Genomic DNA, 61,901 nt, shown 5'->3' on the forward strand with positions numbered 1-61,901 from the left:
TTAACTGTGTATTTAACCCAAACAGTATCCCTGAGGTTGGAGCTATTATTCTCGCTTATTTTATAAATGAGGAAAACTGAGGCACTGTTTCATTACACATATTTCTGTTTTTTAAGAAGTAAAGTTAAAATCTTAAAACTACCAATAGAGGAGAAACCAAGATGGTGACATAGGTAAACACCTGAACTTGCCGCCTTGCACAACAACTTCAAAACTACAACTAAAAGACAAAACGGACATCATCCAGAACCACAGGAAGACTGGCTGAGTGGAAATTCTACAACTAGAAGGAAAGAGAAAAGCACACTGAGACTCAGAGGAGGTGCGGAAGGCAGAGGTCCCGATGCGCGTACGGAGAGGGCTGGCAACTGAGTAAGCGGCTGGCTTTTTTCAAGCTGGAGGGAGACACAAGCTCCCAACTGCTCTGAACTCCAGTTCCGGGCAAGACTCTAGGGACCCAGACTCATGGGGAGAAACTGGACTGTCTGGAAGTGGGTGGAACTCGAGGGCGGCTTTCTCTCAGAGGTGCTTGCAGCAATTACCGTGGGACACTGAGACCAAGGGGCCTCTTAGGGCAGGGCTGACGGGAAGCCATTGCTGTTTGCTCTGCCCTGAGACTCCGCCCCACCCAAGCTGTGCGCAGAGGCTTTTGCATATGAATGGCCTGGTACCTTAAATTCTAAACTTATCAAACTGCAGCTGAGTCAGAGAGACCCAGAACATCCAAAAGAAGGCCCAAGGCCCCACAGCAGCTTGCATTGCTTCACAGCTGGGCCTCATCTGGGCACCTCCAAACCCCAAACAAAGAAGAGGAATCTGCAGATCTCTCTGTAGCTCCTGCTGGGTGGCCTCAGGCAGAGGCTAAATTAGCATCTCCTTGGAGATCCAAGAGCCAGTGAACCCAGGGGTCAGAGTAGGACCATCCAGATTACAACTCCTCAGATCCATAAGGGACACACTCAGGGAGCAGACTCAGTGAGCACCAAAGCCCCACTGAAGCAAGTATTGCCTCATAAGGGTGTCTCCAGCACAGAAGTTCTCCCATCATAGACACAGCTGATCCTCACAGCCAATTGGCCTGAAGGTCAATTCCTCCCAGTGATACCAACAACAATCAAGGCTTAACTACAACAAGACTGTGCACACAGCCCACAAAGGGGTGCACCAAGAGTGTCCACCTCAGGTAACTGGGGAGGCTGAGCCACTGGGCCCTATACGACACCTAGCACACAAAACCACTCTATCAACTCAGGGAAGCAGCCAAAATGCGGAGACAAAGAAACAGGTCACAAATGAAAGAAATGGAGGAAAGCAAATGACTGGATATAGAGTTCAAAACCACGGTTATAAGGTTTTTCAAGAATTTTCTAAAAAAAGGCCGATAAATTTAGTGAGACCCTCGAGGATATGAAAAAGGACCAACTAGAAATTAAGCATACACTGACTGAAATAAAAAATAATATACAGAGATCCAACAGTAGACTAGAGCAGTGGTCGGCAAACTCATTAGTCAACAGAGCCAAATATCAACAGTACAACGATTGAAATTTCTTTTGAGAGCCAAATTTTTTAAACTTAAGTTTCTTCTAACACCACTTCTTCAAAATAGACTCGCCCAGGCCGTGGTATTTTGTGGAAGAGCCACACTCAAGGGGCCAAAGAGCCGCATGTGGCTTGCAAGCCACAGTTTGCCGACCATGGAACTAGAGGATTGCAAGAATCATGTCAAAATTTGAAATATGAAGAAGCAAAAAACACCCAACCAGAAAAGCAAAAAGAAAAGATAATCCAAAAATATGAAGATAGTATAAGGAGCCTCTGGGACAACTTCAAGCGTACCAATATCCGAATTATGGGGGTGCCAGAAGAAGAGAGCAAGGTACTGAAAACCTATTTGAAGACGTAATGACCGAAAACTTCCCCCACCTGGTGAAAGAAATAGACTTACAAGTCCAGGAAGCACACAGAACCCCAAACAAAAGGAATCCAAAGAGGACCACACCAAGACACATCATAATTAAAATGCCAAGAGCAAAATACAAAGAGAGAATATTAAAAGCAGCAAGAGAAAAACAGTTACCTACAAGGGAGCACCCATACAACTGTCAGCTGATTTCTCAACAGAAACTATGCAGGCCAGACTAGAGTGGCAAGAAATATTCAAAGTGATGAATAGCAAGAACCTACAACCAAGATTACTCTACCCAGCATAGCTATCATTCAGAATTGAAGGTCAGATAAAGACCTTCACAGATAAGAAAAAGCTAAAGGAGTTCATCAGCACCAAACCAGTATTATATGAAATGCTGAAAGGTATTCTTTAAGAAGAGGAAGAAGAATAAAAAGGTAAAGATAAAAATTATGAACAACAAATACATATTTATCAACAAGTGAATCTAAAAATCAAGTGAATAAAAAATCTGATGAACAGAATAAACTGGTGAATATAATAGAATCCGGGGCATAGAAAGGGTGTGGACTGACAATCCTGGGGGGGGGGGGGAAGGAGTCTGGGGGGTGCGGGAAGAGATTGGACAAAAATTGTACACCTATGGATGAGGACAGTGGGGGGGGTAAGGGTATGAGGTGGGGTGGGGTGGGAACCGTGTGGAGGGGAGCTATGGGGGGAAAAAAAAGAGGAACAACTGTAATAATCTGAACAATAAAGATGAAATAAATAAAGCACACACACACACACACAAAAAAAAACTACCAGTAGACCTAAACTTGTTTATATAGGGTTAATACTTTATAATGACTTTGCAAAGATTCATTTTGAGATCTTAGTTAACTGCTGTTTTTCCCCCTTTTAGCGAAACTGCTTTTGGTTACAAGGGTCTGAAGATCTTGTTGTACTATATTGCGGGTAGCCTGTCAACAATGTTCCGTGTTGAATATGCATCGAAAGTCAATGAGAACTTTGACTGTGTAGAGGTAAGAAGAGAAATAAATTTATTTTGGACTCTATTTTTCATTTGACTATAAAACAGGTTTTAAAATTTAAAGATTTGAGGGAGGAGAAAATCTGTTACTTAGTAGCTCTGAAACCACATATTCAATCTTAAGTTATGGAGATGTTTGCCTGTTATCTCATTAACCTTGCAATTTTGACCCTTATTCTGATATGTTTCTTGAATGGACCTTCTCCATAAAAACCTTCATTTTTATGATCAAAGTAGTATTTTATTTACCAACTTTTGTTTTTTTTAATTATGCACATGAAAATTACTTCTTTTCCCAGCAGTTAAATAAGATGGAGGGAAATAACTAAATTTTCTACTTCATGTAGAATCTGCCTATTTACATTTCTCATGCTGCATTTCTAATCCCACAAACTTTGCTAATATGAACATGGGTAATGAAGCTAATTACATTATAAAAAACTATTTGAAACAAATTGACCCAAAGAGGGTAAAGGCAGAGAGTAATTGAAGAGTATGCTTCTGTGGCAGGCTAAATTATGACACCCCCCCCCCCCCCCCAAAGGCAGGATGAATACAGAGGCAGAGTGATGTGGCCACAAGTCAAGGAATGCAGGTAGCCATCAGAAATTGGAAGAGGTGAGGAAAATTTCTCTAGAGCCTCTGGAGGGAGTGTGGTCCTGTTGACACCTTGATTTCAGCTCAGTGATACTGGATTTTAGACTTTGCTGCTAGACCATGAGAAAATAAGTTTCTGTTATTTTAAGCCTCTACGTTTGTGGTAACTTGTTAGAGCAAAAAAGATTCAGGACTTGATGATTTGGAAGATTCTCAACCTATCCAGTTTGCAGCAGACACTAAAATTAGGAAATTCATTGTCAGGAAACTGTGGCTATGAAGGGAAAGCCAGGAGGGTGTCTAGATAACCTTTTGCATGTGGCTCATGGATTTCCTCAGTAGTTTCAGCAAAAGCCAGGAATAGAGATTGAATAGAGAGATCAGGGAAGATCTATGGAGGACCGTCTTACGTATCTAACAATGAGAACCCTTGTGGCATACACAGGTGACTCACAAGAGTTTTGAGAATATTTTATCAGCAGAAACACTGCCAGTTTGGACTGACCAGATGAAGGAAGGCTGATGAACTTTCAAAATTCAATAAGCAGGAAACAGCTGCAAATAGCCTTCAAGAAAAGGAAGAATAGTCCTGGCTGGTGTGGTTCAGTTGGTTGAGCATCATCCTGTGCACCGAAAGGTTGCTGGTTCAGTTCCCGGTCAGGGCACATGCCCAGGTTTCAGTTTGATCCCTGGTGCATGCAGGAGGCAGCTGATTGATCTTTCCCTTTCCCTTTCTCTTTCTCTAAAAAGTCAATAAAAACATTTTTTTCAAAATTAAAAATAAAAAAGAAAAGGAAGAATGACTCTTGAGAGTGGAGTTTCAAGCCCAAAGGGTAAAGCCACAGATCACAGTATTCCCAGGCCTTGAAATATAATGGAATTTGATTTGCTGGATTTTGAGATTGGTTGGCCCAGTGACTTCCGTCTTCCTACCACTTTCTCCCTTTGAAATGGGAGAATCTATAACTTTTGTCCTATGCCTGTCTTACCGTTGTATTTTAGAAGTGATAACTTGTTTTCTAGTTTCAAGTGGAAAGGAATTTTGTTCCATGGTATGTCTGTCATAGCCAGAGTCTGACTCATACCTGATTTAGATAACTTAGATGATGATATTTTGGACTTGAGTTAATGCTAGAATGGTTGAAGCTTTTTGGGATGTTGGCCTGTGGGGGTGGTGTATTTTGCATTTTTGGGGATGGACATGAATCTTTGAAGGGATTTAAGAAAATTATGTTTTAGACTTGTTTGGGTTCTGGGCATTCCTATTTAAAGGCATTAAAACTTTCATTAAAACTTTCATCAAGAATTACTTCACAGAGCCCTAGCCAGTTTAGCCTGCAGGCCTAAGGGTCCTGGGTTCGATTCCGGTCAAGGGCCCATACCTGGGTTGTGGGCTCAATCCCCAGTAGGGGGTGTGCAGGAGGCAGCCGATCCATGATTCTCATCATTGATGTTTCTATCTCTCTCTCCCTCTCCTTTCCTCTCTGAAACTAATAAAAATAATAAAGAATAAAGAATTACTTCAGAGTTGATTTTTAAAAAATGACATTTTTGTCACTGAGTCACAAATGGAAACTTGGAAATTTCATTTTGTAATAAAGGCTCTTATTGTTTGGACCTTTGAAGCCAGCAAGTTTTATCAGATAAAATCAGTCATAGTATTGATAATACTGCTACATACAACTAGGCAGAAAATTATAATGTGGAAAATGAAGATCTTATGTATTAGTACATACTGAATGTCATACTTTCTTTTGTAGAAATAGCAGTTCTTTGTTTTTTTAATATATTTTTTATTGATTTTTTTACAGAGAGGAAGGGAGAGGGATAGAAAGTTAGAAACATCGATGAGAGAGAAACATCAATCAGTTGCCTCCTGCACACCTCCTACTGGGGATGTGCCCTCAACCAAGGTACATGCCCTTGACCGGAATCGAACCTGGGACCTTTCAGTCCACAGGCCGACACTCTATCCACTGAGCCAAACCGGTTAGGGCTAGAAATAGCAGTTCTTAAAGCGTTAACAATGAAGTCAACTTTTCCAAGGCTTTAAACTGACTTTAAACTTCTGACTTAAATCTTTTGCCAAGCTCATACCCCTATATATTTTTTTTAGAACCTCCTTTCATTATTTGGACTGGTTGATATGGTCTTTTACTATTACTTACCAAGGTCACACAACTAGTAAATAATCAAGATTGTTCTAGGAGAGCCCAGCTTACGTGGCTCAGTGGTTGAGCATCAACCCATGAACCAGGAGATCACAGTTCGATTCCTAGTCAGAGCACATGCTCAGGTTGCGGGCTCGATCCCCAGTATGGGGGCGTGCACAGGAGACAGCCGATCAATGATTCTCGCTCATCACTGATGTTTATATCTCTCTCTCCCTCTCCCTTCCTACCTGAAATCAATAAAAATATATTTTTAAAAGTTGTACCAGGAGATAATGGCAATAGGCATAACGTATAGTAATATCCTATATTTAAAAATGTTAGGACTACTTATGACCAGCTCTAAATGGGCCCAGGCTCTTGTGCTTATCAGTTTTATTTCTGTTTTTACAATGTATACTTTATTTTCCCCCAACTCCCATACTTTTATGCTATAAAATCTCAATTTCCTGCTGTTGTAAGGTGCTTCTCTCTTGCAGATAGTCCCCTTATGGGTGAAAATACCATATTGGTAAGCTTAATGGAACTGTAACATGACTTGGCTATAGAATAAAAGAGGTCTAAAATAATCTCTTATATCCATTATTCAACGTTAGTGTCAGAAATAGTTTGAGCACTTACTTTTTTTTGGTTCCCACTTCCCAGCCTCTGTTCAAGATGACTAAGCTTGTCAGATAAATAATATATAACTTTATTTAATACAGTATTTGTTTTATTCAGTGGTTTATATCCCTTGGAATTTTTTTAAATTTTGCAGATTTAAAAGTATTTCTGAATTATGCTGTAGTCATGGTGATTTGATGTTTGAAAAGATTTAATCTTAGCTAAAGTAGTATTTAACACAGACTTATTAAAATGTAGTTTTCCATAGTCAACTGTTTCTTATTAGATTGTTAAATTCTCAAGCCCAGCTAGATACTCTAATTAAAAATGCAGGTGGTATTTTCTCTTGTGTTGTACAAAATTCACTGGTTGTTTGAGGATTTTGGTGGGTTTTTAAGTTCCAGCTGATAGTGTTGAGAATTGATTTCTTCCAAAGGAACTATTGATGTGATTATTGACAAATCTTTCAAATACTATGTGCAGTGAAAATAGCTATGTATTTGCATTGACTTCTAATTGTTCCATTCTTGAAAGCCAGGTTTTCCCATTTAGAAGTACTGTGTTGCAAGTAAGGAATCAATCTTTTATAATGTCTTTTTGTAGGATTATTTGCTTCATGATTGAAGATCATTTATTTAAATTATATGTTCAAGCAAACACTTGTTCCCCCTTATGAAAAGAGAATGGGTAGCCCTAGCTGGTTTGGTTCAGTGGATAGAGTGTCGGCCTGCAAACTGAAGGGTCCTGGGTTTGATTCCGGTTAAGGGTAGATGCCCTGGTTGCAGGCTTGATCCCCAGTAGGGGGTGCAGGAAGCAGCCAATCAATGATTCTCTCTCATCATTGATATTTGTATCTCTCTCTCTCCCTCTCCCTTCCTCTCTGAAATCAATAATAAATAAATAAATAAATAAATAAATAAATAAATAAATAGAGGATAGGTAGTGGATGTTAGGGAATGGGCTTGCCTCTTCTATCTCAGTTTGCAGCAAGAATGTTCATTCCATAGTGCCTTCTGTTTTCTTGATGCCGGGGATATAGTGGCAAACAAATCAAAGTTGCTGCTCTCATGGAGCTTATATTCTAGGCAAGAGGAACAGTCAGTAAACAAATCTATATATATAAAAGCCTAAGTGACTGTTACAACTGAACAACCGGAACGACTGGTTGACCAGTCGCTATGACGTGCACTGACCACCAGGGGGCAGACGCTCAACGCAGGAGCTGCCCCCTGGTGGTCAGTGCACTCCCACAGCCAACCTCCCATGGCTGGCAAACATCTCCTGGTTCCTCCCCTCGGCCAGCAAACCTCCCATGGCCCCTCCCCCTATCTCTCCCCCCTTTCCGGCAGCCCCTGACCAGCAGCAGGCCTCCAGGGTCTGGGCGAGATGGCCCCAATAGCCCCTGATCTCGGGCCAGGCCTAGGGACCCCTTCCATGCACAAATTTTGTGCACTGGGCCTCTAGTAGTAAATAAACAAATGAAATTTAGATAGTGTTATGAAGAAACATTTTGCTGGGTTTTAAATGAAGAAGAGCCAGCCATGTAATGGAAGTGCTTAGTTAGCAAAAGGACCAACATATGCAAAGGCCCTGAAATAAGAACACTTGGCATTTTTGTAGTCCAGGAAGATCACCATCATTAATCACCGTGGTGATGGAAGAGAGGATAGTAAATGATGGAAGTGCTTGGCAAAACTAGATCACGTGGGGTAAGAATAGTTGATAGGCTTTAAAGGATTTAAGTAGGTGGGGTCCTATGATATGGTTTTTACTTTTTAAATGATTCTGGTGTTATGCAAAGAACACACTGTAGTGTGTTCTGAAAGACTGAAAGGAAGGAGACCAGAACATTGTAGTGTTACTGCATTCAGTTGTTTTATTGAGGAGGATATATTTTGGAAAGAGGAATAAGGAAGACCCCACTGCTTAAAAAAATAGTGGTACTATTAAATGAAATAGGAAAGATTGGAAAAGATTTAGGGGGGAAATCAAGATTTTTGTTTTAGGTGTGTTAGGTTTGAGACTATTACATATGTGATTTTGCAGACTATACTATGTAGCATTTTTGTATATGAAAAGTATACCATTTTAGATGGTCAGAAACCACAGCAGATCTGCTTATAAGTTTGCTTACTAGAATTTTGCCATTACATTACTACTTTTTCTTTTCCATATGGAGTTTTCCAGTTGCACCTAAATTTTTTTAGTGACAATTAAGATGCCTATAAAATATCTCCACTAGCCTTCATCTTTAAAGGCAGCCATAATTATTCTGAATTGTACAGTACAGTAAACTTGATTATTCAGACACTGATAGTTTGTTCATTTTATGGTTATCCCTGACCTTTGCTTTTATTAATACCGCCTGCTCTCTCTTGAGGTAATTTCATTGCTTTTAAGTGAAAGGGTGTATAACTAGGATTGTTCAATACTGCTATTGTTAGCATTTCTGAGAAAGGTTTGGTAGAGAAAGTTTTAATACATGGATAAGGCATTATCTGTGAATTTCAGTAATCTACTTATGTTGTCTCCCATATATGGATTGAATTTGTGAGTAGGTAAGAGCAGATTTCGAGATTTTTTTCTGGATTCTTTAGCCTCTTACAGAAAAATCCTGCACATTTACAAAAAGCTAATCTTGAGGAAATGAAAAAATAATCTTTATTAGACTAATAATATTTCACTATACTCTTTTTAAAAATAATTTTGAGTGCTCTTTATGAGTAATGCTTTTTATGGAGTATAAAATATCAATAATATTTTTAAATTTTATTTTTATTGATTATAGAAAATTTTAAAAATTATATGTTTAGATTTAAAATCATATATTGAGGTTTTTATTTTGGAATTTTGTTGGTGAGTTCATGTAGCAAAACACTAATGTAATATAAACAAACAATACAACCATTGTTTTTCCAGTGGTGGAAAAGTTTACAGTTAATTTCTCTAACAGTAATTAAATTTTTACAACTTAAATATTGTAAGAGAATTTTAAAAAATGTTTAGATTCCAAGTTTTTATTTTTTTAACATTTTTAAAATTATTGACAGTATTACAGATGGCCCATCCCCCCCATCCCCATATATCTCCCTCTGCCCAGCCTCCCCACCCGGCCTTTAACACACTATTGTCTGTATCCATGGGCTGTACATATCTTCTATTTATCTATCTTACCTAATAATAGACAAACATGTAAATTGTCTGTACCTCTGCTATGCCACCAGCCAATCAGGAGTGATTCACAAAGGTGGCAGTTAATTTGCATACACAGGCACCAAGCGACGGGGGCGGGACGCTTGCATCGTTGCCATGGTGACGACGCAGGCGTTCTGCCCCACCGCTGGTCTCTCAGGGCCTTAGGGCAGTGTGGGAAGGCGGGGCCGGAGTGGAAAGAGGTGGCTCCGGGGCCTGAGCGGAAAGGGGCTGGGCCGGAGTGGGAAGGCAGTGCAGGCAGCCAGGGAAAGGAAAGCCCATTCTAGCACGAATCTTCCTGCATTGGGCTTCTAGTATATATATAAAAGGCTGATATGCAAAGTGTCCCCTCAGGAGTTCGACCGGGAGTTCGATCACTCACTATGATGTGCGCTATCAGAGGGTGGCGCGGAACGAAGGAAGGCCCTGGCTGGCAGCTGGAAGGCCCCAATCGGCCCTGATCACCGGCCAGGCTTAGGGACCCTATCTGTGCACCAATTTTGTGCACTGGGTCTCTAGTAAATATATAAGTTCTTTGGTTTATCTCTTCTCATTACCCCTCCTCTCCCTCCCCGAGAATTTAAAATTGAGCAAATTAAGTAAATATGGAATTTTCTTCACTTGATTTTATAGCATATCTTAGGTATTCTTAGAATTATAATTAACTAGAGGCCTGTTGCACAAAGATTCGTCCAATAGGCCATCCTTCCCCTGGCTGCTGGCACCAGTTTTCCTCCAGCACCCAGGACCCAGGCCTTCGCTCTGGCTGCAGCGAGGCTTGGCTTCTCCACTCTGGCCGCAGCAGAGAAGCCAAGCCTCAAGGCTAGGCTTCTCCGCTCCAGCCATAGCGGAGAAGCCAAGCCTCTTCAGTCTTCAGTCGTCTCCAGTCTTCAGTCTTCGCTCGGGCCGGAGCCTTCAGTCTTCGCTCTGCGCCTGTGTATGCAAATTAACCCGCCATCTTTGTTGGGTTAATTTGCATACTCCTGATTGGCTGGTGGTTGTCGCAGAGGTATGGGCAATTTGCATATTTCTCTTATATAGTGTAGATATTAACTCTGCCACCTTAGCCAAATAAAGGACAGCAGGTACCACCTACTTAACATGCCTTTAAAATTGCTGTTTCACAAATAACTCTCCATAGACAAATTTAGACAAATGGTGCTGTTAGGTTAAGACACTGACGAGGTATAGCAGGTCCTTGAATAATTTTGTTTCATTCAGAGTCATTACTAGTATAACATTGATCATATGCTGTAGGAATTTAACTCATGTATAAACTCATCAATTATCCTGTGGTAAAATTGGTTTCATTATACATCGTTTCTCTTAAAATCATGGAACTTATCAATGACATTAAGTGAGGACTTAATGTAATTTGGTTTTCAAATGTATATAAACACAAATGTAAGTGTAAACATATTTCTATTATAGCAGACTACCAGTTATTCTCAGGCACATTGCTTTAAGCAGTGATGAGGAAAAGCAAAAATTGCTTCATGGGAACATATGTAACAAAATATAGAAGTCAGAAGTTGAAATGACCATAATGAGAGAGTATAAATCTAAAACATTTCATCATGATTCACATAATATAAGACCTAAATAGAATAGTTAGTTTTATACTTTTCCTTTTTAAAAAATGCTGCCAAATGTTAGGAAAACATTTGTAAGGCATGATTTTATTAATTAAATGTACTAGGTTTTATTCTGAATTCTTGATCTTTTCAGCTTAATTTGTTATCCTTTCATTAACTATGTTTTTGTATAATTTTAATTGAAGTTTAGAATAATGTTCTTCAAGATAGGGAATTTTTCAGCGATCTTCAGAAATGGAATCTAAACCTTTAGCCACAATCCTTGGAACTAAAGGTTTCAGTTAATCTTTAATTCGACATTCAATTAAAAATGGTTAGAGTTTTTCTCTAGTTTATTTGATCTTGAATGATTTTATTATCTGGTCATTAATCCATTATGAGAAATGAATATTTAACTGATCTAAAATATATTTATTCCTTTGGAAAAAGAGGAATACAGATCTCAAAAACATGATGTTTATAGAATGTTTTTTTCCTAAGGCACAATCCATTTAATAGAGAAATGTAAACAGTTTTCTTTTAGTAATGCAAAGTTCTGAATTCTAGATTTGAAAAGCTATTTGGTTTTATGTTATATATTTTATGTAACATATCAGATACACAGGGTGGGACCAAAGTAGATTTACAGTTGTGAGTGCCAGAAATAGAGTTTATTCTTGTGTTGTTATTTATTAATTATTGAATTATTTTCCATACAACTGTAAACCTACTTTTGTCCTACCCTGTAAATTTTCTCTAACCTGTTATAATAAATTTCTTGTTTTTATTTTTTTATTTTATTTTTAAAAAAAATATATTTTATTGATTTTTTACAGAGAGTAAGGGAGAGGGATAGAGAGTTAGAAACATCGATGAGAGAGAAACATCATCGATCAGCTGCCTCCTGCACACCTCCTACTGGTGATGTGCCTGCAACCAAGGTACATGCCCTTGACCAGAATCGAACCTGTGACCTTTCAGTCCGCAGGCCGACACTCTATCCACTGAGCCAAACCGGTTAGGGCTAGATTTCTTGTTTTTAAACTTAGCCTTTTATTCCCCTGTGAAAATTCTTAAAGTAATGTGTAAACTTGCCCAGAGCAAAATAATTATTTGAAAATATTTAGTACAATAAATAGCTATCTTTTGAAAGTTAAACATTAACACTCTTTCAGCTTTGTTGTGTTCAAACTTTTGTGTTGTTCTGCCTTCCACCAGAACTACTACTTGATGCAAGATATGTGAACTCATTTGATCATGCTTTTGCCAATGCCTTGTTGAAAAGAAAGAACATAGGGAATGTTTTTAAAAAGTTAAAATTATATACATTATAAATGCCTTGAAGTGTTTTCTTTTAAACTGGTAGATTATAAACATCTTTAAGTAGTGTTTCTTTTTTTAAACTTGAACTAAAATTACACTACTTTACCCATCAGTACTCTGGATTTTGATTGCCACACAACAGACCTATTAAAACTATCCCTTTTTATTACAATTTCCTCTTGTAATTAGTGAAATTGTACAGATTATATAAAATATGCTTAAGATGGTTTCTTCACATTAGATAGCAGTTTCAAGGAGAAATATTTATCAAACAGTACTTTTTAAATAAAAATAATCCTACCAAATGCAGTTTATTTGATCTTGAATGTAAATGGATTGCAAGGACTAGTGTACATATTAGAAATAAGCTGTTGGGCAAAATGTTGAACAGCTATATTTTAAATAATAGCTCTCTTTTTTATAGCTATAAATAAGATATATATAAATGTTGGTGGTACCAAAGCACTGAAAATAGAACTTGTTTGTGATAAACTCCATCCTTGGTTCTGTATCCTAAAATGTAACTGAATGATAATAAAGTGCTATTCATCTGCAGGTGCATTGCTTCTACTTAGTTAAAAGATGGTTGAAAGGACAGGAATTAGTAGCATGTTGTATTAGCCTTTTGTAGTGTATTTTGTCCTAAGCATCTTAATTTCCCTGTTTTGAATGCTAAGTAGCAAGGGTCTTGGTTTAGAACTAATACCCATCATGCATGTAAACGGTATGAAAGAGCTGCTTAGTAAGTTAACACAAAGTGTTCTTGTGTCAGTCCTTGTGGAAATAGATACAATACAAACATTACAGCTGAACTCACGGCAAACTCCATTAAGTAAAAACCTGGCCTCATTGTTCAGAAAAAAAGTTTGAATAGTATGCAAGCTCATTTTGTTGAATGTAATGTCAGGCTTTTAGGGACTGTATTGAAGGATAAGGTTTTGTTAAGTTGAGACCAATTCATTAAGTTTTATTGCCTGGTGAGAAGCAGTAATACTTTATTGTAAGACTTCATCAAATATTCATGGTTAAAGAGAAGTAGTAAATGTATTCAATCAAGTGGTCTTTTGGGGGTTTGAAAAGGATTATGAAGTCTGCTCAGCTGATAGTTTTAACATTCATTGAGGTTGTTTAACAAGGGTAATTTTAATCTCTGAATTTAATTTTGTTGTCCAGACTTGTCTCTTTTTTACTGTCACAAATCTAAATCCATAAGAATTATGTCACATTATAGGGATGAGTGGATAATATATCTGTTCATATAATTTATGTATTTCCTAAGAGGGTATAATTTAAAAATTATCTTAATTTTGAGTTTGGTTATGAGGAGTTATGACCTATTTGTTCATTGTGAGGTTGTTACTTTGGTCATACCCTAGCCTCACTTCACTACTGCTGGTGATCTTTTCATGTCTTGGATAATATGGTCTCCTTCACACACATTAAATAATAAGCAGCCTTTGTTTTGGCCAGTTCAAACTGTCCTGAAGGGATATAGTAAGCATTTTCTAAATGATATTAGAAATTTCAGTAGCTCTCATTCTTGCACTTGATTTCAAGCTACTTGCCTCCTCTTTTTTATTTTTATGTTATGCTTTAATCTCAGATTTGTGTGACAGTATCTAATGTACATGAAACTCATCCTTTCCCAGTTCACTACATGTTTACTTTTTAGTTTATGAACTTAAAGTTTTGTGATTTTTGTAGGTTTTGTCCATTTCAAAAAAATTAAGCATATTTAACTAAAAGTAAAATTTGTTATTAATGTATTCTTATGTCCTTTCACCTCCATTCCTTAGGCAGATGATGTCGAGGGCAAAATTAGACAAATCATTCCACCTGGATTTTGCACAAACACAAATGATTTTCTTTCTTTACTGGAAAAAGAAGTTGATTTCAAGCCATTTGGAACCTTACTCCATACATACTCGGTTCTAAGTCCAACAGGGGAGAACTTTACCTTTCAGATATACAAGGTAAAAATAAGTCTAAATATTTCTTGGGTAAAAGGAACCCATGTGCTGTTTTGTTGTTATTTTCAGTGATTTATTCTGACTTCAGGAAACAAAGTTTTGTCAGCATTGAAAACAAAGATATATTTTGTGTGTGTCTGTGCACACATCTTAATCTGAAACTTCTAAACATTTTCCCACAGGATTGTTTTGTGTTCTCCACATTTTCACGTACCTCTGTGATGAGTTTCACCTGACTTTTCCTGGCTTTTTCCCTAGGCTGACATGACATGTAGAGGCTTTCGAGAATATCATGAAAGGCTTCAGACCTTTTTGATGTGGTTTATTGAAACTGCTAGCTTTATTGACGTGGATGATGAAAGATGGCACTACTTTCTAGTGTAAGTACAGTTCTAAAGCAACAGTAGACCTTATTACCTCCACAAAGCTAGCATTTTAATTGTGGCGACCCAATTATTGGGACAGTATAATGATATTTTTCCCAGGAAAGAAAAACTATTGTTTATGAGGCTTGAGTTTTCCTTCATTATGCCTTGGGAGACTTTGAGAATAGAGCTGAATTAAATGCTGTTGTCCGTTAGGGCCCTGAATGTAGGCTTAAACAGTAAAATGAGCTTTGCCTATGTTTTCTTTTACTTGCCACCTATTCATCTTTATAATAGGCAAGTGCACTGAAGTGATGTAAAGAGGTCTGATTTATCCAAGTTGCTGCACACCAATTAAGTGAATTGTACATTCAGAACATAGCAGGTGTACCCATTGGGCCCTCACAGAGTAGCTTGCTGACACTGAAAATTCAGTCAGAGAATGGAAAAGAAAATGGACACTGCATGGGAGCGTGACTGTAATTGACCTGCTTGGCTTTCTGTTTTATCTGCAGATTTGAGAAGTATAATAAGGATGGAGCTACGCTCTTTGCGACCGTAGGCTACATGACAGTCTATAATTACTATGTGTACCCAGACAAAACCCGGCCACGTGTAAGGTAATTGGCAGTATAACACGTGCCCTGCCTTTTATTTCAGAAGAAGGAACTGCTGAAGTTTCCAATACTTGTTATAATAGTGTTGATTTGTTTTTTAAAAATCACCATTATTCATTGGCTGTGTACTGATTTATTTCATTGTTCCCTTGGAAACAGTGAGGAAGATTAAGCCAATTTGGAATATCTTAATAATTTTTGGATTTTTTGACAGTTGATTGAAAAAAAAAGTCATGCAGATTTTAAAATGTTCATAATACTCTAGTTATTTGCAATTTTTAAACTGGTCATGTGATATTTTAACTTTAAAATCATTTCTTTACTGTAGTCAGATGCTGATATTGACTCCATTTCAAGGTCAAGGCCATGGTGCTCGACTTCTTGAAACAGTTCATAGATATTACATTGCATCTCCTTCTGTTCTTGATATTACAGGTATGTAAGTTTTGATTTGTACTGAAAGAGACTTTCTAGAAAAAAACTTGCAGATTGATCATTTTTGGGGGCAGAGATAAGTATTCTATTTTAAACAGCATTGTCCTTGGGTCTTTTTGGCACTGTCTAAAGATGGCTTAAATCATATGCTTTTGTGGTATTGGAATACATCTCTACATATGAAGTGCTTATTAATTGAACAAATTGAAGATACTGAATTGAATATATATTGGGAAATCTTGGTTAGGAATGAATATGTTGTAAATATGGTATAACTTATTTGTTCATTTTATTTAGCAAACAGTTGCATTGCTCAGAGACCATGCTCAAATTTTCATGTAGGAGCAGAATATTCTAAAACTTACTGAGGGGAAAAAAAGCCAAATAAGTAGTTCCTGAATAGAATACACATATCTTAAAGAGTGTGTTTTATATTCCTAAAATGCATGTCTTCACAACAGTAGTTTATAAGGTGTAATGTAGGCCTAATTGTTTTGAAAACATCTTTCAGTATAAATTAGCCATAGAAATAATATTATGAATAAGAAAAGAGGAAAAGAGACTCTTTAATGAAAAAGTCATCATTAGCTAGAGTTACAGATGATAGATAGTATGTAAATGTGAACTACCAAAGAACCAAGTGGCCCAAGGAACATTTATATTGTTATTATTTCATTCTTGAGTAACACTGTTTCAAATTTGTTACTCATAAAGTTGCTGATTGAACTGAAAGTCACCCTCCCGCCAAGAAAATTACTGTGCCAGATATTCACATCCAAATTAGGTATTAAATGTTATTAATTCTGTAAGAGTTTTAATACATCTTTGTTTTTAAAACTATAACACTTAACATGCACAAAAATATAAACAAAAATGCTATTTTGGAATTTTGTCAATTTGTTTAATGACATCAAAAAAATACACTGGATGTGGGACTAGAATATATAAATAGGCTAGTAGGCAGATTATTAGTGTCTTCCTTTTTAATGTAATATAGTGGTTTTGCTTGCCCAGGCTAAATAAAATTAAAGTTACCCCAAAACAGATTTTGAATTGATCCTGTAGATTAATAAATTGGAGGGAAAGCATGTTTTTAAAAGGGAGTTCTATGTTTATAGAGTTGAATTATGTTTTCACATGACTTTACTACTGTGAAATGGTTTAGAAGTTTGGGAGATAAAGCAGTCATTACTAAAGTTAATTAATATCAAAAGTTATTTTTGTTTCACCTTCACTAACTTAGTGACTTGTAAAATATAGAAACATAATACAAATGATAACACTTCTTTTTAGCTAAGCTGAAAATTGTTTAGCTTCTGTTTACTTATAGAGCTTGGACTTGGTGCTACATGAAGGGACTTTTTTTGTGGTGATTTTAATCTGGAGTTCACATAAGTAGTCTTTGTCTTCTCTAGTGGGTAATGTGTCAGCAGGGGTTGTTTCTGTGAAGCCTCTTAACCACTTTCTTCTGTCTGTTCCAACCAATGAAGTCCTTGATACTTAGCACCAATTAGCAGATAAAGAATTTTATTTCTTAAATTTCAGTGAAGGGTCATCAATAATGGTAGCCTTTATTCATTGCAAACTGAAGTCTGTTAAGAGAATAGGCTAAACATGCTAAAGGACTTCTGAATTTGAAAACTGGGGTATCAGCCTTTATTTTCAGTGTTACCATTTCTCAGCATTATAAAATACTAAAAATGCCTTATCAGCTGTTCTCATTAAGATAGTTCTAGATTCTATACCCAGTCCTTTTAAAAAGTGGAATTTTCTCCTCTAAGTCATTTTAATTGCCTGTTTCTTCATTATTTTGTGTGTGTTTTTTCTTAACTTTGTGGATTTTTGCAGGCTTTGGATCTCCTTTTGCAATTCAGGATATTCTTTATATTGAGATGGCCTTTTGCTTACTTGACATAGAGCCAGATAGAGTGATAATTAAAACTTACCATCGATGGCCTGTGTTATAGGATACATAGGTGTTTGTGGTGTAATTGCCACCTTTCTTCCTTTTTAGTACTTAATTTTAAAGTAAAATACTAGAAGATGATTCTTTATATCTTGAGCCATCTTCATTTTGACAATATCAGTATCTTAAGATATATCACACATTTGAATACTTCTCATTTGTGTAACTTTATAAATAGAATCAATGATTTGCTTCTTCCAGAATTATGAAGAGAGTTCCATTTGACAATGGAAATCTTTTTATATCCCTTGGGTACATACCTAGGACCAGAAATTATGGAGAGTATGGTTACTATGTTTCATCTTTTGAGGAACAATCACACTATTTCCACAGTGGCTGTACCATTTTACATTTCCACAAGGAGTGTATGGGGGTTGCAATTTTTCCACACCATCATCAGTATTTGCTACTTTTTTATTCTAGTCATTCTAGTGGACATGAAATGGTATTTCCTTTGATTTTGATTTCTTTGTGGCTAGTGATGTTAAGCATCTTTTCATGTGCTTATTGTCCATTTGTATATCTCCTTGAGAAATGTGTATACTTCCTTTGCCCATTTTTAAAATTGGGTTGTCTTTTTTATTGAATTATAAACATTTTTTAAGAAGTCTAAATATAGGTCTCTTATATATATGATTTGCAAATATTTTTTACCCTTGTGGGGTTGTTTCTTCATTTTCTTAATGGTATAATTTGAAGCACAAGAGTTTTAAATATTTATATAGCCCAGTATATCTATTTTTTCATTGCTTGTGTTTTGGTTCTGTTATCTAAGAAACCATTGCCTAACCAAAAGTCATGAAGATTTACTCCTTTTTTCATCTAAGAGTTTTATAGCTTTATCTCTTACATTTAGGTCTATAATCCATATTGAGTTCATTTTTGTGTGGTGTGAGGAAAGGGGGTCCAACTTCATTCTTTGGTTTCTGGCAATCCCTTTGTCTGAGTATCATTTGTTAAAAGACTGTTCTTTCCCTCATTGAATTGTCTGTCTTCTCAAAAATGGACCACAAATATATGGGTTTATTTTTAATTCTCAATTCAATTCCTTGATCTATATATCCTTGTGCTTGATTACTGTAGCTTTGTAGTAAGTTGTGAAATTAAGAAATGTGAGTCCTCTAACTTTTGTTCTTTTTCAATTTTGTATTCTCTCTTCTGTGTTCTTTGCATATCCATATGAATTTTAGAATGAATTTATTAATTTCTGAAACAAAAAGGCCAGCTGGGATTTTGATAGGGATTGCATTGAATAATTTGTAGAGTATTATTGATACTGTAACAATATTAAGTCTTGTGATCCATGAATTAGCTCAGATTTTAACATTCTTTGTTTCTAAGCCTCTACTGATCAGAAAATGAAGACTTAGAGAATTAAGGTGACTTGCTCATGGTCCTACATCTGTGAATGACAGAATAGTCCTCAAGCTCATGTTCTCTGATTGTGCAGTATTCTTTTTACCCATCATGTTTTGATGTTTTCCTTATCTACTACTTAGTCTAATGTAGATAACATAGACAAACATAAAGGAAGATTTATGCTACTCAGATGCAGTTAAGAAAGGATCGATATCATAGTCTCATTTTACTCTCTAAAAAATGATTTGCTTTTATAAAAGAAGAATTTTTTAATGAAGTGAAAGAACTATTGCAAACTATAAAGGTTATTGGATTAAAGTAAGGAAGTTGAGCTTTGGAACCCTTAGATATCAGAAAATGTTTGCATTTGGAATTGATTATCCAAACCTTAATCTCTTGTTTATACAGCTACTTTAATTGAAAATAAAACTAAGATGCATATGGTAACACACCAGTCAATTAAAATATTTTTTTAAGTTTAAATTTGAAGATAGCTCTAATTTCACAAATAAATATGTCTTTGCAAAAGGATTGCACCTATAATTTTATTAGGCAAAAATAATAGTATTATTATTTGATTTATAATGAATAATCCTTTCATATTGTAACTTTTGTATATGTATAATAGTTTTAAGAAAATTTGCCTTTCTTCTAGACTAGCATATATATTGAGATTGTAAATAATAAAGACATTATGTCGGGTAAAGGAAATGTTATTTTGCTTTATTTCTTTAGCGGAAGATCCATCCGAAAGCTATGTGAACTTAAGAGACTTTGTGCTTGTGAAGCTTTGTCAAGATTTGCCCTGTTTTTCTCGGGAAAAGTTAATGCAAGGATTCAATGAAGATATGGCAATAGAGGCACAACAAAAGTTCAAAGTAAATAAGGTATTGAAGTATATAACTTAAATATTGCAAATACATTAAGAATACATGTGTGGGAAGTAACAGTTGTTATACAGGCTCTGAAGCCAGATTGTTTGGGTTCAAATCTGGCTCCACCACTTGGTCTGTGACTTAGGGCAATTTAGTTTGTCTCCTGTGCCTCAATTTCCTCATTAATGGAGTGGGAAAATAATTTATTTAATGGTTATGTTAAGTGTAACAAGCAGAAAAAGGTGAATATTGGGATCTTATTTTTGCTTTTTAAGAAAGTGTTTATCTAAACTGGTAAAGTACTTAATACCCCTGGAGATAGTTTTGGCAGGGAGAAGGGGTTGAAATAAAACACTTAACTTTCACTTTATATTTACTTGAGTTTTAAAGTAGTAAAGCATGGCTTAGTGGTTGAGTTCACAGTTCGATTCCCCATCAGGGCATATGCCTGGGTTGGCCTGGGTTGCAGGCTCGATCCCCAGCGTGGGGAGTGCAGGAGGCAGCTGAATAATGATTCTCTCCACTGATTTTTCTTTCTCTTTTCCTCTTCCTTCCTCTCTGAAATCAATAAAAATATACTTAAAAAATAAAGTAGTAAGTATCTTAAGATAGGTACAGAAAAAATAGCATGGGAGTTGAGAGGAGGGAATTTATTATTATTTATGTAAGCAAGGGAATCAGAGTGTTTTGGGTTTGCATTTGATCTAAGCCTTAAAGAACGGGTAGGATTTGGATTATGAAAGTATGTGGAATGAAGGGTATTCCAATAATAAGGACTAGCATTTGATACTATTGACCTACCCTCCTTTGGCTTCTAAGGCACTACAGTTCCTGGTTTTCCACTTACCATTGTGATCATCTTTTTTTAAATTGGGAAATTTTAATTAATAAGTATCAAATGCACTTTACATTCATAACTGCAATACTGAAACTGTGACACTTTAAATATTTTTTCAAAAAAAGTTAGTGATTTTCTTTTTCCTGGGAAATATGGAGATCCAACTATAAGCATTAATATGGCCAGTCTAGGTCACTATGATTTAGTTAATGCTAATATCTAAACAGGTGTTCCCATTTCACATCTACAATAGGGCAGGCTGTGAACTTCTTTCTGCATCATTGAATTTTAGCAAAAATTCTGTGAGATAATTTTAAGGAATGTCAGATTTTTGAAGTGCAAACTCAAACTACATTGGGATCATTTTTTTGCTTGAAGTACATCTGACTTGAAAGTACAGGTGATTTTTTCTTTCCTAATTCCTTGGGAAGATATTTCTGCAATAAGTCTGTGTCTTCTTTACTATGACCGGTTGTTTTTAGGAAAGATTTATCAGCTTTGTGGTTAGTTTTGCACAGTTGATGAAAAACTATAAAAAACATAATATAGTTTAAGGAAAAAAGTTGTTTTTCAAAGGCTGCAGGAACAGGAAAGAATAGCACTTCTTATTTGTATAAGCACAAACACTTAAAGCTAATCATACTGCAGGTAGATCTAATATAGTATTAGAAAGGTCTATAAAAATGAACAAAAGATACATGTTTATTTCTATTGCTCTCATAGTCAAACATTAGATCTTCATGATAGTTGCACTGTAGCAGTTTGCTAATTCAATTTAAGAGTTCGAAGTCCTTTTTGTATGTTTGGCCTAATGATGTCCACATCCCAAATAAATTCAGTTCAAAAACGGAAATTAGGGCATACTCCATTTAACAAAGCACAAGGATATGCTACTAGAAGTTGCTATCCTTCCTTGGCTAATACAGAAATTAAAATTTTGGAAGCAGAAAAATGACACCAATAATTCCAACAAGCAGGAATGATTCCTACCATTCTTGCAAAGAAAATATCACTGCAAAGTTGGAAAGTGGAATCATGGAAAGAAGACAATATCCAAGGACACTTGCCACACAACCAAATGAAACACCTGTCATACTCATTAAGTTTAATAAACAAAACATTCCTAGACATCCAATTACATTGATTCCATATACATAGCCATATCGGATTTTGCCAGCCAGTAACAGTGTGATTCCAAAGGCAAGGCAAAAACCATGGGTCCTACCAGATCAGTTTCATTTATGATGTTGCTATTGCCTACTTTTTTTAAAAAATTGATGAGAGAGAGAGAGAGAGAGAGACAGAGAGACAGAGAAACATCAGTTTGTTGTTCTAGTTATTTATTTTTTAAACATTTTTATTGATTTCAGAGAGGAAGGGAGAGGGAGAGAGAGATAAAAACATCAATGATGAAAGAGAATCATTGATCAGCTGCCTCCTGCACGTCCCCACTGGGGATCGAGCCCGCAGAACGGGCATGTGCCCCTGACCAGCATTGAACCCAGGACCTTAGTCCACAGACTGATGCTCTCTCTATCCACTGAGCCAAACTGGCCAGGGCTGTTGTTCCACTTATTTATGCATTTACTGGTTGATTCTTGTATATTCCCTGACCAGGGATTAATCTGCAACCTTTGGGTATTGGATGATGCTCTAACCCAGTGGTCTGCAAACTCATTAGTCAACAGAGCCAAATATCAACAGTACAACGATTGAAATTTCTTTTGAGAGCCGAAAACCGGCTTCTGCGCATGGGCCACGAAGTTTCAATCGCACTGTACGTGCGCCCCCGCACGTGGCATTTTGTGGAAGAGCCACACTCAAGGGGCCAAAGAGCCGCATGTGGCTCGCGAGCCGCAGTTTGCCGACCACTGCTCTAATCAGCTGAGCTACCTTACTTTTAATGGATGTAATACTGTTAATATTTTTTGCCAGATGTGGTCAAAATTGATACCTAATTCTTCTAATAAAGGTGGCTCATTCTCCAAGTTGTTTCCATTGAATGGCTGAGGTGTAGTGGAGTACAAGGCTGAGTTGGCTGGAAAACCTGCCCCTGTATGGCTGTTGTGGCTGCATGTTTGTCTGGAGGGACAAATCGGCTTTGCTGAGAATAGTCATAGCCTCCACTTCCTCCATAATCATAGGACTGCTGTGATTGGTTACTGATGCTGTAACTTCTCTAGTAGAAATCCTTGTTTAAGTTGTCAAAGCCTGACATTGCAAAGGATCAAACATGGAAGTTGTAGCAGCAGATAGCACCAGATAACCCCCGAACTCCATAATCATCGTTTTTGACATCCTTTCAGTCGCTTCTATTCTTCTGTATCCTCCCTAAATATAATTATTTCCAAAAATTCTTTATTCAGTCCTCATTTTCATTCTGTTTATTCTTCCTGGGAGATCTCATCTATATCCTCAGTCCATATTTTCCTCCTGAGCTCCAAAACTATACCAAAAGTTTCCTAATCACTGACCCAAACAACTTAATTTGACCTGAAACTTTCCATTTCTCCTGTATTAACACACTATAATGGCTTCTGGCTTTCAGATAAAGAGTGTTTTATGCCTGGCCAGCGTAGCTCAATAGTTGAGTGTCAACCTATAACCAGGAGGTTACGGTTCGATTCCTAGTCAGGGCACATGCCCGGGATGTGGGCTCAGTCTCCAGTGGGTCCGTTGTTATATTGCCTCTTTCATTTCTGATTGTATTTATGTAGGACCTCTCTCTTTGTTTCTTGATGAGTCTGGCTGGGGGTTCATCAATCTTGTTTATCTTTTCAGAGAACCAGCTCTTGGATTTATTGATCTTTCATACTGTTTTTTAAGTCTCTATGTCATTTATTTCTGCTCTGTTGTTTATTATTCCCTTCCTTCTACTTCCTCTGGGCTTTTCTCGTTGTTTTCTTTCTAATTCATTTAGTTGTAGGGTTTAATAGTTTATCAGTGCTTTTTCTTGTTTCTTGAGGTAGGCCTGTAATCCTATGAACTTCCCTCTCAGGACTGCTTTCTCATTGTTCCATAGGTTTTGAGTGGTTGTGTGTTCATTTTCACTTGTTTCCAGGAAGTTTTTAATGTCTTGCTTGATCTCATTGGTAACCCACTTATTATTTAATAACATGCTGTTCAGCCTCAAAGTATTTGAGTGTTTTTTTAGTTTTTTCATTGTAGTTGATTTTTACCTTCATGCCATTGTGATCCGAGAAGATGCTTGGTATTATATCAATCTTCTGGAATTTGTATAAACTTGTTTTGTGCCCTAACATGTGGTCTATCTTTGAGAATGTTCCATGTGTGCTTGAGAAGAATGTATATTCTGTTGGTATGGGGTAAAATGTTCTTTAAATATCAGTTAGATCCATCTGAACTAGTGTATCCTTTAAGGCCTCTGTTTCCTTGTTGATTTTTTGTCTAAAAGATCTATCCAGTGATGTCAGAGAGGTGTTAAAATCCCCTACTATTACTGTATTGTTGTTAATCTCTCCCTTAAAGTCCATCAAGAATTATTTTTTTATGTACTTGGGTGCTCCTATATTGGGTACATATATGTTTACAAGGGTTATATTTTCTTGTTGAATCATTCCCTTTAGTATTATGAAGTGGCCTTCTTTGTCTTTTGTTATGGCCTTTGTTTTGAAGTCTATTTTGTCTGATATGAGTATTTGCTACCCCAGCTTTTTTTTTCCTTTCCATTTGCATGGAATATATTTTTCCATCCCTTCACTCTCTGTGTGTATCTTTTGTTCTGAGGTGGGTCTCTTGTAGACAGCATATATATGGGTCATGTTTTCTTTTCCATTCATTCACCCTATGTCTTTTGACTGGTGCATTTACTAGTAATCAATCTATTTACATTTAAGGTTATTATTGATAGGTATTTATTTATTGCCATTTTTATTTTCTTTGTGCCTGTGATCCTCTCTCCTTTTCTTCTTAAAGCAGTCCCTTTAACATTTCTTGCATTGCTGGTTTGGTGTTAATGTACTCCTTTAACCTTTTTATGCCTGGAAAGCTTTTTATTTCACCTTCAATTTTAAATGATAGCCTTGGTGGTTACAGTAGTCTTGGATTTAGGCCCTTGCTTTTCATTACTTTGAATACTTCATGCCACTCCCTTGTGGCCTAAAGTGTCTACTATTGAGAAGTCAGCTGACATTCTAATGGTAACTCCTTTGTAGGTAATTTTCTGCCTTTTTCTTGCTGCCTTTAAGATTCTTTGCTTTAATGTTTGCCATTTTAATTATGAAGTGTCTAGGTGTGGATCTCTTTGGGTTCATCTTGATTGGGACTCTCTGTGCCTCCTGTTGTGTGACATTTTCCTTCATCGGGTTGGGGAAGTTTTCTGTTATTATTTCTTTAAACAGGTTTTCTGTTCCTTGCTCACCTTCTTCCCCTTCTGGTATTCCTATAATGCGGATGTTGTTGCATTCCATGTTTTCCCAGAGCTCCCTTAAGTTATTTTCCTGCTCTTTAATTCTTTTTCTATTTTTTGCTTTAATTGGGTATTTATTTCTACCTTGTCTTCCAGATTGCTGATTGATCCTCTGCTTCATCCAGTCTACTTTTAATTCCTTCCAGTGTGTTCTTGATGTCAGATAGGTTATTCATTTCTGTCTGGTTCTGGTTAATGCTTTCTATTTCATTTTTCATGCTTCTATAGCTCCCACTGAGTTCCTTGTAATTTGCACTAAGCTTCTTAAGCACCTTTATAACCATTACTTTGAACTCTATGTCTGGTAGGTTGCTTACTTCCATTTCATTTAGTTCTTTTTCTGGAGATTCCTTTTCTTTCATTTGGGGGGTTGTTTCTTTGTCTCCCCATTTTAGCTGTCTATTTGTATTTGCTTCTATGTATTAAATAGAACTGTTATACCTGCCAGTCTTTGTGGGATGGCCTTATGTAGAAAGTGTCTTAAGAGGTCCAGTGGTGCAGTCTCTTTGTTCACCTAAGCTGGATGCTCTAGGAATGCCCCTGTCTGCGTTATTTGGGTTCTCCTGTTGTAATTGGCACTTGATTGTTGTTGTCTTGTCCGTGGGAGGGATTTCCCCTCTGACTTGCTGCCAGTAAGGTTCAACCCCAACATCATCATGCCAGCTGTTATACAGGTGCTGACAGAACAGAATAAGACACAACAGGACCAAACCAAAAATACCACATAAATCAAGCTACTCAGTGCAATAACAACAACAGGAAAACTAAGAAGAAAAAAGAAAAGAAAGCAAAAAACAAACAAAAACAAAAAAAACTAAAAAACACTATCAAAGACTTAGAGGGGAAAAGAAAAAGGGAGAAAGAAGATGACAAAAAAAATAGCTATATGAAAGCAAGGAGGAAGCTAAAAGAACTAATATAGGAAGAAAAAAGAAAAGGAAACAAAATAAATAATAATAATGAATCTAAAATATAGTGATAATGGGTATGTTAAGATATAGATAGGAAAAGTAAAACAGAAAAACTCTCAAATTCTTACTTTGAGAAAAAATAAAAATAAGAAAAATTAATAAGAATAGATAAAAGTAGAATAGAATCAAAGGAAAGAAATTAGAGATATGCAAGAAAAAAGAGAAGAAAGAAAAAAAACAATACAAAAAATATAGTCTACACATACACACACACACACACACACACCAAAAATCAAAACCACACACTCACATTCAAAAACTTTGGGGTCTGCTATTTGTGGAGCTCACTGGATTTTGCTCTGATGTTGTTGAATCTGGTTCCTTGGTATGTCTATCCTGGGCCTCCAGGGAGCTTTGCTGGTACAGGTCAATGTGAGTCACTGTCCCTTTCTGGCTCTGGGCAACCTAATTGAGGTTGAAGGTCTGAGGGGTTGAAGCCCCTAGTAATCCAGCGGGCGGGGACTCCTTAGCTCAGAGGCTGGTTCTGCCTTGAGTAGTCTCATGACTTGATTGTCCCTTTCCCCCACAGAGCTGATCCCACAGATGTCAGTGGCAGGTGCTCAGGGTTCCTTAGCTGTGTTCACTTAGGTGCGTGGTCTGGGTGGTGTCTGCTGTGGGCATGCGCAGGTTCTGGGTTTTGTCCTTGGGATGCACGCGCGTGGGATCCATGGTGGGGTGCCTGTGGGTTCAGGCCTGGGCCATGGCTAGTCTGGTTGGTGGCAAGGCTGGGTGCCTAGTCGTTTCCACTCCCCGCAGCCTCTTCCCAAGGAGGACCTTGTAAATCCTTTAAGATGGTGTGGTTTCCAAGCCAGAGGGGCTCTATGGCCAAGAGAGCCCAAACCAGCTGGCCCCAACACACACACACTTACCCTCTCCCTCACTCCCTCCCTCACTCCATTCCTGCCAGCCACCATGTTGGAATCTCCATGCTTTTTTTTTCTTCTTAAATTAAAATTCTTTAGTATGGCACACAGAACCCATCATAATCATGACCCTACCTACCTTGTTACCTCAACTTCCTACCACTTTCCTACATTCTCTGGCTTTAATGAACCTCTTGCCATTCCTCAGCTTTGCTGCATCTTTCCGATTATGTTCCTTTACTTATGAGTGCTATTCCCTTTGCTCTTATTGTGTTTCTCCATCTTTGCCTGACCAGATAGTACTCATTTTTCAGGCTCAGCTCAGGTATCCCTTCCAAGAAAGTTCAAATATCATCTTCCCCACCTACCTATACCTGACTGCTCCCCCATCCCTAATAAATATATAAGTGAAACAGTACAAATAAAAACTGTGGGCTACTTCTTTGGCTTCAGTGATACCAAAACTCCCTAATTCTAATATTTCTTTGACTGTTTTTTTCTGTCCTCTGCCTGCCCTCTAACTGTCACTGTACTCTAGGGTTCTGACCTCTCCACTCTTTTTGTTGTTTATGCTTTTCCTAGGAGATCTTAACCAGGCTTACAGTTTTAACTCTTGCCTATATACTGATATTGCTTAAATCCTTACCCTTAGACTAGACTTTTCTTCAGATTTATGTTGTTCTGCCTCCTGAATCTCTCTAGACTGAAAACTCACTGTCATTCCACATCCTGCTCCATGGCCCATCTTTCCTCTTCTGTATTTCTAGAATCCTTGTTCCCTTAGTATTGTTACATGTGCTATCTCAGTTCATACCCTTTTTTTTCCTTTTGCCTGATTTAAAACTCAGCTTCCTAATTGGTCTGCCCGCCTTTCTTTTTGTGTAGCTGAGAGAATGCTTTACTTGACAAATTTGCGTACTTTGTTCACTTCCCCATTTCTGTCACTTACTAGATAAAAAGCCCAGCTCTTTAATGCAGTATATAAGGCTCTGTGCTCTTGTTCCAACGTCAATCTACTTCTGCACCTTACTTTTCATTTTGTGCTCCAGCATTATCAAGCTTCTTCTGTTCTGCATGCTTACACATACACACATATGATGCCCTCACTTCTTTCTGGAATGGTATGCTCTCTTTCCTTTAAGATTCAGCTCAGGATTCTCCCAGGAATTCTCTTCTAACATTTCTCTTATTCCCAGGTTATGCTCCCATAATACTTTATGCGTATTTCTATCACTTGTGTTACCCACTAGACTGCTAAGTAGCTCCTTAAGGGCAGAGACTATCTTTTACTGCTTTTCATCTGGTACCTAGCACAGTTTCTGGACTATGGCATGTATTCAGTATACCCTATGTTCTTTTGAGAAATGTATATAATTTTTTTGTTTAATTTATTAGAAACATGCTAGACGGGTTTATGAAATTCTTCGCCTACTGGTAACTGACATGAGTGATGCTGAACAATACAGAAGTTACAGATTGGATATTAAAAGAAGACTAATTAGCCCATATAAGGTAGGACTTTCAAGAGTCTTAAACATTATATTTTTGCCCCTATTTAAAATGGAGAAGAAAGTTTAGCAAATGCCAATGTATGGGAAATTCCAAATCATTTTGCTAAATTAACTTTTACAAGAGTGAAAATATTCTTCTAGTTAGTTATAAGAATTCTCACTGTCATAATTTTCTAATGTAACCTATAAATATCTTTCATGCACTTAAAAATTAACCCTAAGAATAGTCTACCTGTGGTTTTTGTTGTTTTCTTTCATTTGTATACAATTTTAAAAAATCTGAATGTCCAGATTATTCCCTAACAAATTATCTTTAGTTTTTTTCTGAGTCTGTCTCCCCATTTGTTATATACATTCTGTTTGCCTTTGCTCCCTCCTTCCTAAATATGGCCTTTGTTGCCATTTATATTTCACCATAACTGAACTTAGTATTATTTTTAAAAATATATTTATTGATTTCAGAGAGGAAGGGAGAGGGAGAGAAAGATAGAAACATCAATGATAAGAGAGAATTATTGATCAGCTGCCTCCTGCACGCCACTCACTGGGGATCGAGCCCGCAACCTGGGCCTGTGCCCTGACTGGATTCAAAGCATGACCCTCCTGGTTCATAGGTTGACGCTCAACCACTGAGCCACGCCGGCTGGGCAAAACTGTTTTTAGTATTGTAAAATAATTTATTGAATTATACCCATTTAATATTTATGTGACATTTTACATAGGCAGACTAGCAAATGGGGGATGATGAATTTTGAATGTAAATAGTATTCACAAAGTTAGGCCAAATAATGGGAATTTCTATAGTTCACAAAAGCAAGTATTTCCTACTCTAAAGAATGATAGTGATTTTTTTATATTATTAAGTATCTTCATCTATCCAGCATCTTCACCTACCTGAAAGACAACCAAAAACTGGTTATTAAACTTCAGGTTCTTAACAGCCAAAATGGTTATCATCATTCTTGAAATAAAGCTCAGAGGCAAATTACAAATTCTTTAGATACTTGTTCAAACCCTACTTATAACAATGTACTTTTTAATAAATTTAGTTATCCAGTGTTCTATCCCATTGAGAAAACCAAGAAAGCTTGAGGGTCCCACTCCCCCACTTTGGTTTGAAGGCCACAATGCTTAGGATAGGAAACCTACTACAAATTGGGAAAGCCTAGAAATGAGTTCAGATGCCTGGCTGGTGTGGCTCAGTGGTTAAACATCAACTTATGAACTAGGAGGTCATGGTTTGATTCCCCATCAGGGCACATGGATGGGTTGTGGGCTCGATCCCCCGTGGGGGTGTGCAGGAGGCAGCTGGTCAATTTTCATCATTGATGTTTCTTTCTCCCTTTCCCTTCCTCTCTAAAATCAATAAAAATATATTTAGGAAAAAAAAGAAATGAGTTAAATGTCCTATAGGCATGGGAGTAGTTGATAAGATTTCCTTGTTGAATGTATGCAGATGATTTTCTCCAATTTGTCATTCCAAGCTGATATTCGTGTACTTTGTTTTGTTACCATAGCATTCTCAAATACAGAATTAAATTTAAGAATAAAGTAAAATTGCCAAATAGTGAGTGCAGTTTAGAATTTTTTTTAGATCTCTAAAATATATGCCTGCATTTTAATGGGTAAAGTTTGGAGTGTAAAATTTACATTTTTATTTTAACACATTTTATGAAAAGAAATTATAATTTTGATTGTTGCTAACTTATTACTGAGGTATGATTTATTTATTGATTGATAGAAAAGTCCACCAATTCTGTCTGCCTTTATTTAAGGCAGTGGTTCTCAACCTTTCTAATGCCGCGACCCTTTAATACAGTTCCTCATGTTGTGGTGACCCCCAACCATAAAATTATTTTCGTTGCTACTTCATAACTATAATTTTGCTACTGTTATGAATCGTAATGTAAATATCTGTGTTTTCCGATGGTCTTAGGCTCTACAGCAGTGGTTCTCAATTTGTGGGTTGCGACCCACAGGTTGAGAACTGCTAGCAGGGTCGCCTAAGACCATCGGAAAACACAGACATTTACATTACGATTCATAACAGTAGCAAAATTACAGTTATGAAGTAGCAACGAAAATAATTTTATGGTTGGGGGTCACCACAACATGAGGAACTGTATTAAAGGATCGAGACATTAGGTTGAGAACCACTGATTTAAGGGATCAAGTTTACATATCAACTTAAACACACTCTCCCACTAAGAAATTATTTGGATAGATATTAGAATTACTTGTACCTTACTTTAAAAGTTCTTTAAACATTGATACTTCATTTATATTGGTGCCAAGAAGAGATAAAAAATAACCTGTATTAACTAGAATCATTTTTTAAAAGCAGAAAAAGGAACTCCATCTCTAGAACAGAAGTAATTTTCAGGTGTTCAAGATAAATTTGAACAATTTTCCCCAAAAAAAGATAAAATTGGTGCAGCTGCTTGGTCTTAGCATTAAACCTTTTATATTGTTTCAAAGGCATATTTAATTCCTAATTGGTTTACAGACATAAAATTTAGAATGGGTGTTATCTCATTGGGTTTGGAATCAGGAATGAGGTCTAGTTCTACCTTTTACAAGTTATGTGACTGTCAATAGCATCTGTTTATTAGGCTTCTGTTCTGTAACATGGAAATGCAGAGCTCCATAGTGAGGAACTGTTTAGAAATACAATACACTGTGCATGTTTTTAAAGATTTTTAAAAAATATTTCCCTTAGGTTTAGCAGATTTTTAAAAATATGTTTTTATTTTGAGAGAGAAAGAGAAACATCAGTGTGAGAGAGAAACTTCAATCAGTTGCCTTCGAATGTACCCTGACTGGGGATCAAACCCGAAATCTGGGCATGTGCCCTGATCAGAATCAAACCACGACCTTTCGGTGCATGGGATTACACTCAACCGAGTCACACCAGCCAGGGCTTTAAAGATTTTTTTGAGAAGTCTTTGGAATTTAAACGTTTCCACACCATTATTATTTTAAAACTAGTAGCCCTGCGCACGAATCCGTGCACCAGTAGGTCGATGCCACCCTCTTGTAGCTTCCCCCGCCTCTCTCCTCCCTTCCCCGCGTAGCTTGCTGCCCTGCCCCCTCCGGTAGCTCTCCGGCCATCTTGTAGTTCGCTGCTCCACCCTCCTGCAGATCAGTGATCTGGCCGTTATGCGGTTGGTCATTATGCCTCAGGGCGCAATGGATAATTAGCATATTTCTCTCTCATTATATAGGATTCTTGCAAAAGAACCTTATGTCTATACTTCACAAAAGAGGCTAGATCAGCAGATGGAAGTTAAGGAACCTTTAGAGGTGGTGGCATTTTTGAGATTTTATTTGTAAGACCTCTTGGAACCTGTGAAAACTAGACAAGAAGGGTGGATTATTTTCTGGAAATTAATTCATATGCAAGTCAAATGTTAACAAATAAATTGACATTAATACCATGTTTAATCCATTTGCTTAATTAAAATTTTTCAACACGCTCTGTCTGGTGTTGCTCAGTGGTTGGAGCATCGGCCCGCACACCAAAGGGTCAAGGGTTCAATACCTGGTCAAGGGCATGTACCTGGGTTGCAGGTTCCATCCCTGGCCTTGGTCAGGGAATGTGTGGGAGGCAAGCAATTGATGTTTCTCTCTCACATAATGTTTCTTTCTCTCCCTCTACTCCCTCCCTTCCACTCTCTCTAAAAATCAATGGAAAAAATACCCTCTTGTGAGGATTAACAAAAAAATTTTTTTCAATGACTCAAAACCATGAAGGAATTAAGTTTTTGTTTATGGAGAGAGAAAAATTATTGTGAAGCCTATAGAATGTCTATTCCAATCTTAATGAGTTCTACCTTTTCAGCATTTCATTTGTGCTCCCAATGTATGTCACTTTGCTAGATAAAGGTGTTCCCCAAATCAGATTTTTAAAAAAATTTTTATTATTATTGATCTTATAGAGAGGAAGAGAGGGTCTCAGAGAGTAAGAGAGAGGAACATCAATAAGTTGCCTTCTGCATGCACTCTTGACTGAGGATCAAACCTGCAACCTAAGTATGTGCAAGAATCAAACCTACCACCTTCTGGTGTATGGGAGGAAGGACGCTCCAACCAACTGAGCCACACTGGCCAGGGCTTAAGATCTAATTATACACATTCTTTAAAAGATTAATTAGGCCCAGCCAGTGTGGCTCAGTGGTTGAGCGTCGACCTATGAACCAAGAGGTCAGGTTTTGATTCCCGGTCAGGGCATGTGCCCAGGTTGCAGGCTTAATCCTCAGAGGCAGCCGATCAATGATTCTCTCTCATCATTGATGTTTCTATCACTTCCTCTCCCTTCTTCTCTAAAATCAATAAAAAACATTTTTTTTTTAAATAATTTTTTAAAAGAATAATTTGTGCCTTGGCTGGGTGGCTCAGTTTCTTGGACAGCCATCCCGTAAACCAAAAGGTTGCAGGTTTGATCCCAAGTGGGGTGGTGCAGGAAGCAACCAATCAATGTTTCTCACATTGATGTTTCTCCTGCTCCCCCCTCCCCCCACACTTCCCCTCTTTCTAAAATCAAACATATTCTCGGGTGAGGATTTTTTTAAAAAAGATTAACTTGTAAAATACATATACAAAGATACAAAGTTGAATATATAGTTTAAGGAATATAAAGATTAATAAAAATACCTCAAATTATATTGAACCATACCTTACATGTTTGTGAGGAATTTACATATATAGCTTTATATTTTTCCCATGAAATTATTATTTTTTATTCCTAGGTACTTAGCACTCTTGAATTTAATTCATAGATTTGCCATACCAATTAAAATTATAATAGAAATTAATTTTGACATCCATCTGAAAAAAATTGACTGAAGAAAATGAAGATAGTAAGGGAGGGGGAGATAACGTCAGGAAGTATGCTCTCTTAGAAAGTTAAAAACAGCATAATAATTTAAAACATTATGTTACAGGCACATGACTCATTCTATTAATTATTTGGAGCAGAACTGATAGTCTAGAAATATTTAAGAACTTAATCTGATAGTTTTATTATATATAAGAATTTAATATGATTGGAAGCAGGTTCAAGCAATGGATTACTAAATAAATGGTACAACTGGTTTGCAATTTAGAAAAAGGGCTTATATTCCTATCACATAACACAATACTTTTTTAAAATATATTTTTATTGATTTCAGAGAGGAAGGTAGAGAAAGGGAGGGCTAGAAACATCAATGATGATAGAGAATCACTGATCGAGTGCCTCCTATGTACCCCCTACTAGGGATCAAGCCCACAGCCCAGGCACATGCCCTTGACCGGAATCAAACCCAGGATCCCTCAGTCCACAGGCTGACATTCTATCCACTGAGCCAAACCAGCTAGGGCCCACAATACATTTTTGATTCCTGAACTGTTTCCTAGAGTTAGGTGCTCTTTTATATGATGCAGTCATGCCTCTTGGCAGAAAAAAAAATCAGTTACAGCTGAAACAAAGCATTTGTTATCCATGTTCTTGAAGATTAAAGGAATACACTGCCTGTTCTGGCCTTAGAAAATAAATTTGAATGCTCATCAGTACTCTAGAACTAATATTGAAAGTGTGATTAGTGAATCAGCAACATTAAAATAATCTGGAGCTTTTTAGAAATGCAGAGTCTCACCCCACTCCAGACCTACTGAATCAAAATCTGCATTTTAACAAGGTCCCCAGCAATCTTTGTGCACATTCAAGTTTGAGAAGCACTGCTTTAGAGGGGCATCTTAATGAAGTTATTTTTTTCTTTCTGATTATAATAGTAGCAACCTCCTTTAATTAGCTCCACCAATTTAGACCCAGTATGAACCTAGTCTTTTTGTACTGTCAGCTTATTTCATTATAGGCTTATCTTCAAACTTTATTGTTGTTACCCTGTTTTATAAAGGTGTATGATTATAAATTTAGCTTAATATTGAGCTTTTATTTTAACTTAAAGCAGTAATCATGACATAGGTGCCTAGTATTCCAAAATTATTATGGTTCCCTTTAAGGGACATTCTGTTTTTATGGTAATTGTCATTTGAAAGGCAGTTAGATAGAGGAACTGAAAATATAGACTTCCAGTCAGATCATTAGGGTCTGAATCCTGGCTTCTCAGCTTACTACCTCTATGGTAAGTTACTTAACCCCTGTATCCCTTTTTTTCTTCATCTATCAATTGAAGAAAATTGTACCTATCTCATAGAGTTGTTAGGATTACATGAGTTAATATATGTAATTTTTTTTATCTCTATGTAAAGTGAGTTCTTTATTATATACTCTAGTAAAAGAGGATTGATATAGTAATCTAGAACAGTTGATCCAAAATGCAAGAAAGTTTCCTTTATTGTAGTGTTTCACATATTGCAATGTTGCCACCCATCCAAGAATCTTGGAGTCGTTCTCCACCCCACATCACCCAATGTTTTCTTCCTGAAATCGGCCCTGTCCCTTCTATTTCTGCTGCTGCTGACTTGGTCTAGTTTTCATCATCTCTTGCTTGAATTCGTTCAGTAGCTGCTAACTTGGTCCTCTAGTCCCATCCTCAGCATTACTGACACAGTATTTTTCTGACATTGTCCTGCTTAAAAGTTGTTACCAGATCCCTACTGCATGGTGGTTTCTTCTCAAACAGGGAAAGTAAGTGTCACAGATTTTGGTTTATCTTTCTGAAACTCTTCCAACAATTTATGTTAAAATTGATATGTGGTCCATAAGTATATTGCTGTGTAAGGGAACTTAGAAATGAGCATAGTGTCAAGAAAAAAATCATCTTGGAATTAAATTAATTAATGATTGAATCGTGATATGAATAATAATAGTGCTTAATCTCAGTTGTCTTCAGTTAATATATTTTATTGGTTAAGGAAATATCTGAGCCCTAGGTGGTTTGGCTCAATGGATAGAGCGTCAGTCTGCAGACTGAAAGGACCCAGGTTCAATTCCAGTCAGGGGCACATGCCCAGGTTGCAGACTGGATCACCAGTAGTGAGTGTGCAGGAGGCAGCCAATCAATGATTTTCTCTCATCATTGATGTTTCTATCTCTCCCTCTCCCTTCCTCTCTGAAATAAATAAAAATATATTTAATAAAAAAGAAATATTTGAGTGTCTATACTGACCAATTGTTGTTTTTATCATCAATTAACACAAATTCCAGGTCTTCTGGTTAACTCCTTTTAGAGGGATTGTAATTCATGGTCAAATTTATGTTTAGGTTTCCTTAAGAAGAAAACTGTATGGGACAAATTTGGGCATATTCCTGCCACTCTTATTTTTAATATTGGAGATTTAAAATTCTAAGAATAGCCCAGCCAGGTGTGGCTCAGCTGTTAAACATTGACCCAGGAACCAAGAGGTCATTGGTTCGATTCCCAGTCAGGGCATATGCCTGGGTTGTAGGCTCAATTTCCAGTGAGGGATGTGCAGGAGGCAGCTGATCAGTGATCCTCTCATTATTGATGTTTCTATTTCTCTCTCTCTCTCTCCCTCTCCCTTCCTCTCTGAAATCAATAAAAATACATTGAAAAAATAAAATTCTAAGAATATAAAGACACATATCAGCTTTCTTAGTCTAACCAATAATTGTGTTTGTTGCTTAGAAAAAGCAGAGAGATCTTGCCAAGATGAGAAAATGTCTTAGACCAGAAGAACTGACAAACCAGATGAACCAAATAGAAATAAGCATGCAACATGAACAGCTGGAAGAAAGCTTTCAGGATCTTGTGGACGATTACCGACGTGTTATTGAACGCCTTGCTCAAGAGTAAAGATTATACTGCTCTGTACAGGAAGTTTGCAGGTTTCTGTACATTGTGTTGTGAAAAATATAACTAATTTTAAAATCTTGTAACATTTTACTTACATTAAAAGTTATCTATCTTATCTTTAGTTGAATATTTTCTTTTGGAGAGATTGTATATTTTAAAATACTGTTTAGAGTCTATGAGCATATATTACATTTTAAAGATACAGCTTCTGAAATGTCACTGCAAAATTGCTTGCCTTCTTAAGCAGTATAATAAATGCTTAGTTGTGATACGTTAATGCGTGATATGATTCTTAAAATATTTACAGCTAAACTTTTTCAGTCATGTTAAAAACTTTAGGTTTTAAGCTGTTATTATTCTTCCCACTCTTTGCTTCTAAGATTTTACATCTGACATCTTTAAAACACTTTTTTTTTTTGAGGTCTTCCTAATTTGTTTTTCCTATGTGATTTTTCTAAATAGCAATGTTCCTAGTATAGATTTATTTTAAGCAAACTCCAGTTAAGCACTTGTAGGTAGCATGGATAAGAGAGAGGGGAGAAACTAGATACAGCCTAAAACCTAAATGTTTGGCATCAGATATTAATTGAAGATAATTTAGAAGTTAGTTTTAGTATAACCATTTTATAAATAACAGTAATATAAGATAAGATGAAAATCAGTTTATAAAAATCCAATTTACACCATAATTGAAATCTTGTGTAAAATGAGGTGCATATCTGTTGTGATTTGCTATAAGGTTCCAAGATGTTGAAGTCCAACAAGAAAAAAAAGTAATGGTAATAGTATATTGTTACTTTATTTTTATTGGAGTGTAAACTGCTTGATACGGAATCATAAAAGTAAAAGCTTGGTGTTTATAATGCGTATCAGAAAGTAAGATTGTTACATAACCTCCAAAATGGTATGTAACTTGAACTTTACTTTTTTTTTTTTTTAAAAGAGAGAGGAAGGGAGAGGGGGAGAGAATTAGAAACATCAGTATTGAAAGAGAATCATTGATCGGCTGCCTCTTGTGCACCCCACACTGGGAATCGAGCCTGCAGCCCTGTCATGTGCCCTGACCGAAATCAAACTGTGACCTCCTGGTTCATAGGTTGGCACTCAACCACTGAGCCACACCAACTGGGCTGTATATTTATTTTATAACCTCCTACATATATTGTTCTCGTACTTGCTGTTTAAACTTTAAACTTCTGAATATCATTGGAGCTATCTTGTTTCATGCAGTTATTCCACTGTATGGGTATACCATAAGTTACTCTACCAGTCCCCTATTATTTAGGTTGTTCCAATACTTTCCATTACAAACAACACACAATGCATGTTCTTATACATGTGCTATGCTTAGATGTGAGAATACAGTAGGCCCTTGAACAAAGCAGGGGTCAGGGGCATCAACCACCCGCACAAAATAAAATCCATATATAACCCAAGTCAGTCCTCCATGTATGCAAATTCCCAACTGTGGATTAAAAATACAGTTGATGTTTGTAATGTGCATGTCCACTTGAACACAGAAATTTTAAATCTACATATAAGAGGACCACACAGTTCACTCCCATGTTATTCAAAGGTTTACCTATAGTTTAAAGCCCTAGAATCAGAGACTTTAGTCTGACCTCATTCTTACAGACAATATTAGGTTTACAACAGTTAAAATTAACATGAACCAAGGTTACAGAAGCTTGATATTGTACCAATCTGGAATAAGCTCTATGCAAACAGGAGCATAATGGACTTCTCTAACCATCCACAGCTAGAAATGTGAATTATCTTAAAAGCACAATGAGTTGATTCTTAGGCCTGTGCACATGGCTTTGTTTATTCCTTTAGTCTTACTTAACTCTTCTCAAACCTTACCATTCAGTGCTCTACAGCAGGGTTTCTCAACCTCAGCAATATTGACATCTTGGGGCAGGCCATTCTTTGTTGTGTGGGCTGACCTGTGTATTGTGACCTGGTTAACAGCATCCCTGGCTTCTACTCACTGATGCCAGTAGCACTACCCCCACCTCCAGTTGTAATAACCAAACATGTCTCCAGACATTGCCATACGTCCTCTGGAAGGCAAAATCACCCTTGATTGAGAACCACTGTTACATGGGTGCTTCCATTGTAAGCACTATTTTTTATTATGTAACTAGAGGCCCGGTGCATGAAAATCATGCACTGGAGGGAGGGGTCCCTCAGCCCGGTCTGCCCCCTCTCACAGTCCAGGAGCCCTCAGGGGCGGGAGGCGACCTAGCGATCAGGGAAAGGCAATGCCCTATCACACCTCTGCTGCTGCCACTGCCGGCAGCACAAGCCTCGGCTGGCCCTGGTTACTTGAGCCTTGGGCAGTTCTGAGCAGCTTGGCAGCTGCCATCTGAGGCTTGCCTGCACCTCGGTCCGGCCCTGGGCGGCTGGGGGGCTGAAGGGACTGGGGACTCCAGAGGCAGGCGCCCGGGCCCGGCCTTGCTGCTCGCCTGCTGCCCCAGCGGGGCTGAGGGGACTGGGCACCGCCATCTTGTGGCTGTGGGCACCGCCATCTTTGAGGGTGTGACAATCAATTAGCATATTCCCTCATTGGCTGTGGGTGCCACCATCTTTGAGGCAATCAATTAGCATATTCCGTCCTTATTGGCTGTGGGCACTGCCATCTTTGAGGGCAGGGCAGACAATTAGCATATTCCCTCTTTATTAGATAGGATATTAGAACACTTCGATTCTAAACACCTTCGTTCTAATAGTATTCCGTAGTTTGATATTCCATAGTTTGAGCTCCGTGTGTTTAACCCAATCCCATATTAATGCACATTTGGGTTTCCTATCTTCTCATACGAGCAGTGCTGCAGTGAATATTCGTGTCTAGGCCCAATTCTTGTGGAAGTATATATGCAATATAGTGATGGAATCTCTGAGTAAAGGGTATGTATGGCGCTTCACATTTTGGTAGATTTTGCACACATTTGAGACAATAGAGAAATATGAATATGGACTCTATGTTAGTTGACATGGAATTTTGTTATTTCATAGTTGTGATAGTGGTATGATTGTGTAGATTCAAAAATGTCTTTATTCCTCGGAGTCACATGTTTTAAGTATTTAGGATCAGAGTCATGACCTCTACAAATTATATTCAAATGGTCCAGAAAAAAAATATTTGTGTAGGTGGGATATATACACACATATGTACATACATATATGCATAAACATATCTACAGACATAAACAGAAAGAAAGTAAATGTGACAATCTTTTTTAAATTACTGAATGTAGGTGGAAGATATATAGAAGTGTTCAATGTATGATTCAACTTTTCTGCATGTTTCTAAGTTTTTAAAATAAAAATTGGAAAGAAAAGATATTGCATATATAAAACAACTACTATGAAAAAGGAACAATATGAAAGAGCTCTTGGAAATTTAAAATGATTTTTCTAATTCAAGCAGCAGAAATGTAGGGTATAAAGCTGAAGAAATTTCCTAGAAGATCAAAAAGAGAGAAATTATGAGAGAGGAGATAAATCAATGTGGGAAATCTGGTAACCAGCTTATTTTCATTTTAGAGTGGAAAAGCAAACAGAAGGACATTTTCAAAGAATGAGAGGATAATTCCTTAGAAATGCGGAAATGAATCTTCAAATTAGAAGCGCTCACTGAAGACTGAGCAAGATTAAATCATCACTAACATCCACTGAGTGCTTACTATCTGCTAAGCACTTCCATCAGTCATCTCAGTTTTCACAACCCTATGGTGCACAAGGTATGATCAAGTGAGGTTATTTCTCCCGAGGTCACATAGTAAGTGGCAGAGCTAAGATTTTACCCCAGGAAGTATAATTCACTTGCATGTTTTTTAAAATATATTTTTATTGATTTCAGAGAGGGAGAGAGAGCTAGAAACATCAATAATGAGAATCACTGATTGGCTGCCTCCTGCATGCCCCACACTGGGGTTCCAGCCTGCAACCCAGGTATGTGCCCTGACCAGAATCAAACCATGACCTCCTGGTCCATAGGTCGACACTCAACCACTGAGCCATGCCAGCTGGGCTCACTTGCATTCTTAACCACTACACCACTTACCTAAAAGGATCACACGTAGACTAAATAAATTTCAAAACACTGAGCATAAAATAAAGATTCTAAGTGTTTTCAGAGGGGAAAACCTTTGAGAGGAGAGGGAATTAAAACAGCATTAGATTTCTCAGCCATACTTCATGCTAAAAGACAATGAAACAATGTCTTCAAAGCTCTTATGGAAAATTATTTTGAATCTAGAATACTATAACCAAATTATCAGTCAAGTTAGAGAGCAAAACAAAGGTGGTTTTGGAAATCTAAGAAACCAGAAAACTTACTTCACACACTTTCTAAGTTATGTGTAGATCTATTTTAGCAGCATGAAGGTGAAATCAAAGAGCACGTAAGATGTAGAGTACAAGAAATAGTAAAACTGATCTGATTCCGATTATAAAAAAATGTGAACGTGGCAACTGAATTACATGTCCAAGAAAGTAATTGGTCCAAATGAGAATAAAAAATTATTAACTCCAGAAAAAAAGAATGTACAAGAAAATACACTTAAGTCAGAGTCCAAATATAATAAAGCACAGTTGGCATGGCTTTGAGCAGTAACCAGAAGCAAGAACAGTTCAAAGTGATTGAGTCTGGAGTCAGACTGGGAAAAGGTGGGATGGGAGACTTGTTTTTCATTGGAAACCATGTTATAATTGCATGTTTTTTAAAACTATGTGTTACTTTGAAATAAAGTTTTGCTTAAATAATATATTGTTCAGCAACCGAAGCTCCATATAATTGTCAGATAAAATACAATTGTAAACCAAAGAAAATTTTTAAATAAGTTTATCTGAAGCAGACAAGTGGCACCTTTATACAGCAAGATTGCTCAGCCTGACTGACTTTCACAAGCAGAATTTGCCAAAAGAAAAGACAGTGAAGAGCTTTCTTAAAAAGATAAAAAAGAGCAATACTCAATCCTTTTCTTTGGAAACTGATTTTCAAAGGTATCATAGTTTACTTAAACTTGATCTGGCTACCAAAAACAAACTGTCCCCATCTTTGACATCTTGTTCTATAAATCAACTAAGTGTAAAACCGAAGCTTTGAAAATGTCCATATCATAATTTGGGGGCTTCCCATTAACCCTGTGGAGAAATATAATAGAATAAAAACATAATGCCATCTCTTATGAGTATCTGAAGAGCTGTTGTGCATAAGATGCTACACGAAGTGCCTTATAAATGTCCTGTAAAAATATATATTAGATCTGCAGTGTTGCCCAACCAGCATGGCTCAGTGGCTGAGCATCGACCTGTGAACCAGGAGGTCATGGGTTCGATTCCTGGTCAGGGCATATGCCTGGGTTGCGGGCTCAATCCCCAGTGGGGTACATGCAAGAGGCAGCCAATCAATGATTCTCCTTCATCATTGATGTTTCCATTTCTCTCTCTCTCTCTCTCTCTCCCTTCCTCTCTGAAATAAAAATATATTTTTTAAAAAAAAGATCTGCAGTGTTATTTTATACACAGGCTGGATCAGGGGTGAATCTTCTCTCCTACGATCTTTCTGGGGTTACCTGTATCTTAAAATTGGAAGGTGTAGAGTTAGAGTTGGATTAGGTGATCTTTGAAGCTCTTTCCAGTCCTTCAACTGTAATCTCTTCCAACTTAATAAAAGGCCAGTTGGAAAATGTGCTTTGGTTAGACTCTCAGTTCACCTGGACAGTTCTTTAGATTTTTAATTAATAATTTTGGCAGGTGAATCTGTGTGGAAGTCTTGGGCTGTACAGTTTGTTTGCCTAGCTCTCGTGAATCCCCTTTGTGAAGGCTGTGGGACCACCACAGTGAAGCTTGTTTGCTGTCTGCTACTAGAGCAGCTGCTGCTTTTCTTCCTTTATCCTTTATCAAGCAAAAGAAAATTCAGTGATGTTTGTGTGTGCTTCAGGAGAATGCTCTCCAGACAGGTTATTCTCTGGGCTAAAGTGGATGGGTGAGCACAGAGGAGCTCAGCTCAATGGGAAGAGAGGTCGAGGCAGCATCTGCCCTCTTGATTGTTTCAACAGTTTCAGTCTGGAATATAGAATATAGAATGTGTTCAGTGAGAGGCGAGCAGAAGAAGTTAAGAAATGCACTACTGCTTAGTCTGTCAGCCAGTTTGGGGAGTGAAGGTGGGGTGTGGGAGGGGAGAAAGGGGCATGCAGCTAGTTTTTCTATTATTAAATCTCTTGTTATTTCATAATCTCCACTTTGGAGATTCTTACTGCAGTGTATTTTGCATAACTGTTAACTGACCAAGAAGTATTGTTTCATGCTGATAGGCAGGAAATATATCAAAATCACAAATATTTTCAAACGCTGACTTTAATGGTCAAACTTCTTTCTCTATGAACTGGTCTCATACAACCTTACAAAACCATCTATTTTTACTCAAACATACTAAGAATTAAACAGCAAACACAGAACCATAAGTCCAGCCAAAGAATAAACAAAGGTGGACAAATAGGAGAAGTTAACCAGGAATGTACCATCACTTCAAGAGGGAAAGAAAGAAAAAAAAACACAGTACAATCAGTAATATTACAGAAGGCTGGAAACAATCACAGAAGAAAAACAAGTGCAAAGTGAAGGCAAAAGAAAAAAAAGAGAATGCAATAAAGACAGGTAATACTGTGCCCTTTTGCATGTGGTTTGTCTGGTCTGCTATCTTTTATCCTACACAGATATATGACTGGGCATGGTAAAAATAGATGCCTTCCTTTAGAAAGTCCAACAAATGGTCTATGTATAAAAAAAATCTGGATAAATATACATCAGCTTATGAATAGTGATTACCTGGAGGGAGCTTTTTTGAGGGGCCCTCTACTTTCTGTATTATACATTTCAGTATTTTTTAAATGTTTGTGTGTCTTTTAAATCCTCACCCGAGGATATGTTTTTATAGATTCCAGAGAGAGAGGGAGAGAAAGAAACATTGACGAGAGAAACATTGATCTTTTGCCTCACATATGTGCTCTGACCAGGAATCAAACCTCTAACCTAGGTATGTGCTCTGACCAGGAATTGAACCCACAACCTTTTGGTGTAAGGGATGAAGTTCCAACCGACTGAGCCACCCAGCCATGGCAAAATGTTTTAAAGAGCACATATTACAGACATGTGTAAACAGAAAAGAAAAACCGAAACACTTTCAAAATAATTCCAACAAGAGCGAGAGCCTTTTCCTTTCTCTTCTTTTGTAAGTGTGTAGTGAAGATGCTTAAAAGAAACACATTTCCCTTTCTCTCACCTTCACCTTTGCAGAAAGTAAAGGAGATTAAACAGGTGCAATTTCCTGGGAACTTACATAATTAGAGTTCAGCATTTTTCTCAGTTCTCAGCATCCAGAGATAGTCAGAATCTATGACCCCCCTCACTCCTGGCATTGCTCCTATGGGGTTTATAGTCTCAAGGGCATTCACTTTTTCTCTATGGACAATCTTATGAGCATATCAGTCTCAGCTTTCCAATTAGTTTCATATTAGTTCCCACAAAAATAGTATCATATCTCCTTGGAGCCTAGTGTGGGCACTTAAGTTATTTATTGATTGGCTAGATTGATCACTAGATTCTTTTGGAAACTTTCTGCCGTTCTCCCTGACTCTGAATAGATTCTTCATTCTCCAGAAGTGTATAAGCAGGTGCTCCTTTCCCAGGGATTACTAACTGAGAATAGATGGCAGTCGCTAATGGTATACATTCTTATTTAAATTTCATGGGGCAAATGCACACTTCTGCTTTAATCCAACTTCCCGCAGAGCCAGTTCCAAGAGATGAGGTCAGGGGAGCCTTGTCCCTCAAGCCTGTACAGTTCCCAAGCCATCTCTGACTAAAGCAAGCCGTGTTTGGGACCATCCACCTCCTTTTCTCAGTCACCTTCCCATACCTTCCCTCCCTTGATCCCTGCCAACCATTCCAGGTGGGCAACTGCTCCAACAGTGACTAGGCTGTTGCTGCAGCATGATTTCTGCTTTACAATCTCCCATAATATATTTCAAGCCCAGGGGTTGAACCAGCTTGAAAAAATAAATGAGCCAGATTGGGCCTGAGAACAACTACTCCCTTGGGACAGTGTTATCCCTGTCCGGTCCCATTCCACTCTGCTGACCATGACAGTCTGTCAGTTTGGATTAGGTCTCTACATGGCTATAGATCCCTGAAATCTTCTGAACTTCAGTATAGGAGGGGCGCAGGTAGAACAATCTTGTTAGAAGGGAGTGGGACTTAAAGTTCATTTGAGAAAATGTCATTAGACAAAAAATGGGAGGGACATGAGGATCACATACAACTAAATCCCCTCTGCCCTTATCAGGGTCCTTCTAGGCAACTACAAATCCAGGAAAGAAATCCACATGATTTCACAACTGCCTTGCGTATAGCATTACTTTTCCTAAAAAAAAAAAAACATGGAGCATTTATACATTTTTTTCTAAGGACATCCCTTGATTACCAGTAACATATCCTTATTGTCTCAAATGACATTCTGCATGCAAGCTGGCTAAAAGAGTGCCCCAGAAACTTTTTGCTTGAACATATAGTCATTTGAAGTGGGGCCCTAACTTGAAAGGGGTCCACTCAGCTACAAAGAGGGGTCCCTGTTGTATGCACAGATTATATTTATGCAGAACTCCTAGTTCCTGGAAAGAATATTTGACTTAAAACATGTAAATAAATAAAAGTATTTCCTCATACTAAAATTTGACAAACTAGAGGGCAGTTTTGGAAATACTCTTCTCAAGCTATAGAGTAAAATGCTAAGAAATGATCCTGAAATCAAATAAAAAAGCTACTTTTTCTGATTCAGATGGCAAAACTGATGGCAAGCTCAGGAATGGCGAATGAAGGATAGAATACATAGAACCTGCTCTGTGCCCAGTAAAAAACACCACATTTTTCCAGTTAGTTTTACATGTTCATAAATAACAATTTTCTTCTATAGATATGTAAGTGCCTTATTATGTTTTTAAGTATCTTGCACTATAGGTAATCCTAATGAGTATTTAAAATTTAAACATGTAAAACAAGTTACAAAATGTATTACAAAGCAAAATTTATTTTTAAAGGATTTCATGTCACATAATCCCCTAGAGCATTTAAAAATGTAAATGTGAATTACAAATTCAATACATACATTACAGAGACCGATATAATTTATTTTTTGTAACTTATTTTTATTTATTTATTTATTTATTGTTTAAAGTATTACATATAGTACATATATCTCCTTTTTTCCCCCCATTGACCTTCCCCCTGCCTCCCCTACCTCCTGTCGCATGCCCTCATCCCACCCCCCCAGTGTCTTTTGTCCATTGGTTGTGCTAATATGCAGGCATACAAGTCCTTTGGTTGATCTCTTTCCCCTCCTCCCCAACACTCCCCATCCTTCCCGCTGTTATTTGACAGTCTGTTCGGTGCTTTACTTCCTCTGTATCTATCTTTTTGTTCGTCAGGTTATAATGTTCTTTATTTTCCATAAATGAGTGAGATCATGTGGTATTTTTCTTTCATTGCCTGGCTTATTTCACTTAACATAATGCTCTCCAGAGACTGATATAATTTAAATATTATCACAAACTATATACAACTTTTGAAAAAGTTATATGGTATAAGTCTATAATAAAATATTATTAAGTAGAAGGAGAAAGATAAGACTGACTTTTCAAAAAATATAAATATCAGAATTTATTTGATATACTTTTATAAAAAATGATACACATATTTTAAAAGGATTCTAATAAGACATGATCTTTTAAAAACCAAGGTAAAAGGCCTGTAAAACAATGATTAATCACAATTAATAAAAATGTTTTACCACTGAAGAATGAATTTTTGGACACAAAAAAATGAAGGTATTAAGAAATTATCCTTTATTTCTTGAACCCTGGTTTTGAAAAATTATTCAACTTTTACTCAGGAAACCCAAGTACAAACTCTGAATAATGGAGGGAGTTCAAATCAGTGAGGTACCACAATATCATTAACTTTCATTTCACAGGTGGGAAGAAGGGCAGACATGGAGTCGTGAGTCACTAATGGTTACTCATCTAGATGAAAGCATAATGCCCTGTAAGCCCAGGACCACAGAATGTCAGCATTGCAAGAGGTCCCAGATTATCAGTGGTCTAGCTCTTTATCCTATTGGCCAGTATGCATATATCTCGTAAATTGGTGATTTAGGAGGACACATGCTGGCAGCTTTTAATCCTTCTATAATAGCAGAACGATATGGTATGAAAGAAACCGAATCAAGAATCTGTGGATGAACTATGCAAGTTACTACCTGCTTCATTTCTCACTCATCTTATACAGCTACGTTCTATACTGACCTAATTGGGGATTCCACGAGTGTGGTACCACCTGAGTCCTCACAGTGTTTCCTTTTCCTTGTTCTTCTAGTCGCAGGGGAATACATTGTGCAATGGTTTTCCCCAGGTTGGCTGAACTAAACCATGTGAACATGTGTTCTGTTTCAGATGTTTGAAATTGGGCTTAATGCCTTCTGACCTTTCACTAGGGACTCTGGGTTTCTTTTTTCTGCACACTTCCTGAGACTCTGTGTCCTGTTAACTCTCAGGCTCCTTTGTTTACCATCATCAAAAAATCTCTCCCTGAAATTGATCTGGGTTTGAAAAAGGTGGGTGTTGAAGTAACCTGTAGGGGTACTTTTCATTCTCATCCCATACATCTTATTTACCTCAGTGGAAAACATGATTTCTCTTTATCTTTCAAGGTGACCCCAAAGCACCCAAAACTGGATCACCAAAGAGTACAGCATGTGTCCTCTAACAAACTGCCAAAAAAAAAAAAAAAATCATTCTCTCTCTCTCTTTTTTTTTAATCCTCACCCAAGGACATGATTTTATTGATTTGAGAGAGGGAGGGAGGCAGTGAGGGAGAGAGAAACAGACACAGAGAAACATTGACGTGAGAGTGAAACATCCATCAGTTGCCTCCTGCATGGCAGACAGGATGGAACCCACAACCTGGATAAGTGTCCTGACAGGGAATCTAACCTGTGACCTTTTGGTGTACAGAACAAAGCTCCAACAGACTGAGCCACACCTGCCAGGGCCAAAATTCACTCTCTTTAAAAGTAAAAAATATCAGAACTATGTAGTCATTAAAAGGAATGAGCTTGAGCTAAGCGTTCTGAGATTTGATGTTTATGATGAATGGAAAAAAACAAGTTGCAACAGTAAGTCTGTGAATCCATTTAAAATGTTTACAAATATTTGCCTATAAAAGGCCTGGAATGATGCACACTGGGGTTGCATCTGGAGAGTGGGATTGTGGAGTGCAGACAGGGTGAGGAAGGGGACTGCACTTTTTCCTTTACTCATTTCTGAATTGTCTGGATTTTTCACTGAGTGTATAATTAAATTAAATCGTTAAAAATTAATTAGGAAACACATTTACCAAAAATCCTTATCAATCTTTATTGCATTTAAAGTCCGGGAAACTGTTACATTCTTGGTTTGACAGGTTCCATGGAGAGTTCAATTCCTTCACCAGATACTCCTTGCATATCAGTTCTTTGCTGGGCACCAGACTACCAAGATGAATGATACCTGGTCCATGACAGGATGGAATCTGCCCCAGAACGCAAATAAGAGGAAAAGTGAATTTGGTACAAATGGGCACTGTCATCACCAGGGATACATCAGCTCCCTCACTTGACTCACAATTGGCCTTCTGTAGGCTGCATCTTTCAGCAGCGCAACTGGCAGACGTCATCCTCTCATTCTTAAAAGTCAAATTTAGGATTAAGTCTCCAGTTAATACAGCTAAGCGGGGGGTGTCCTTGGGAAACGAGAAGTCCCCTAACCATACCCAGAACAGATTTTGCAGCTGCACATAAATCCTGTCTTGTCTGGAGTCTCCGTTGAATAATGTAGATTATGGGACTGCCAAGGGGCAGCTGGCGACTTGGAACCAAATTTACCTTTCGGTTGGACCCAGGGAAATAATTTGCAACTAAGTGGCAAACAATACAAAGTGCTAAGTTGGACGCTCGATTGTGCTTTATTATTTTCCTCCCAACTTCAGGTCTCCATGCACCAAAATGTTGATGCTACAAATACTGGATGCCACGCTTACCTGGTAGGCTTCTTCCATCCCACCTGGGCGCCGGGCTCAGCGCGAGCGCGCGGACCGCGGCTGCAGCCCGCCTCTCGCGGCGGGAGCGGGCTCGGGCGGCCGCGGGTTCCCTCGCTGCCCCGGGGCCGGACCCGCTCCGCCGCCGGCGCTCCCGCAGTCCGGGCCCCGCGCGCACGCGCGCTCCCCCGGGCGGTCCCGGCGCCGCAAGTTTCCCGCAGGGCTGCGACTGGACGGCTCCGGCGGGCGGGGCGGGGCGGGGCGGGGCGGGGAGCGAGCGGGTGCTCACGGCCACGTGACCCGCGCCAACATGGCGGCGCCCAGCGGCGTCCACCTGCTCGTCCGCAGAGGTAAGCACCTGCGGGACAGCCCTGCGCGGGTTCGCGGCGTCGCTCCTTCGCCGGCCAGTCGGGTTCAGAGGGATCCACGTTCGCGCTCCGACGTCGCGGCGCACACGAATGTACCCTCCGTTGTGCGGCTCCGGCAGGCGCACGCGGTGACACACTGACACGCCGCAGGGGCAGGCGACACACTTGGCCACTAGTCACTCGCCTAGACCACGTCACCGCGTGGCCTCCGCGCGCATCACGCCCTGAGACTTGTGGGGCGTTGTCTGAAGTGTGCTCCCCCCACCTCAGCTGTGTGACTGGGGTAGCGAACTTACTCTTTCCGGCCCGGCTCCGGGCGCTGAACCCGAGGCCACTGCAGGGCGCCTGGACCCGAGTTGCCACAGAGAAGTCACGCCTGTTATCTGTGGGCATGATACGACACGTCTTTGGGGGGAACTTGCAAAATGTGATTGTGTTCTTTCAGTAAGTGTTATCGTTGTATGGGGTGTGTGTGTGTGAAAATTTAATAAATGTACAAATACTTCTGCAGCTGAATTAGGGAAATCTTTGTTGGATTTGAACTAGCTTCTGAATCTTTGTTAGAAAGAAGTAGGAAGTTGTTTCGAGGATGGGGAGAGGGAGAACTAACATTTCGAGAGACTACTTTAGGTGTCAGGCATGTAGGAATAAGTCCTGTGAGATAAATACTATTTTTATAGTAAATGATTGCATTTATTAAGTACCTTATAGTACATGACACTGTGTTAACTACATTACATATGCCAGCTACAGTATAAAACTCAATAAATTGCATTATTCCCTATTTGCAGATGATAGAAGTGAGACAGAGAGGTTAAGTAATGTGACTGGTCACACAGATTGTAAGAGGCAAAATGGGTATTTGAACATGACTAATTTTTTTTTTAAGGCTAATTTCTCTGCACTGCATGCCATGGCCTCTCCATAGAAATCAGTGTGCAAAGTTCAGGTGAGGCAGGACAAGTATGATGCGGGCGCGCGCGCGCGCGCGCGCGCGCGCGCGCGTGTGTGTGTGTGTGTGTGTGTGAGTGAAAAGCAAAGAAGAGAATGTTTTTAGAGAGGAAAGAGGTTGGTAGGCAGATAAACCTTAGTATTTCAGTGTTGGTGGAGATGAGAGAGGAGCCAGAGGAAGATTTGAGGTGAGAGATGTGTAAGGGGAAGGTGATGTAGACAGTGTTTTGAACTGGTTGAATGGAAAAGTGAAGGTCAGCATGAGAGTGCAGCTTTGTGAAAAGAGCACCAATTTACATCTCTTAAGATCTGGGCTCCAGTCCAGACTCTATTTACTAATCAAGTTACTTTTCTGTTTCCTCTTTCGACAAGAAATAATGGCAACTAGACTTCTTTTTTGTGTACTACAGGGAATGGTGAAGAGGATCTGGGGAGAAAGTCAAGGTAAAGGAGGAGGCAAAACACACACACACACACACACACATACACACACACACACACAGATATATCCTATATAATAAAAGCCTAGGTGGCGTCACACCATCACAAGATGGCCACCACAAGATGGCTGGCAGGGGAGGGCAGTTGGGGATGAGATCAGGACGGCAGGAGAGGGCAGTTGGGGACAACCAGGCCTGCAGGGGAGGGCAGTTGGGGGTGACCAGGCCTGCAGGGGAGGGCAGTTGGGGGTGACCAGGCCTGCAGGGGAGGGCAGTTGGGGGTGACCAGGCCTGCAGGGGAGGGCAGTTGGGGGCGACCAGGCCAGCAGGGGAGGGCAGTTGGGGGCGATCAGGCCATCAGGGGAGGGCAGTTGGGGGCGATCGGGCTGGCAGGGGAGCAATTAGGTGTCAATCAGGCCGGCAGGGGAGCAGTTAGGGGGTGATCATGCTGGCAGGCAGAAGCAGTTAGGGGCAATCAGGCAGGCAGGCAGGCGAGTGGTTAGGAGCCAACAGTTCCAGCAGTCGGACATCCCCCAAGGGCAGTTGGACATCCCCCAAGGGCAGTTGGACATCCCCCAAGGGGTCCCAGATTGGAGAGGGTGCAGGCCGGGCTGAGGGACATAATGCATTTTTGTGCATGGGGCCTCGTGTGTGTGTGTGTGTGTGTGTGTGTGTGTGTGTACACACACACACACATATATGTGTATATATATATATATCTATATACATACATATATATGATCTCTTTGCAGATTACAGAAATAACATATTAATATTTTTTGTCACTTATGATTTTGACAAATGGTGGCTCAAACAGTCAGGAAAAGCTGCTACAGGGAAGCCAGGCCTGGTTATTGGTTCCTATAACCCAATGGTCGGCAAACTGCGGCTCACAAGCCATATGCGGCTCTTTGGCCCCTTGAGTGTGGCTCTTCCACAAAATACCACATGCGGGCGCGCACGTACAGTGCGATTGAAACTTCATGGCCCATGCGCAGAAGTCGGTTTTCGGCTCTCAAAAGAAATTTCAATCGTTGTACTGTTGATATTTGGCTCTGTTGACTAATGAGTTTGCCGACCACTGCTATAACCCATCCCACTATACCCCACAATGCTGCAACAACTGAGAAAGGGAGCTTCTCATAGAAGAGGAAGGGAAAATGTGTCATTAGGAAGAGATTTAGGGATGGGAAAAGTTCCCCTTTATGGAGTATTCATAGCTAGTTTTAAATTACAGACAAGTTTCCTGTACCACCTGCTCTCCACCTCTCCTTTCCCTTAGGTTGAAAATGAAGAGTAGCCCTGACTGGTTTGGCTCAGTGGATGGAGCGTCGGCCTGTGGACTGAGAGGTCCCAGGTTCGATTCCGGTCGGGGGCGTGTACCTTGGTTGTGGGCACATCCCCAGTAGGTGGTGTACATGAGGCGGCTGGTCGGTGTTTCTCTCTCATCGATGTTTCTAGCTCTCTATTCCTCTCCCTTCCTCTCTGTAAAGAATCGATAAAATATATTTAAAAAAGAAAAGAAAGAGTAAATTCATGAAGGCTCCTCTTTCCTTTCTCTTCTTCCTTTCACCCATTTAGAGTGATCTACCTCAATCTACTATAAGTTGTATTTTTTAAAAAATTGATTTCAGAGAGGAAGGGAGAGGGAGAGAGAGATAGAAACAACAATGATGAGAGAGAACCACTGACCGGCTGCCTCCTGCACACCCCACACTGGGGATCCAGCCCTCAACTCGGGTATGTGCCCTGACCAGGAATCAAAACTTTTCATTCACATTATGTGCAGATACTGTGCTCCCTAAAAGGCTCTTGTTACGTTATCTTTTGGTTCCAAGAGACTGATCTGTCCTTTCCAATGTCACTACTCATAATTTCTACCCATCCCTTAGCCCAGTGGTCGGCAAACTCATTAGTCAACAGAACCAAATATCAACAGTACAACGATTGAAATTTCTTTTGAGAGCTGAAAACCGACTTCTGCGCATGGGCCACGAAGTTTCAATTGCACAGTACGTGCGCGCCCGCACGTGGTATTTTGTGGAAGAGCCACACTCAAGGGGCCAAAGAGCCGCATATGGCTCATGAGCCGCAGTTTGCTGACCACTGTCTTAGCCCATTATAGAAGAGAACAAGTCTTAACAGCCTCTCAATTCTGTATGTTTTTAATGAGTTTAACTTCAAACCAGGTACTGTGCTTATTAAGACAAACAGGACACAGCTCATCAATAATTAACAATTTAGTTAGGAGTGCAATAGTGAGAAAAGGTTGGTAATTAACATATATATAGGGCATACTGTTACTAAAGCTACAATGAGCTGGAGAATCATGAGGAATATTTTATGCCCTTCTTAAGAGGTTAAGAAATATCTTCCCATTTTCCAGGAGGAAAAGATGCACATAGATGTTGATAAATGTTGGCACATAAAGACTTATAGTAGCCTGGCCAGCATGGCTCAGTGGTTGAGCATCGACCTCTGAACCAGGAGGTCAAGCAGAATAGAACCCCCTATAGAAATATTTGTGCACAGAAGTTATATGGCAAGCCTAAAGATTAATTATCTCAAAATGTCAGTTATCTTCACACTAGAGGCCCTGTGCACAAAATTCGTGCATGGAGTGGGGGGTGTCCCTCAGCCAAGCCTGCACCCTTTCCAATCTGGGACCCCTCAAGGGATGTCCAACTGCCCGTTTAGGCCCGATCCCAACAGACAGTCGGACATCCCTCTCACAATCCAGGACTGCTGGCTCCCAACTGCTCCCCTGCCTGCCTTCTGGATTGCCCCTAACTGCTTCTGCCTGCCAGCCTGATCACCCCCTAACCACTCCCCTGCCAGTCTGATTGATGCCTAACTGCTCCCCTGCCAGCCTGTTTGCCTCTAACTGCCATCCCCTGCCGGCCTGGTCACCCCTAACTGCCCTCCCCTGCAGGCTTGATCGCTCCCAACTGCCCTCCCTTGCAGGCCTGGTCCCTCCCAACTGCCCTCCCCTGCTGGCCATCTTGTGGTGGCCATCTTGTGTCCACATGGGGGCAGGATCTTTGACCACATGGGGCAGCCATCTTGTGTGTTGGAATGATGGTCAATCTGCATATTACTCTTTTATTAGATAGGATAGAGGCCTGGTGCATGGTTGGGGGCTGCTGGTTTGCCCTGAAGGGTGTCCCGGATCAGGGTAGGGATTCCCTTGGGGTGTGGGGTGGCTTGGGCGAGGGGCCTGTGATGGTTTGCTGGCCGGCCATGCCCCCCAGCGACCCAAATGGAGGCCTTGGTATCTTGGATTTATTTATCTTCTACAATTGAAACTTTGTAGCCTGGAGTGAAGCCAAGCCTCCTGCTTGCTCCGTGGCCGGCAGCCATTTCTGTTGGAGTTTATTATCCTTCTATAATTGAAACTTTGTAGCCTGGAGCAGAGGCCAAGGCAGGCCAGGGCTTCAGAAGCTTGGCTTCCTCCATCGCCGGGGGCAACCCTAGCCTCCTGCTCTTTCCAGCTCCGTGGATGCCACCATTTCTGTTTGGATTTATTTATCTTCTATAATTGAAACTTTGTAGCCTTGAGTGGAGGCCTAGGTCAGCAAGGGCAGGCGGAAAGCTTGGCTTCCTCCATTGCCGGGGAAACCCAAGCCTCCCTCGTGCTCTCTATGGCTGCAGCCATCTTGGTTGGGTTTATTTGCATATTCGCTCCTGATTGGCTTGTGGGCGGGGCTTGTGGGTGTAGCGGAGGTACAGTCAATTTGCATATTACTCTTTTATTAGATAGGATGACAGGCCAAGATAGTACCTGTATTTTTTTCTCTCTTCCTCCCTTTCTCTCTCTCTTGCTATCTCTCTCTCTCATCTTCCATTTACCCCCACGAATAGTTTAAGGCAATTTTACTTCTTCCTACCTTTTTTTGACATCTGTGAGAATTTAATTCCAGGTAATTTGAATTGTGAGTCAGATTTATTAGAGATTATTAGTGGGAAAAAGAGGTTGGAATGGGGGAAGGGAAGAAATCTAAAAAAAGAAGTGCTTGAAGTTTAAGCAATGTAGCCATGGAAGATAAGAAGTTGAAGCTAGTTACTTTTGGTAGTAGAATATACAGGACTTGGGGACGACCTGACTGGGACAGCTGAGGCATGTGTGTGAGAAGGAGTGGAGATATCAGACTCCTGCTCCCTTAAAGTTGGAGGAAATGATAGATGTGCACATAGACAGTTTTTCATGTGGGAAAAAGGACAGAAAATTGAAGAAGCTAGACTTCTATTTCTTTCTGTACATTTTTGCAGAGAGTTGAGATGAAAGAAGGTAAGAGATTGGTAAAGAGGAGAAAAAGCTGATAAAGGATAATAGAAGGACTGCCCCGCACTGTTAAGATCCAAGTAAATTTAGAGACAGTGTATTGGTAGTGGCCCCATTCATTGCCTCTGTGTGATTTTCTCTAAATGGGCATCCTCTGTGTGTGTAAAAGAGCGAGGGAAGTTGGATTGATGGGAATTTTCCAGATGGATGCACTGGAAAGACCAGGGAGTAAGTAAGGGAACGGGAGGGGTTGGCAAGAGGGGGATTAAATTAATGAATTCTAGAGTCAAGCCTAGGCTGGAAGTTTTCTAAGGACATGACCTTGTTTATATTGATTGTTTCAGGGCCCATTATTATTATTTTTAATTTAAATTCTTTATTGTTTAAAGTATTATATGTCTCCTTTTCCCCCATTGACCACTCCCCAGCTGCCCCCACTCCCCGTCTATGTACATTGGTTATGCTCATGCATGCATACAAGTCCTTTGGTTGATCTCTTACCCCTTCACCCGCCTTCCTTGGTCCATTATTATTACAACAAATAATCCAGAGTATATAAATAAAAAGAGAAGAGGCTAGTTTGGGTGGAGGAAGGAATTATTCTAAGATGAGAATTCCCAGCAAGGTCAAAGAACAGGTATAGTGGTAATGAAGAGAGAGAACTGGAAGGTTTGGAGCTAGTCTGGAGTTCCATGATGGAGGTGACTTCTGAACTGGGTTATATAGTACTTAGTTTCATTGGAGAAAGAAGCCTAATATATGTAACAATACAAAGCAGTATAATCATGCTCTGGGAATAAGAGGAAGGAAAGATAATTTGGGGCTGGAGTGATCACTTCACAGAAGAAATGGGAATCGAATTAGACTTCGAAGGATGAGTAAGGTTGGCTGCAGAGGCTGAGCAGTGGGGAAGGGGGCGTTCCTAAGGGGATAAGGCAAGGGGCAGAGGTGGGAAAACCATGTGGATACAAAAAAAGCCAAGTCAGGCCGAAGCCGGTTTGGCTCAGTGGATAGAGCGTCGGTCTGCGGACTGGGGGGTCCCAGGTTCGATTCCGGTCGGGGGCATGTGCATTGGTTGCGGGCACATCCCCGGTGGGGGGTGTGCAGGAGGCAGCTGGTCGATGTTTCTCTCTCATCGATGTTTCTAGCTCTCTATCCCTCTCCCTTCCTCTCTGTGGAAAATCAATAAAATATATTTAAAAAAAAAAAAAAAAGCCAAGTCAGCCCTAACCGGTTTGGCTCAGTGGATAGAGCGTCGGCCTGCGGACTGAAGGGTCCCAGGTTCGATTCCGGTCAAGGGCATGTACCTTGGTTGTGGGCACATCCCCAGTAGCAGGCGTGCAGGAGGCAGATGATCGATGTTTCTCTTCAATGTTTCTAACTCTCTCTCTCCCTCCCTTCCTCTCTGTAAAAAGTCAATAAAATATGTTTTTTTTTTTAAAAAAAAGCCAAGACATGTTTAGAGGGTTCTGGAATGGAGGGTTTGGTTGCAGCTGAGAGTTTTTGTTGGGGTGGGAGGTGGGCAGGGGTTATAGAATGAAGATAGATAATACAGGTTAGGGGCGAGGTCATGGAGAACCTTGAAGGCCAGCTTAGGGATTATCTTACAGGCAGCAGAGACCAATGCAGGTTTTGGACAAAAAAGTAAAACGGTATCTCCATTTTAATCTGCTGCTGTTTGGTATTCTGGATATATTGGAGAGGGAAAGCCACTGTAGTCAGATAGGAGGTAGTAGCAGAAACAAAGGGATAGGGGCCTGAACTGGTACAGTGACTGTGGATGGACAGGGAGAGGTGGATGTAAGAGAAATTATGCAGAGAAGTGATCAGGACCTGGTGATTGGAAAGTGGGCCTGACCAAGGAGAGGAGCTGCCAAAGCGGAAGAAAAGGAGTGCGAAGAGATGAAGAGCCTAGTCAGGAGAAGAGGCTCGGGGGGAAGTTTTGCGATGACTCAGTAAAAGTCAGTGAATTTGGCTACTAGGAAGTTCTAGTGACTTAGACCAAAATGTTAGCAGCGGAAGGAATAGATGAAAAGTGATAGTTGGTGGTGGCTATAGAGAAGTATAGAAGTGTTGTTTTTTAGTAACTTTGCCGAGATATAATTCATAGACCTCACAATTCAGTGGTGTTTTGTATAGTCACAGAGTTGTGCAACCATCGCCACAATCAATTTTCCATTTTCATCACTCCCAAAATAAACTTTTCACCCAATAGCAGGCACTCCCCAAGACCCCTCTCCCCCAGTCCCCATCAGCCTTCAGTCCTCGGTAACTACTAATCTACTTTCTGTCTCTAGGTTTCCTATTCTGAACTTTTCAAATAAACGGAATCGCACAAAATGTGGTCTTTTGTGACTGGCTTCTTTCACTTAGTGTGATATTTACAAGGTTCATCCACACTGTAGTACATATCAGTACCTCATCCCTTTTTATTGCCAAATAATTTTATTATATGGATAGACCACACTTTATTTACCCATTCATCAACTGTTGGACATTTGGGCTATTTCCACTCTTTGGCTCTTCTGAATAATGCTGCTGGGGTCATTTGGGTGCCAGATTTGTGTGGACATATTTTTATTTGTTTTTATTTATTTATTTATTTATTTATTTTTTTGATGGAAAGTTGATTTATTGGTTGGGTGTAAGGTGGGGGCAGCTCCGAGACTCTCACGAGTGCAGGGCTCGCCATTTGTCCAGGGGACCACGATTAGGGATGTATTTGACCCCACAGCCATCTGGGATGAGGCGCTTCTCGGCCACCATGTCTTCAAACTCATCCGCATTAAACTTAGTAAAGCCCCACTTCTTGGAGATGTGGATCTTCTGGCGGCCAGGGAACTTGAACTTGGCTCTGCGTAGGGCCTCAATCACATGCTCCTTGTTCTGCAGCTTGGTGCGGATGGACATGATGACTTGGCCAATGTGGACTCTGGCCACTGTGCCTTGGGGCTTTCCAAAGGCACCCCGCATCCCCGTTTGGAGCCTAGATTGGGGGCAGCATGAGTTCAGACACGAGTGTCCACTCGGAAAGGGCTGTATCCAAGGTCCCTTATGGCAACCCATACTAGCAACAGGTTGCGTACACTACCAAGGATGCTGCTGTTTGCAGCCATTGCACACCAGGCCCCCACGGGGAAAAGAGCATGGTCGGCTTAATTGGCTGCAGTTTTTTATTTGTTTTTAAATAGAGGCCCTGGCTATGTTTACAAGTAGCGGGAAGGAAGGAAACTGGTGAGGAATAAGGACCACTGGAAATCCTGGAGATGGGGGCCTTTCAGGAGAGAGAACAGATCTGAAATGTGGGGGGAGCAGAATGGGGAAATTTTCCCTTGGAAGTGGGGAGAGTGTCTCTACTTCTGAGACCAGGAGTGAAGGAAGAGTCGGAATTTCTTTTTCTTGGAATGAAAATACTTAATTAAAAATGTATTTTCTGATTACAGAAGTAATATGAGGAAAGCTGTATAACAGTGACTAAGATTGTGGGTTTTCAAGTCGGACTCGTTTAGGTTTGAATCTTGATGTTGCTGCTTACTAGCTGTAGAACCTTGGACGTGTTAACCTATATAAGCTTTAATTCTTCACTTTTATAATCGGGATGAGACAAATACCTACCTTACTGGGCTGTTAGGAGGATTAAAGAAATAATGCCTGTGCCGCTGTATTAGTTGCCTATTGCCGTGTAACAAATCACCCCAAACAGCAAACACTTATTATGTCAGTTTCTGAGGGCCAGGAATCTGGGTGTGGCTTAGCTGGGTGCCTTTGGCTCAGGACCCATCAGGGTGCAGTTGAGCTGTTGGCTGGAACTGCAGTCATCCCTGCTTCATGCGCACTCCCAGGGCTCTGGGCAGGCCTCAGTTCCTCCTGGAAGCTTCACTTCCTTGTCACCTGTGTCTCTTCATAGGACTGCCCGCAACCTGGCAGTCTGCTTCTTTCAGAATTGGTAATAAGAGAGAGAGAGAGAGAGAGAGAGAGAGAGAGAGAGAGAGAGAGAGAGAGAACCAGAGTACCTATGACAGAAATCTGTCTTTTTAAATCAGATCTCAGAAGTGACTTCCCATCACTCCTGCCATATGCCTTTGATCACATAGACCAGCACACAGTAGCAGACCAGGTGTGAATACCGGGAGGCTGGGTCACGGGACCATCTGGGAGGCTGGCCACCATAGCAGCTCTCAGCACAGTGCCTGACACATAATAAGCTTAATAACTATTCCAAGTGGTAGTATTAAGATGTTATAGAGATGTATAAAGAAGAAAGTAAAAGTTACTCATGGTCTCACCATAGATCGAAAGAGTAGGCATTTTTTAAATTATTTTACCTCCTGCCCAGCTGGTGTGCCTCAGTGGTTGAGTGTCGACCTGTGAATCAGGAGGTCACAGTTTGATTCCAGGTCTGGGCACATACCCAGGTTGAGGGTTTGCTCTCCAGTAGGGGGCATGCAGAAGACAGCCAATCAATGATTCTTTCTCATCATTGATGTTTCAATCTCTCCCTTTCCCTTCCTCCCAGAAATCAATAAAAATATATTTTTAAAAACATTTTTTAAAGAAAAAATTATTTTTCCTCCTAAGGAAGGCTACTAGTAATACGACTGTGATTTTTTAAAATTTCTACCACACCCATAAGAGAAAGTTCATTAATTAGTAAAAGATTAACTTAGGAAAATTAACTTTTGAGATCCTTTTATTGTTCACATTTGGAGTCTATACATCACAATCTTATTTATCCTTCTATTCACCATTGTGATAATTCTGAATTTGGAGTATCATATACTCTATCTCTGTCATCCGTGAGATAATGCTTTTCCTATAAGATCAAACAGAAATAGGTCAGGAATGAAAAGAACACCCTTGTCATACTCTCTGTCAACTGGCTAATGCTGGTGAAAACCAAACCCTCTAGGAACTGCTATTTCACAAGACAGCTCCTCTCTGTCGTCTTCTGTCATTTCTTCCCTACTTTATACTCTGTGACTTGTAGCTGTTCAGGGCATTGCTGAGCGCTGGGGCACTGCAATCGGAAAAGTGAGTGAGCAACACAGCAGTAGAAGGCTGGGGTGTAGGGAGGCTGTTCTCTGGTGATACAGTAAGTGGGAGATGTGACAAACAGCTAGACAGCAGTGTGATGGCATGTTGGAAAGCACTGAAAGATTATCAATTACCTAGATTTTAAAAAACTAAAGCCCTTGACCATCTCTTTCACCACTCACCTTTCAGCAAAGCATTCCAACTAGGGGGACAGGGCGACAGTACAGGTTAAAGGAAAATCACAGCTTCCCAGGAGTCATAAAGTCAGCTTACGTGGATTAGTACTTGTGCTGGCTTCCTTTATAAGGGTCAGATTAATTTTCTAATATTGTTTTCTACTTTAATGTTATTGCTTTAATCATTAGACTACCACCAGTTCCTTCAGGCAATAGGAAGTGATTGAAGAGTTAATGAGATTCATATTGCTTATGCCTAAATGTTGATGACTTCCTGCATGCATATTAATTATTGCTGACCTTGATCTTAAATTCCTTCCTAATACAAATGCTCATCAAGCGTACCTACTAGATCCCTCAGTGTTTACCAGATACCTGGTTTGTTTCCAAAAGCACATTAACTCTAATGTTCAGAGTATGTCAGATTTTTTAGTACCCTTTTCTGATTTGTCTTGCAGTTCTTACTAGGACTGTAAATCTGGAAAATTTAGGGAGAGAAAAATCAGCAACTCTTAACAGGGGATTTAGCCTAGTTTAAAAGACTGTTCTGTTCATCAGACCTTGAACATGTCCTAATTGGTTGTTTGGGTCAGTATGTCCAACTGGCAGTCTCAGACCCCATCCAGGCCACAGAGCGTTTCTGTGTGCACTCCGGCTGTCGAGCAGCAGGACTTGGCCTGTCCCCTGCTTGGCGGCCCCTTTCTTTAGTTCAGGCCCACCCCCTTCTGCCACAGAGGCCTGGGAAACCCTGGCTGGCCACCTGGTCTCTTCGTGCCCCACATCCACGCATTGGCACCCCCACCCTTGCCCCAGTTATCTCCTCAGCCACCCTGGCAGATTTCCTGACAGGGGCCCTCTCCAGAACTAGGACCCAGGGCAGCAGTTGTTGGAGGGTGTGCTAGGAGAGGTGAGAGGGCCAAGGAGTCTGAGGGAAGATGAAGTTGAAAGCAAAGGAGTATGGAAGAGAGAGGGGAAAGGACCACATCAGTTGAAAAGAAGTTAAGTGTATAAGAACTTGAAGTGAGGTGGTAGTATCCATAGAGACAGATGTGAGTGGGAGGTAGGTAAGAGGTGAAGGAGTTTGTGTTTGGTGATGCCCATCTACTAGGTGAGGAACAAGAGAGAGAAATTTGCGTGTGAAGAGGCCACATGTGAGAGACAGGAGAACGGAGAGAGCAAAACAACAGGTCAGTTTGGCAGACAGTGACCACACACATGCGCAACACATGCACATGGGAAACAGTCTGACAGCATTTTTTTTTTCAGATTTGTGAATATATTATAACAAAAAGTGTTGTTATAAAAAAGTTAAACCACAAATAGATACACCCATAGGAGAGTACATTGAGGTTATTTTAGAATGTCCCAAATGAGTAGTCATTTGATTCAAAAGCACAGCTGCTTGCTACCATGTTGATTGTTTTATTTATTTTAATATATTTTTATTGATTTCAGAGAGGAGAGGAGAGGAGAGGGAGAGAGAGATAGAAACATCAGTGATGAGCCCTAGTTTGATAGGCCCATGGACTGAAGGGTCCCAGGTTCGGTTCTGTTCCGGGAACATACCTCGGTTGTAGGCTCAATCCCTGGCCCTGGTTGGGGTGAGTGCCGGAGGCAACTGATAGATGTGTCTCTCTCACATCGATGTTTCTCTCTGTCTGTCTCCCCCTCCCTTCCACTCTCTCTAAAAATCAGTGGAAAAATATCCTCAGGTGAGGATTAACAAAAAAAGAAAGAAAAAGAAACATCAATGATGAGAATCATCAATTGGCCGCCTCACACACACCTTCCCACCCAGATTGAGCCCCCAACCCAGCATGTGCCCTGACTGGGAATCCAACTTTAACCTCCTGGTTCATAGGTCGGTGCTCAACCACTGAGCAGCACCAGCAGGCTATTGAATGTTTTAAATGTGGCTCATCCCAACCAAAAAGCTGTACAGTATAAGGATTTTGATGACTTAAGTGCTTACCGTTTAAAAAAACACACACATAAATAGGATAATTTTTGCACACCAATATAAATTTTTTATCTTTTTAAATTAGGCAATCTTCTGTTGCTTTTAATGGAATAGGTGGGGAAATACCCATTTTGTTATAATTCTTCATTTTTGTTTATACCTTACCCTCAGCCTAGTATGCTGTTTCCTTGCCC

At 39.4% G+C, this 61,901-nt stretch overlaps 1 protein-coding gene and 1 pseudogene across 2 annotated transcripts; one reads left to right on the top strand and one right to left on the bottom strand.

Annotated features, from left to right (window-relative positions):
• Nucleotides 1-2,657: 2,657 nt before the first annotated feature.
• HAT1 (histone acetyltransferase 1) lies at nucleotides 2,658-36,632 on the top strand. The gene is made up of 8 exons (XM_079800872.1): nucleotides 2,658-2,934; nucleotides 14,199-14,375; nucleotides 14,631-14,752; nucleotides 15,253-15,357; nucleotides 15,683-15,789; nucleotides 19,850-20,001; nucleotides 28,486-28,602; nucleotides 36,194-36,632. The coding sequence occupies exons 1-8, from the start codon at nucleotides 2,881-2,883 to the stop codon at nucleotides 36,359-36,361; spliced, it is 1,002 nt and encodes a 333-aa protein (XP_079656998.1). The 5' UTR covers nucleotides 2,658-2,880; the 3' UTR covers nucleotides 36,362-36,632.
• On the bottom strand, nucleotides 21,598-25,257 carry LOC307096571 (protein YIPF5-like; annotated as a pseudogene). Its single transcript has 2 exons — nucleotides 25,209-25,257; nucleotides 21,598-22,084 (listed from the first exon to the last, which is right to left on the bottom strand). The product of its transcript is annotated as a protein YIPF5-like (transcript).
• Nucleotides 36,633-61,901: the final 25,269 nt, after the last annotated feature.

The sequence above is a fragment of the Cnephaeus nilssonii genome (assembly GCF_951640355.1).
Source record: "Cnephaeus nilssonii genome assembly, contig: SCAFFOLD_141, whole genome shotgun sequence".
Lineage (NCBI taxonomy): Eukaryota > Metazoa > Chordata > Mammalia > Chiroptera > Vespertilionidae > Cnephaeus > Cnephaeus nilssonii.

Coding starts and splice junctions, on each gene's coding strand:
- HAT1 (XM_079800872.1), top strand. CDS start 2,881: ATGTTCCGTGTTGAATATGCATCGAAAGTCAATGAGAACTTTGACTGT. Junction 2,935..14,198: donor AGAACTTTGACTGTGTAGAG/GTAAGAAGAGAA, acceptor TCCATTCCTTAG/GCAGATGATGTCGAGGGCAA. Junction 15,358..15,682: donor AAAACCCGGCCACGTGTAAG/GTAATTGGCAGT, acceptor TCTTTACTGTAG/TCAGATGCTGATATTGACTC.